Source organism: Choloepus didactylus, chromosome 10 (assembly GCF_015220235.1).
Source record: "Choloepus didactylus isolate mChoDid1 chromosome 10, mChoDid1.pri, whole genome shotgun sequence".
NCBI lineage: Eukaryota > Metazoa > Chordata > Mammalia > Pilosa > Megalonychidae > Choloepus > Choloepus didactylus.
In genome coordinates this window covers 49,912,719-49,984,807 of record NC_051316.1, presented here as the reverse complement: position 1 = coordinate 49,984,807, position 72,089 = coordinate 49,912,719, and the positions used below count along the sequence as shown (strand labels likewise).

The 72,089-nt window shown below is 39.5% G+C and overlaps 1 protein-coding gene and 1 pseudogene across 4 annotated transcripts in view; both read right to left on the bottom strand.

Annotated features, from left to right (window-relative positions):
• SMARCA2 (SWI/SNF related, matrix associated, actin dependent regulator of chromatin, subfamily a, member 2) overlaps positions 1–7,802 on the bottom strand; it is a 180,466-nt gene extending 172,664 nt beyond the window's left edge. The window contains exon 1 of one of the 4 annotated variants that reach the window (XM_037798281.1): positions 7,685–7,802. The gene's annotated coding sequence lies outside the window, so the exon portion shown is untranslated. Of the gene's footprint in view, positions 1–5,302; positions 5,804–5,872; positions 6,310–6,944; positions 7,187–7,684 lie in introns of those variants that run through there. The other 3 variants (XM_037798282.1, XM_037798283.1, XM_037798280.1) reach the window with 3 other exon arrangements.
• Positions 7,803–37,725: 29,923 nt separating this feature from the next.
• Positions 37,726–44,185, bottom strand: LOC119545186 (annotated as a pseudogene).
• Between the last annotated feature and the right edge of the window lie 27,904 nt (positions 44,186–72,089).

Sequence of the window (72,089 nt, the reverse complement as noted above, 5' to 3'; positions counted from 1 at the left end):
TAATATGATCACCCCTGTAGATACCACGGGTTACTTTCTCAGAAGATCCACCTGTGAGGCAATATGATTATCTCGCTAGTGATGCCTACAATGCCTCCACAAGGAAAAATTGTTTTAAAACAGGCTAGATGCCCCTCAAGAAAGTAGCACTTCAGCAAAGCATCCCTCTAACCCACCATATCCATTGGTAAATAAAAAGATAATCATGGGTAACTATTACTTCTAAGATTCATTAAACCCAAACTCCTAGGCAACTGGCCAAGACAAAACCAAACCAAACCAAACCAAACCAACAAACAAAAAAGCTTAATCTCAAAGCGTAATATCCTGAAATGTAATATCTCGTGTATATTTATAGATAGGCCTGTGCCTTCTCTTAAACTCAGTTAGGCCCCTTTGCTAGGCAACCTCATTTTGGATGCTGATAAGAATGGATGAAAGTCACTTCTTTCTGCTAAGATGACTTTATTTAGACATTATCAATGTAAGAGTCTGAAATACATCCTTTAAAACTAATCTGGTATCTGGTTGAGTTGGCACACTTTTACTTAGTAACTTCTATCATATGAACCAAAGTTGATGCACAAGTTTTGATATGCCCCATTTTGACATGCTCCACTTGTCCCAACTTTCATAGTAGCAACAGAAATTCAAGAACAAACACTTCAAGTTTAAATGCAATTAAAATGGATAATGGCCACTTACAATGCTAATGTGCCTTTATTTTTTATCATCATATAGTTCATTTAACCTCCTTGAGTTTCAAGTTCCTCATCTACAAAATAGATATAACAATGCTAGCCACAACCTCAATTTTGATATGAATCAAATAAAATATTAGATAAGAAGACACTTTGTAGCCATAGTACACAAATGTATATTACGGCCAGGAGCCTTCTATGGGCTTCCATTCCCACCCACCACTGGAACCCTAAAGCTGCCAAATGACTCTTTCTAAAATACTGCTTTACTCATGAATTCCCTTTCTCAAAACTTTTGAGAGACAAGCCTCCAATACACGTCGGATAAAATATTCATGCTTTAGCCCAGAAGAGAAGTCTTTCTACAATCTCCAATATCATCCTTCTGGATATTCTCCCCAACTGATTCCTCTTGTCCCAGGCAATCCAGTGAAATCTGTACAGTGCTCTTCACACAGCTTCTTCAGGCTCGTTTGCTATGATCTCAGGGCTTCTGATCTGGTATGATCACTCCCCTACCCCTGTCTTCCTCCTACCCCAACACCACCCCATTCAAAGACTACGCCATCTACCCAAGAGCTCACTCTCATGTCTGTCTGTATCACATGGCCTGTACGGTTTACTCTTTGCTATTCATATGCTTAAATATTCAGGTATATTCTTTAAAACACATAAATTTTCAATTACAGATCATCTGATTTTTTTTTTTTACAGAATTCTGGACTTTGCTTACTAGCATTTCAGTACATATAAGAATATAGCACAGCAGCAAACTACAAAATAATTGCAAATATTTGCAAAGCTACTAAGTGCCCAGTTAAATACAGTACAGGGAGAAGATGGGAGAGGGCTCCCCTTCGGACATTCCATTTAAAACGTGATGACTTCTTGCCCCAATGGGATGGTGGAAACTGAAATACACCATATCACACAGGTAAAGAAATCCATAAACATTCTAAACAAGAAAAAGACAATTAAAACACAAACTGGTAAAAAAAAAAAAAAAAATTCTCTTGGACTACTCTTAACCTGTAAACCAATATATTCCCTCGATTTCTATTTTTAAGGAATTTTAATGCCCAAATTCTGAATTCAGTTTAACAACAACAACAAAAAAGCAGGGTGGGGGTGTAATTACATTCAACATTTTAAAAACTTTGTTTATTTGAACTTCTGTAGATTCCAGTCATCAATTTACACAAGGGCCAGCCCATACTTCAACTAGCTCAGTTTCTAAAAAGTTTCTAAAACATCAGTGCTTTCAACTGTAGATCATATATTGGTGTGTGACTGATACTTAAATTGATGCTTTTATATTACAAGTAAAAACACAATAGAATGTTGCAGTATTTTTAAATGTTTTAAATCATACAGGCATACAGCCTGATTATAATTGTCTGAAAGTCTTGAAAGTCTTATATATCTAATAAAACAACAACATTCACAGTAGGCCTTAATGACAAATTAATGTATCAGAAATCCAGAAATCCAGAAAGGGACAATTATTTCAACATTTAAGGCAAAAATCCTGTATTCCATATCTAAAGCATCATTCCAAATTAGTGAATTAATGAAGTGTTTAGCTCCAATATCAAAAGACCCCACTAGAGCTCCTGAATTTCACCAGCACTTTTTTTTTTTTTTTTGGCTGTTGAAGTGCAATCATTCAAATATCATACCGTATTTTAAATGTTTTTATTACTGAAAAGTTCTATTTAATATATCTTGAACACTTTCAAGGAAAAGTGCTATATTAATACAAGAAATAATAAAGTAAGAATAAACAGAAAGCTTTAAAGTTTTCTAAACCCAGGTTGTTGCAAGAGCCTACTGAACTTGGTGATAAATATCTTTAGGCAAGTAAATATGCTATCCTTCTTATTGACTGGCAGTACTAAGTTTTATTCTCGCATATTCCAAGGTAAACATAAAGTCACAACTTTCTACATAGAAAAATAAACATCCCAGGCCTTACTAAATACTCTTCCACATAATTTACCACCACCTGTATTTTTCATTCCCAGCTGTGTATGGAAAGAGCCACGACTTAATTAACTGGCTAAAGATTAAAATTCTATAATACAAACTCTTCCAAAATTTGGCATCTCCTATAGTCAAAAACAATCTAAGTAACACATACAACAAAAGCAATGATTTACAAAATAATGCTTTTACATACAAAATAATAATAATGGAAAAGTTAGAGGTAGCTCCCAAGTGTGGCTTTTCACATAGGGAAATTTTGTCATCTGTTCATCATAAATGCTGCAGAAAAGCAGTATGACTCGTGTATAGAAAGGTTTCTAAGGCCACTCACATTAACCAACTATTTGTCCATGACCTTTGCTTACAATCATCTTGATCAGAAAGTGAGAATCCAAACTGCTGTGGTTAAATAAGGGTTCTCATTTGGTAGTGCTGGGAAACACTTCTTAACATTATATTTGTGATAATTCAGTCTTTCTCATGGCAGCATGTCAAGATGTCAAAAATAGTGATTTATTATTTCTCTGGAGTGTCAAAAAGCTGCTGCCCTAGGAGAGCTTGACAAACAAAGGCCTTGTTTATAAAGGAAGACTTCTAAAGAGAAAACAAAACAAAACAAAACAAAACATGAAAACACTGGATAACAGGGCCACTTTTATAATTTATGAAAGTTTGCCCTTTTATGATCTTGTGCCAATACATAAGGTCTTTAAAATTAAATCTCAAAACATTACAGAAATATGAGGGGTATCTCAATTATCTCTTGGAAGAGAACAAGATGTACTATACTGGCCCATAGAATAACTTAACTTTAAAAAGTTTTAAATAATTATCTGCAAAAGTGTTACTTTCTAGTTATACTGTCAGGAATATTTTAAACAGAATTCAAGCATTAACAATACACTGCAAGCTGAGTGTATTTTTTTTTTTCCAATTCCAAGCCTCAGGTGTTGGTCAAAGCACTTTTCAAGAAACTTGACAAGAAATGCTCAGAAACCACTTTAAAAACGAACAAGAGAAAAGATCTAAGGCTGCTTTGAACATACTCTTGCGGTGAATATTTTCTGTGAAACACCACAGTGCAGCTAGTTCTGATGCAGGGATGGAACTCACAAGAGAAAGGCTTCATTGAAGAAAGCACTGCTTAACCTCTGCCAATTCTTCAAGGGTTTTGAGACCCTAAATTCCTAATTTATTTTAATTAATTTATTTTTTTTTTTTACCAATATGGTACCTCTCTTTAATGCCCCCAGCAAGGGAGATGGACCTCTGATCTACAACAAGGTAGAGTATTTTCCGTCTACTTCAATAAATATCTTTTGGACCTACTAGGTTGTCAGGGAGCTTTAATAAAAAAAAAAAAAAAAAGGCCAGGAGAATAAAAGGGCAATTAGATTCCTAAAAGAGAAAGTGTGTCTCGATTTGCATAACAATGCACCAACACAGATTCAAACCTGCCACACCCCTTAACTCTTCGCAGTGTGCTAGAAGTAGCCTGGAAGCAATATTAACAAGCAAGCCTCGGGTAATGCTCCACCCCCGCCCACCACCCCGTCACCCCCTTTCCCCGCCCCCAAATACCTGTTAGGGAAAAAAATCTGAAAACATTAAGTATATACACACATATAACATCGGGCATTGCTTTTATTTTGATAGGGCTGTCAGGGGTCTCTGAATCTTAGATGGTTGAAGAAACATTTTCTTCTACTCGAGAAGCAGGCAACAATCCTGTCCACACAAGCAAGGCGCACAACCAGGCGTTAAAAAAAACGTCCTTTGAAATGGAAGTTTAAAATTTAACCCTGCTATAGTTCACACATAGACGTTAAGAACCACTCAATGCAACAAACAAGAAACGTGTATCTTCAGTGTCTTCCTTATGCTCTTACATGTTCGGTGAGTGTTTAGGAACACACATTTCCATATGTCTCCATAATGACCAGAAGACAGTGATGACACCGCTTCAGAAAATACTAACTCGGGCCGCTTGTTTTTTTTCAAAAGCACTAACCTTCGTCAAGCTAGGGAAGGAAGGGGAAAGAAGACGACAACCCTACAAAACTCTCCCAAAAGTTATATAAACAAAGGAGGGGAGAAATCCAGCATGGGCTTTGCACCCATGTGCTACTAAAATTACATAACACACGGTGCAGCTATTAAATAAGGAATGGATTCTGAGGAACACCCCCACTCCCTCGACTCCCTCGCCTTCCTCCTTCCCTTAAAAAAATTCAAACGCCTGGCCAGACCAACTGGACGACTTTGCATATTTATGTTATTGCTGGAACAAATCCTGCGACAGTCTGAGGCACATTTAGGCCCGAAGTTTGAAGGTGTAACAGCCCCAGGGCGCAGCGACTCACACTCTCCGGATCCGAAGGAGAAAGGTCTGACAAGCGACAGCAGCCAGCAAGGCCTTCTTTTTCCTCCTCCACGGTGCCTCCCGCTGTAAAGTTTTCCATGCAATCGATGGGAGGACAAGGAGCCAGTTTTCCCCGCCTGCCTGACTTTGCAGGCAGGAAAGGCGAGCCGGGAGACCAAAGGGGGCCGGCAGGGAAAGAGCTGGAAAGCTCCGCACAACGCGGGCGGCGACAGTGGCGGCGCAGGCTGCTTACCTGGGGGACGCGGAACAAAAAGCGGCACTGGACTCCGAGAGCCTGCAGGGTCGGCACGGTCCACGGCCGGGAACTGGTCTCTCCGCCAGAGCTCTAGGCCCGCGCCGGAGCCCGGGGCCCGGCTCCCGCCGCCGCTTCCTTCCTCGCGCGCGTCATGTCACGGCGATCAAACATGTCTGTGTGCGCTTTGCTGCTGTGACTTCCTGATTCTCCGCCGCTCGCGCGCACACACACACTCACATCCACACGAGCACGCCACCCTCACCAGCTCCCGCCACCAAACCTCGTCTTTTCCTCCCCGAGCTCCCCCGGAGGGCGCAGGCGGGAGCGGCTGCCCGCGCGGCGACTCCCGACGCACTCGCTCCGACGCGCACAACACACATTCACACTCACGCGCAGGCACCCTCGCGCTGGCCCCGAGGGCGCCTAGACGCAAGCTGCTGGCGCTCGCCGCCCCCTCCCATCCCTCCACCGTAGTTAGCCTCCCTGCCAAACTTTTTTTTCCTGCCTGATCCACGTCCAACTTCCCTCCACCCCCTGCCTCCCACCCCTAAGCAGCCCGGCGCTCACCACCATCCGCCGCAAACTGCGACTGTATAAAAATAATAGCAATCCAGGCAGCGGAGGCGGGGGCAAGCGCGCAGACACTGGCAGTAGGCGATTTCCCCGCGTGTACCGGAAACCGGTGCGAGTGCCCAGGCCAGGGTGCTGGGTGTCCCGGAGCCCGCACTGCTGCGCCCCACCCCACAAGGTGCAACTGCGTCCAGGATGTGAGGCCTGGTGCAGGGCACCAGGACACCGGGCTCGGAGTGTGCTCTGCGATGGGAGGGCGCCAAGGGGCTGGCGCGCCGGACCGGTTATTTGGGGAAGTGCATAGCGACACCTTTGCAGATGGCATGGCAGTATTTGAAACACAAACGGGAGGAGGGAAGGCGGGCGGGTGGAGGGGGGGAGAGCTGAGTAAGGGGTAAACCAGGTTGGGATAGGAATAAAGCAAACTCGAAAGCAGGGAGCGAGAAGGAAGGGATTCTTGTCAGCATTGGGAGCAAGCTCCCACCCCATCTCCCCGCCTCCCGCTCTCGCCACCCCCCCCATCCTCCCCCTGCAGCCCTCCCCCTTAGCCGGCGAACATCACGGCCGCTGCCGGGGTGCGCGCGAGTCCTGTTTGTGACAGTCAGGCAGAGAGGATTATCCGGATCATGGCCTCCTCGGCCCGCAGCCGCCTTGGCTCTCCTGGGCCCCTGCGCGCCCCTAGCACCCGAACGATCACGGCGACCCACGCCCGCTACCCACCAAGCTCTAGCCAAGGGAAGAAGCGAAGCAAAAGAAAACAAACCCGGGGAGAGGGAGGGAGGGTAGTGTAACTGAACCTGACGGGCACCTCCGTCCTCCTTCTTCGGGCCTCCTCTCTCCCTCCCAGCGGTGCGGCCCGGGCCGGACACCTAGAACTTCACCACCCAAGCCTGCACTGCCGCCAGATACCAGGGGCAGCGACGTCCGCAGCAACCCGGGCGCAGCCTCCCCTTTCCCCTCGGCCCCTGGAGCTGCTTTGCCCAAAGGCCTGCTGCCTACGGGCCAGCGGCCCCGTCCCCGCCCGAGGGAACGCGGAAAGTGGAGGTGACACCTCCGATCCGGTGCTCACCAGCTCCGCGGCTGTAGCTGCCGCTTTCTCAGCGCGCCAGCCCCGGTTTCTCCCGCCGCGATCCGCTCGCGTCTCTGCAGCCAGAGCCCTTTAAACAAGTACCCGGGAGCGGTGGCAGCCGCGTCCGCTGGCGCCCCGCCGTCAGCCCGGACTCTTCGCCCTCCTCTCCGGCTCCGCTTCCAACTCTTCCGGGGAGGATTGCTCGGGATGAACTGTCGCATTTCCATCCTCCTCTCCCCGCCCCCAAACCTCACCCCCGCTTTTAAGGGGATGGGGGAATTGCAACCTTGCCGAGTGTGTGTGTGTGTGTGTGTGTGTGTGTGTGTGTGTGTGTGTGTGTTGCAACCTTAAGTTGGCAGCGCATCGCTGACTGCCTACCCAGGGTCAAGGCTGTGGTTTTTTGGTTTTTCCCCCTTGCTCCCTCTAAGTAGTAATTATTACTGTTATTATTAGAACAGCAAGGTTCAGTTGAAACTTTCTCGTTTCTTCCACAGCCGCCCGGCGGCTGTCGTTAGAGCATTCCACCTGAGGCCCGCGGGGAGGAGGCGGGCTTTTTTGTTGTGGCTGTTGGCCCGCCTGTTTGTTTTGGTCTCCGTGCATGCACAATAAATAATAATTAGGATAATAATGAATAATCCCCGGCGAAGGCGGCGCGGTGCTGGAGGGGGTTTGCGCGGCGGCTGCAGTGGGCAGACCCGAGGGAGGGGAAAGAGGAGAACGGAGTTGTAAGTTATATTTACCTTGCTCGCGAAGAGTGTTCTGGCTGAATCTCTTCCCTCTCTGAGTCACCCAGAGTACAGAAACAGAAGGAGAGAGGACTAGATTATGAATATGACTTCATTGATGACAGCCATCCCCTCCTCTTCCTAAACTCGGGCTCCGCCCCGCGTCCCACCCTCGTTGCCTCAACGGGCGCCGGAAGACGCGCCGCAGTTGGCCCTGAGAGCCGCTCCTCCCTGCCCGCGCGGGCGCGGGTTGGCGGGAAACGCCTGTCACTCGCCGGGCTCAGCGACTCCGGGAGCGCTGAGGGAGGAGGGGGTGGTGTGCAAGAATGTGGAACGAGACAGCTCTACTGTACTGGATCCGTGTGTGTCTGCAAAGCGCCGGCTCTCGGGCTGTGTTTTTGCCTGGGGCAGATAAACGGCGCAGGACGCAGAAAGCCCCGAGCCCTGATGGAGTTGGGCGTCTGTCATTCCTTCCGTGGCAGTCCTCTTTCCGAGGCGCTGCGGGCCGCCTCCGGGGAGGGTGGAGGGGAGGAGGAGGTGAAGCGAAAGGGAGGGAAGCCGTACTAATAGCGCGTAGTAGTTTGGGGGTATGTGGGGAAGGTGCTGGAATTTAACTGTGCCTCCGCCTGCCGATGCGAGCCTGCAGAGAGAAAAGGAGGGGGCAGGGGGAAGCTCGGAGCGGCACCAAAAGCTGCTTGTGACACGGTTTTGACCAAGGAAAAAAATGGGCATTATCGTATCGGTTGAAACTTTTTCTTTCCCGTTCCCCACCCCAAGCTGTAATTACAAATCGGCTCCCTTTTTCCTCCTCTAAAAACGGTGGCAGGCACAAAGAACATTCCTGCCAAATCAGTCTCTTCTCCAAAGGACTGCAAGCTTCCAAATGCCAATGAGGGGAGAAATGGCTGAGAGGCTGAACGCCTTGTAAATAAATAAGCCTGCCCTGACCCTTCTGTAAAGTCCATGGAGTAGACACAGCCCTTTAACCTTCCTCATCTGTCATCTTCGTGTAAAATATATACAAAATTATAGAAAAACAACCGCTATGGGGCGGGGCGAGCGAGCTAGGGGACAGTTGAAGAGAAGAATCTGCTTTTGATTTAAGAAGGGGAATAAATCTCTTACTCTCTGCAGACCATAGTCTCTTCTCTCCCACCCCACATTTAAGACCAATTAAGGCTACAAACAGTAAACCCGTTGCACTTTACGGTTTTGAAATCTCTTGTTCCAATTTTCTTTGATACATAGTACTTTGGCCAGACCAATAGGTCAGTGTTTGCCGAGACAATTTTATTTTTAGTTTTATGAAGTGTGAAAGAATGTTGGAAGATTTTAAATCAGGGGCCTATTATTTTAGACTCAGATTAATGTAGGTGCTTGACTCTTAAAACTGTTCCTACACAGTAGTGCTATGAAAAGTATGATTTATCCCTTATTTTTGTAATATAATGGCTTAAATTAGTCATTCAAAGTGCACTGTGACTATTTGGTTGAGGATTTTCCCCCCTAGAGTAAAATCCTATCCTAACACCATTTTACTATTGCAAAATTGACTTTATTTGAGCAGAACCAGGTCTGGATGCTTAAAACTACAGGCTGGGTAAGTTGAAGACAAGAAGCAGCAGAAAGAACACTGAACGCTCCAGGTGGCATTCAGTGGCAGGTATTGTTCACATGCTACTACTGGCTGAAGCCCAGTCTGCAAAGACACCGTTTTCAGGGTGGCAAGGAGTGTCAACTATCACCCATCCTGGGGTTTACTAAGGCCTTGTTACTTGCTTGTTAACTTTGGCTCCCTAATTTTCTGTCTATCCCAAAGTAAGCCTCAAGACAACAAAAGAGAACACATCCAAGAGAAAGAGAATACAGTATCCCTAAAGACTCCATTGTAAGAACTTGTTTTTCTGCCTGAGGATATGCCAACATAACTATTAACTGGGAAATATACAGCGAGAAATCTTAAGCAAAATTTTAATGTAGTAAAAGTATAATAAAAATACTACCTTCTAACTGCCTAGTAAATTGCAACTAATAATATAGCCAGATAACTCAGTTGTCTATAAAAGCCTTTTTAAGCTAATGACAATGTGTGTTACATTAGATAATATTAGGTTCAAATTTTTTTAGGGTCTAACTTGCTTCCTGGCATGCCAACTTCACATGCCAATTTTCAGAAATTGATGACTTCACTTTTATTCCCTCATGAATGAGTGCCCTTTATCCCTTTAAGATTCCACCTCCACCTGCCATGCCAAATTTCAAAGAGAACAGTCACCTTAGTAAGACACTGACAAAGAGATTGGCCATTCCTTTGGCATTTTGTCAAGGGGAAAGTAAAGAAAAGAGCATTCCCTTTGTTATATATGTATATTCTTCAGCTCACGTAAAAGTTTGCTGTAGTACTTGGGGCTACAGGAGGGGGTGGTATCCATGTATTATAGGCACAACTATGGGAATTTAAAAACAAAATCTTCATTGGGTGCACAGATTGAATATAGATATTGCATCTCCTTTTCCCTCACTTTGGTCTAAGAAAGTATAACCTTCTTCCTTCAGATCTTTCCTCTAAAGAATTGCCTTGTTTATAGTTTGCATTGCAGCAAGTAGGAATTTTATAAAATAAGAACTAAACTCAGGAGAAATGAAAAAGAAGCACCATTCACTTGATACAAAAAGAAGAATGCAGAACACATAGCATGAGCTTCATCTCTGAGGTAAAGCAAAATTTAACAATTGATGTTAAGGAGGAAAATGATGGGGTTCCTTTTGTTTTGCAGAAAATCACACAAAAGAAAATATGGTTGGAGGCTTAAAGGACTCCAGGAAGCTGCACAGGATGCTATATTTACATGGTGCTTTTCCTTTTGGACTTTGATGAGTTATAATGTGTTCTCTGAACTAGCTTTTCTCTTTTTAGTTTGGCATCAAGGGATGGCAGTCACTTTTTCATTTCTGTATGGCCATATTCACTTGTTACGTAAGTCTGTTTAGTTGAAGTTCTGTAAAGAGTAGATATTGGGTTTGAAAATTGGTATCTAGTGACAAAATCCTCATGAAGAAAAACTCCATGCAGAAAGTTAGGATGCTTCTCGTTTCAACAAGCAAACTGTTAATGCTTACTAAAATGTTGCCTAGCTTCAAACAAGGGCAGGTAAAACCATTTAGGGAATAGGCATTTCATCTACAGTAATGGAAACCAAGCTTTGACAAATTGAATCAGCTGACATTTAATTTAGTGAAGAGTTTAGAATTAGCAAATAAATTTATTGCAAAAATAACCACATCTCTCCCTCTCCTTATTTCCCCCCATCAATAATCCCGGAGATCTTGTCTCTTCACAATCATCCTCCAAAATACCACCCCAATTCTCTTTGTGCTCATATCACTCTCTAGCTTATCCTCTGTCTATTCTCAATCCATTTTAGGATACATTTCAAACTTCTCAGCATGTCTGCAAAGGCTGTGCATGGACAGGTCCCTACCAACCTCATTGACCATCTCAAAATGCCTGAGCTCTGGGGAACCTGGTCTACCTGTTGGTTCCTAAGGAGACATCCTTCCTTGTCCACGTCCACATTCTTTCTGACTGGAATGCAGGTACCAACCCCACATCCTCCAAGACCCAGCAATGGCCAAGCATCCTTCCAGCGGCCTCCTTCCCTTCCCCAGGCAGAGGACACAGCTTGTCCTACTCTGCTTCCATAGCAACCAGTGTGCTCCTCCATTATAGCACTTATCACTTGGATGCAATTATTTGTTTGGTATTCTCCACTAGATGGTTAGTGCCTCAAGGATGTAGAGCAAGTTCAATTCATCTTTGAAGCCCCAGCAATTAGCAGGTGCCCAGTACATTGTACGTTGTTAAAAAAAAGTTTTGTTGAATAAAAGGATGAGATATATATTATATTAAAATTATTTGACATAGAGAATTTATAAATCCTTATTAGCAGTTATCATGTTAATGATAAGATTACTACATATTCAGAAGCTTTATATTATTTGCTAAGCTGAAAAGGCTGATATGCCTTTGGTTTTTGTTTTGTTTTGCTTTAAAGGAGAGAATGTGAGGAGAAGTTATAGCTCTTACCATCATCTAAAGAGCATTGAGAGGAGTTTGCCTGTTTGGGTTCTTTTTTTAAAATTAGGTTAGGAGTAACATGAATGGATATACGATAATTGTGTAATACAGTAATAATAATTATAATGGCAACTCCTTTTTATTTCTCCTTTAAATCATATGCCAGAATTTGTGAGAGCCTTTCTATATGTTATTTAATCAATTTAATCCTTTATGAGATGTGTGATATTAACCCATTTTACAGATGAGGAAACAATCTTTGAAGCGGTAATTGCATAGGGCAGGGCCTCCAAAGTGGAATGAGCAGGACACTTCAGTAGAATGTGGGAAGAATGTTAGCGACTCTATTTCTTTTTCTTTTAATGGTAAAAGAAATGTAGTGATGCAGTGATTTGAAAAATGAGCTTTATTAATGTGTATTGTACTCATTCACTGTGGGACCTTTATGGGTTCCCTAAGTGAGCTGGTCATGTCTCTGTATCGTAGCTGAGGGACACTGAGGCTAGAGCAGAAGCAGCACAGCACAGTGGGTTGACAGGGGTGCCCCCGCCGGTTCTCTCACTTCCTGGGTATTGACATCGCCTGAAGCAGGTTTTATGTTAAATAGACTGACCAGGTAATATTTTCTAGTTTTAAACATTCAGTCCTCATATTTAGGGGGCAAATAGCTTAAAAAATTCCTACAAATAAATCAAAGATTGAGAGAACACCAACAATACAAGTAGAGGTGAAAATCAGTGTCAGATCTGCCCCTTGAACCTCTAACAATTCTTTGCTCTCCATATTGAGAAGTAAAAACAAGATCTAAGAAACCAGTTAAAAAACATTCACAATTCTCCAAAAGACAAAATAAAATTTAGACATATACTATCATTAATGATGAATTCTGGCCTAAGAATATATTTTACCCAGAGACATTAACCTTTGATAGTATGACATCATGATCAGCAAGACATTTAGAACTTTTCTATCATCTTCATCTCATTCTTTCATAATTTTTGTGAAATGGAACATTTCACAGTGTTTTACAATTGTATATTTTGTATATATTTTATAATGCATTTTATATGTTAATACTGAATACATGTATTATGCATAAACATATGTAAATCATGCTCTATGTATCCTTTCTTTTTTATTATTAGAGAAATTGTAGGTTTACAGAAAAACTGTGCATAAACTACAGAGTTCCTATATACCACCCTATTATTAACACCTTGCATTAGTGTGGTACATTTGTTACAATTCATGAAAGAACATTTTTATAATTGTACTATTAACTAAATTTGTTCATTTACAATAGGGTTCAGTGTGTTATACAATCCTATTTTTTAAATTTTTATTCTAGTAACATGTGCAATCTAAAATTTTCCCTTTTGACCACATTCAAATATACAATTCAGTGCTGTTAATTACATTCACAATGTTGTGCTATCATCACCACCATCCATTATCAAAATTAAGCTAGAAGGAGAGTGTGATCGAACAACTTGGAGATGATTAAATGGTGAAGTCAGAATTTTTAACCCGGTTTAGCCCAACTCTAATCTGCCTTGCTCATGTAAAAACTGGCCAGTCATCTGTTGTCAGTATGAAGTTCTTAACCCACTTTGGGTTTGGAGAGGGGCATGGAATATAAAGGATCTACAGGGCATTTGAGAACCCCCTAAAACTGCGGTCAAAATTCCATGGCTGTGTCAATGTGCACTTTCTGCAGAGAAAGTCCACATATTTCATCAGATACTCAAGGATATCTTCCCCAAAGGACGATAAGAAATACTGATACAGAGGTATTAGTAGCTCTAATGATTTCAGATATTTTTCTAAGAAACAAACCTCTCTGTGACTTTTATAAAACTAAAGGTACATATTTTATATATCCAAACATGTCTACCCTTAGGAATACCCCTTAGAACTCAATATTTTTCTAGATAATTCAAATGCATTCAAACTGCCCAAAGAAAGGGTTCATTTTTCTCCAGAGAGACTTTCTGAGGATAATTTCATTCTGACAGATTTTCTCAGTACTTCATTATATATTGTTAACTAGTCAAGAAAGGATTTTATAAATGCTATCCTCAACATGAATTTGAAGCTTTGACACATTTTGGGGCAGCTGTACATTTGGAATCAGAACATGAATTTGGGGCCTAAGATATTTGTTTAAAAATTTTAAGTTTTGTTTGGCAGGGTATTATACTGCTGCCTTTTGATTTGTACTTTATTTCTCTGAATAATAACGTGTTCCTATACTAATGTGATGCTGTAGTTCACCTCCAAGCATTCACCTCCAAGCCCTTCAAACCAAATATCACAGTAGCAGAATATGCTATATCCATGTGCCCATGCTATTTTATTAGATTTTGTTGCAATATTTTACTTTTAGATCACCTTCAGCTGTTACCGGACTGTTCAGTTACTATTTATCATCTTTTCTTTGCTTGCTACCCTTCTCTAACACGTCTTGCATTACATCACCCACCAAATTCTTACTTCAAGTTAAGTACACAAAAGCGTGATCTGCTATTGTCTTATATCAGTCATTTTTTAATACTTGAAGTTCTATGTAAATCAAGGTAAGAATCGAACATAAGCCAGGAATATATAAAACAGAAATGACCACTAAAACTACCATAGGTGATTCTTTAAAGAAATTGAGACAAATAATCTGTTTGGGGGAAAAATTGTCAATCTCTCCACAGGTAGAGTTAAAACACACTCCACATCAACTGAAGGTATACCTTTATTTTAGTTTTCAATGGTTTTACCAGCCAGAAAGTGATGAATACATAAAACAAGTATAAGAAGGTTGGGAGGCAGGTTGCAAGTGTCTGGATTCTATATGGGACAAGGTTTAATGCCGGGCAGGAAGCTTTTATCTACTCTTCAGATAAACTTAGCTGAATGGTCCCTGACTTCAGCTAAGTGTTGGGTGTAAAGGAAAAGCTCACATTTGGTCTAGAATTGTGCATATTCGATTGCTTATCTTTCCAGAGATACTGTTACATCTTTTGGAATGTTACTATTATAAAGACTATCTAGGGCCTTTGGTAACAGACTTTCCTTAAATATAGGGCTAAATAAGGAGTTAGCTGATAAGATAAAAGAGCATCATAACAGAACATTTCTTTGTCTAATACTTAAGATTTATGGTTTCGGGGTTTGTCTGACTCCTAAGGAGGTTGACACCTCACACTTTACCTTCATTTTCTTGAAATACTTTTTAAATATATCCACCTATTGGGGGCATTTGCCTATAGGTTGTACCTCAGTTTTATGGCTTGATTTATCAGCTGACGTTACTGACTGTAACCACCATTACCTGATATTCTGCAGTTCCCATGGCCAATATCAGTGCTTATTAACTTCCTAAGAATTTAGGACCACTATGTTGAGCTATTATTTCTAATGCTGACATAATAAATAAGTATCATTTGAGAAAAATAATTAAATAGTTAAAACATAATTTAATGATCTAGATAAAGGACTATTCTTTCAAACATCCTTCAAATGCTAATATGACTGGTCTTTGAGCTGAAACAGGCAATACATCAACATCTTACTTTGAATGTAATACTATAACTTCTTGTAATAGTTACTGGTTTAAAAAACAGACACCAATCTCAGAACCTCTGGTTCCATGCACAAAGTAAGCATAATATACTAGAACACATGGTTGAATGGATTGCCCATGGTTACCCACCAAGATTAGAATCTCAGTCTCCTCACTCTCACCCATCATACCTTCTACTATATCAAACTGTTTCCCTTAAAAGTTGAAAAAAAAATCTCCAAGATCATATTCTCCAGCTCAGCAATTGCCATCATGCCCATCTGAATAAACGGGCCCAGCACCATCCACTGCATGTCATTGAATGATTTTCATAGACTGGAGCTTTCAGACTATTTTAACAGCTACTCACAGTAAGAAATGTATTTATATACATATACTCACATACATACTGAGTTATATCAGTCAGGGTCCAACAAGGAGAACAGAGGAACTGAATTCAGGGAATTGGTGACATGGGGGATGGAAGAGCTGAGAAGTCAAATAAGGACCTAGAGTCGCACAAGTAAGAAGTCACTCTTCCCCAAAGACTGGAAGAACCAAGCAAGGAGGCAGAATTAAGCGTCCAGGGCTAGGGTCTCCCAGTGATATCTGAAACCCTGGAGGGGGGTTTCAGGCCAGGGGGAGAGCCACCAGGGAGATACAGCTGTGGCCTTGTCTTCTCCTTTCCTACTGTCCTCCTGTCCTATCTCTTGCCAAATGCAGCTGACACAATAGCCTTGGCCCTCGAGGTCAACTGCCACTTGCCCTAAGGAGCTGAGCAGAAGGGTGAGGAATGGATCTGAGGACCAACAGGTACAACTAGAGAAACAAAGTTTCTTAAAACTGTACTTACCCTTTTCTAACCAATGTCATCTAAAGTTAATATTTTCTCTTCTATTCCTTTTTTCCGTTGGAACATCCCACTATGACATAATTCAAAGTGAGTTGAAAAATACTCTCTTGGACCAATAGGGGATGCACATTTCAGGAAACTTATCCTCTCACCTAAGTATCCAGCTTTTAGGTCAGGTCACTTAAAAGATGGGTTTCATTATCAGGAGTGTATAGATCCAATTGTGTAAATCTTTTATTTTGGAGCATTTATTTTTGGTACGTGGAGTGCCAAATAAATAGTGATGGATGTCAAAGAAACATACAAATCAATCATAGTTCTTCTTTATCCACAAATAATAAGTAAATAGTCAGATATTATAAATATTTATAAATTCCTTTTATTCTTTTTCTCCATGGGCCAGATAAAGTAATAGTAGTCGTGTCTTTGTAATAGAACCTTCTTTCCATGTCATTTTTCCAAAGATTCTGGTAGTACACAAGCCAGGGTTAGTATATGCGTATGTGTACCCTGACTACTGTAGTAAGATATTAAATTTAAAATTAAACTACAATTTTAAGCCAAAATAATAAGTAAATGTATAAAATTTCATATGCAATAGTTTCAGACATTTGGAAGTTTACTAACATGGACATACTTACCTTAATTCAAATTAAATTAACACAAAAATGTTAGTTCATGATTATATTCTTGTGTAAGTATCATGTCACATATTATGAAAACAAAAAGATCTATAAAATTCCCCAGCATGATGAGAGTTTAGACTGGGAGATTTGCTAGTAATGCTTCTGGGGCCCAATGTTTTAGGAGTCCTGGGATGTATTTGCTGGTTGCTGGTCATGAAAGGTATAGTGTCTGGCTTATGCTAATTTGTGATATAGGTAGTATTCAGGGAACTTCTGAAAACTGGGTAAAAAATATCTAAAAACTATCTCCATCTAAGACGCCATCTATTAACATAAACATTGAAAGAGAAGATTAATTACGCAACTTATAACCTAAAAACCTTCTTTTGTAGTATTGAATTGTCAGTGTATAATACTAATTTTTTTGAAAGCATGTTTTTAGAGTTGTACTATTAACCATCGTCCATGGTTTAAAGTAGGGTTCATTGTGTTGTGCATGCAGTTCCACAGATTTTTTTTTAAAAAATTTTATTCTAGTAATATGTATACAACCTAACATTTCTTCATTTAACCACATTCAAATATATAATTCAGTGCTGTTAACTACGTTCATAATGTTGTGCTACCATCACCACCATCCATTACCAAAACTTTTCCATTGTCCAAAATAGAAATTCTGTGTGTTGTATGCCTTAACTCCCCATTTCCTACCCTCACCCAGTCCCCTGGTAGTCTATATTCTAGATTCCAATTCTATGAGTTTGCTTATTCTAATTGCACTTAGAATAAGTGAGATCATAAAATACTTGTCTTTTCTTGTCTGGCTCATTTCACTTAACATGATGACTTCAAGTTTCATCCGTATTGTTGCATGTATCAGAACTTCATTCCTTTTAACACCCGAATATTATTCCACTGTGGGATTAAATTTTTAATCAGTGTTCCTTTACTGAGTCATCACAATGTTTCCTCTCTCCTGAACAACATCCACCTGGCCCCTACCTCAGAAAAAGATTCCCACTTTAGTGATGGATGCATTACCAGGTTTAAAAGCATCACCATATATGACAGCTGATATAATGCTGCTAGTAACGAAGTAGGAAAAGTATTTGGGGAGCCTAATTACATTGAGTGGCCTAAGCATCAAAATTTGTACATTCTGACAATTTATATATTGAGAAAAAAATGGAAAGTAAATATGAGGAAATAGCACTGATGTTCTTTCAATATCAGTTTTGAAAATCCATAACAAATGATGGCAGGATCAGCAACACCAGGAAATAAGTGGGCTATCAACAAGGGAGAGGGTGGGTGCATGACTTCTCTCCATGGTGAGCACTGCTTTTTTAAATGAGGTTCTGCCCTGGGAAATCCTGTGACCTTGAACAACCCAAATCACCTGTGAGTCTTTTTATCTTCATTTATAAATCAGGAGACTTGGGCCAGATACTCTCCAAGCTTCCTTCCATCTTAAGCTCTCTGTCTCAGTTTCCTCAACTGTAAAATGGGGATCATATAGTAATAGCACCTAATACAAGGTGCTGTGCTAATTATAAGCGACTGTAGTTGTAAAGCATGTTTCATGGTACCACACAGAGTAAACATGCAATAGATAAGGCTACTACTATTTTTTCAGCTCCATCAGTCCAGACAGTTGGAAAGTGACTTTTCTCAGTCCTCATTTTTTTTTCTCTTTTAGGAGATCAACTGCTTTATAAACTACTAACTTGAAATTATTTTTTTTTTTTTTTTGGTCATAACAGATTTTAACACTCCTCCTTTCTCTCGGATCACTTATGTTCAGTGCCTCCCATGGACTTTACTTCTTTCTCCTCCTATGTACCCTCATGGGCAAGCCCGAAATATTCAGGCCTCCTTGCTCAGCCCTTCTTGATTTGAATACCCTTTCAGAATTTTCAGCCATGCCCATGGCCTACAAATCAGGATGTCAAATCTTGACCAGTCTTCACAATTTTAGTCCTGTATCTCCAGCTGCCCAAAAGGCATTTACATTTGCATGGAATCCCTTCATCTTAATATGTCCAAGGAAAACTTCATCATTTTATCTAAAATTAGTGTCCCCATCAAACATCTCATTTTGTCAATAAATTTTATTATTATTTACATGCATTTCTGTAATGACAAACTATGACTACATTACCAAAAATTTGATTAAAGAAAATATTATCTGTAAATCTACCAGCCCGGACCAGTCACTGTTATAATTTATAGTTCTTCCCAGTCTTTCCCATTCCATGTGTATTTGTACCATTGTGATCAGAGATTAAATACCATATTGTATCTTGCTTGCAATTCTAATTATTCTGTAAGAATTTTTCACATTGCAAAAGTCTTCATAATATATTATTGCTTCATTGTTCTCCCTGTTTCCAGTTCATTCTACACACCTGGTTAACTTTACTCTCATTCATAGCACTGCTTTACACATCTTTCATCTTTTCATGTGCTCAGGAACCTTGGGTGACTCCTTATTGATTAGAAGATGAAATCCAGGCCCCTTAGTCAAGCACCAAAGGCCCTCCTCCTCAAAGGAGAGTCCATCCTTTCCAGCCTCATCTCCTATTGCAGAACCTTACCTAAGGCCAAACTGTCCTACTTATTATTCCACACACAAAAAAGATTATTGCTTCACTGCCTGCCTTTAAATCATACCACCTGCCTGGAATGCCCTTGTCCCTCTCTGTTCTTCTTTTAGCTCAGGTGCTGTTTCCTCCCCCAGAAAGACTTTCCAGCTGCCCCATTGTGGTTACTCTCTCTTTAACAAGTTCTGGTTGTCTGTCACCTTAGCCATTCATTTGACAAGCTCTAGGACCATATCATCTACCTCACTGTGTCCCCAGATCTCAGCCCAAAGGATGTACTTAATAAATATTTATTAATGATGATGGTGATGCTCCCTGTCAGCACAGCTGTTCTACTTTCGACAATAATGAGGAAAGCAGTACAGGAGCATTAGGGAGAAAACCCACTATAAACCTCCTCAAATGCTGCCAAAAGTCCAAAGACATTTACATATGTTCTACTCCAATAACATAGACATAACCAAGGAAGGCAAGGAGGAAGGGAGGGAGGAAGTAAGGTCAATAATAGGGACTTATCTAGCATTTTCACATAATCTATTTGTTTTTGATGCAGGAAAAATAAATGTGGAAGCATTCCTAGATTATGGCTTCTTTATTATAAAAAGTCTTGTAGATTCCTACAATCCACTATTACCAACATCAATCTAAGTTAATAGCAGACCAACAGTACTGCATATTGTTTGTGTCTCTTTCGATTATTTTTCCATTCATAGAGATTTTAGAGTCTGATTGAGAAAGAGTATTTTTGAATGGGTCCACTGGTTGGTAAATTTCAGTATTTAGGACTTATGCTCCTATAAAGGGTAGCCACAAATTCAATGTTTTTGAGACATCACCTAGTATGTGTGGAAGTCCAAAAAGCAGCTATCGGAGACGGCTTTTATGACTTCAAATCATCACCCTGAAAGATGTTCCAGAAGAACTTGGGAAAAAGTAAACTTCGTGTGTAGAATGAAGGGGAGGTACCAGTGATTTACACAAGTGTGTACAGGAATGGTGTGTCACCTCTTGACTTAAACTATAAGAGACTGCCAACCCTCAGAGCCATCATTTCTGTTCATCAGCTGGAACACTCGTTCCAAGCAGTTTTTTGCAGAATGGCTTGCTCTTTCTTGCTCAGTTGCTTTCCCCCTCTTTTTTGTTACAACTTCTAAATTTCTCATTTGCTTCTCCTACTCACAAATGGTTTCTACTTTGCTTTTACAATTTTATTTTATTCTCAGTTGTTTTCTCCATGTTCCTCTCCTCCGGTTGTTGTTAATTAATTTGTTCTCTCTGGACTACCATGCCTAACAGTCATTTTCAACTATTAGGCAGTCTTCAGCTTACAAAGTGCTTCTTTTCACTGTTGGAGGAGTGCAGGAGACAGTGAGAAGTTGAGGCTATAATCCCACACAAATGGCTGCTTGGATTTCTCCCTTTTTTTCTCAAAAAAGAGAAAACTGTTGTCTCACTCAACTTTATGCCTACCTTTTGTGTATTACTGGTCTTCATTGAAAGCATGTATGTTTTTAAACAAAAAGCTAAGAATATCGAATTTCTATCACACACCACCTTGATCCCATGTCCACAATGATCAAACTCCTTTGAATTCTGGTTGTTAACAGCTGCTCTCATTTTTGTACTAAAGTACAGGACTTTGATTCTGGGACCAGAGCAGAGATTGCAGAATCTATTTTAAATTCAGTAACACGACTGTTAGTAAGGTCTCTCTCTCCACTTTTTCCATAGTGAAGGCCAACCTGCTGGACCCTCCAGATTTGGTAAATTCATCAGAAGGCTGCTTCTCCCTGCACTACAACGTCTCTCTGCTTACCAGGCCAGCATTTCTGTTTTCCTTTTGTCAGCTTTATCAAATACAATTGACATTTAAGTGTAAAATTCAGTGAGTTTTGACAGATGTATAAAGTATTGAAAAATTACCACTATGATCATGATTAGAACATTTTGAGAGGTTGCTATTTGACCTCTTGGCCTTGATTGAACAAAACAGAAAACTGTAGTATGTATAAGCTACTGTTAGTTCTATAGGCCATGGACAGTGTCACTTTCATATCTGTACCCTTGTTTACAACCTCTGTCTTCTTGGCCTTTCTTTTCATTACCAAAAAAAAAAAAATCTTCAGAATACAAAAGGGAGATAGGAAGGATGTGCAGAAGAGTGGAGAGGAGAGAGTATCTTTATTCAACCTGGCATATTTAAACAAGAAAAATGCTAGACTCTTTTCACATGATTGTTATGTTTTCCTCCACCTGTAGTATACGGCTACACCTCTGTGGTGTAAATAATTTGTCTTTCATTAAAGAGTTTGTTTCCTCCCATATTGCTTGCTTCTTTTATTTTTGTTTCATCTTTTCAGAGATGCTAGTCTCTGAAACGTGGCCACTTACTTCTTCTTCATCAATAATCTACTTTGAAATGCCAGTTCTCAAAGGAGGTACATTTATACTGGTCACAATAAATTAGCTTATTTCCCAGGAGTTAAATTTTATAGCCAACCAATTCTTTGCTGAGCACTTACTATGTACAAGGCAAGTCTTCACCTTATCTTGCTTACTTACAACTAGAAACTACGTTTTGCCCTTTCCTGCATTATCTAGGATGGTGTTTCTTACATTCAGTCCATAATTGCAGGCGGCATTTGTTAACATTTACACTCTCCACAAATAGCATTGTGTTTTTTAGTTCAAGTGCTGCTTGGCATTTGTTAGATTTTTGCTTTAACTTTTTAATTGGAGGTCAATTAAGTTACCTTGTAATATATATTTAAAGCCTTCTATTGCATAGCTCAATCTACAACATACCTCAATTCCCTCTTGGCACTTCTGAAGCTTCAATCTTGAGATATAGTTCCAACACTAAAATGATGCCTATGTAAAGGTTATTCCAGTAATTAGGTCTGCAATTCAGTTTTCCCTAAAATCTCAACAGTTCTTTGTACCTAAAAAGTACTCAAGAATATTTGGAACTTAAAAATCTTAGGACTCAAAACAACCTAATGGAAAGAATACATAGGAGTAAATCTTCGTGATCTTGGATTTGGCAAAAGATTCTAATTACATATGACACCAAAAGCACAAGCAACAGAAGAAAAAAATAGATAAATTGGACTTGATCAAAATTAAAAACTTTTGTGCTTCAAAGGACACTATGAAGAAAGAAAAAGACAACTCCAAGAATGTGAGAAAATGTTTGCAAATCATATATCTGCTAAAGATCTGGCATCCAGAGTATATAAAGAACTTTTACAACTCAACAACAACAACAAAACAGAGAACACAGTTAAAAACAGGCAAAGGTTATGAATAGACATTTCTCCTAAAAAGAAATAAAAATGGCCAATAAGCACATAGAAAGATGCTCAACATCATTAGTCATTAAGGAAATGCACATTGAAAAAATGATGAGAAGCCACACCACACCCAATAGAATGGCTATAAAAATAATAAATAAATAAACAGAAATTAACAAGTTGGTGAGGATGTGGAGAAATTATTGCCACTGCGGAAAACAGTTTGACTGTTTTTCAATCTGTTAAACATGGAGTTACCACATAATCCAGCAATTCCATTTCTTGATATATACCCCAAAGAATTGAAAGCATGTGTTCAAACAAAAACATGTACACGAGTGTCCATAACAGCTTTATTCACAATACCCAAAAGACGGAAACAACCCAAATGACTGCCAACAGATAAATGGATAAAAAACAATGTGGTATATTCATATTCTGGAATACCATTCATCCATAAAAAGGAATGAAGTACTAATCCCTGCTACAGTATGGATAAACCTTAAAAACATTATACTATGTGAAAGAAGCCAGAAATAAGGAAACTGGTTAGGAGGCTGTTGCAACAATTGAATATGAAAACTGTGCCTGGACCACAGTGTCATGAGGATGGAGGAATGGGATAGATGTAAGACTATTTCTGAGATAGGATCAATCAATAAACACAAGTCTTGATTTTGTGAGCATTCGCTATGTGCCTATGGCATATTTACAACTCCAGTGTCTCCTGCTCTACTGACTCACAGGTCATTGCTAGTTTAATGGCACAAAAAAATGAAAAGATGCCATTTGAACAGAGTCCCAGACAAGATTTTGGTTTCAGAATTTCCCCCCATTTTGGTGTGAGGTTATCACCCACATAAACTACAAGTTCTTTAAGGAGAGGGATCGTGTCTTTTTCCCTAGTTCACATCTTACTCCTATTCCCATGCTTGCCTCAGAGAAGGAGCTCAATAAAAACTTGAATAAATGAGTGCGTGAATCAAAAAGGCGTATTTCTCAGTGTACCTGTCACAATGCTAACATTAAGGGGAAAAACACACATACATTAAAAATTATGGAACTCTGAAGATGTCACTGCTGAAGGTGCAGGTGTCATAGTTACCTTTTAAGACAAGAAGTTGCCCTTAGTCAGCTCTTGCTGCATATGAATTTGTCCTCATTATCACTGCATTGTGTTGGTCTTGATTGGTGTCCCACTGTCAAACCTATTGCATGTGCACTGTGGGGTAAACTAGTATCTGATTCATACAAGTTTGAAAAAACTATCCCAAGCTCAGAATGCCTGTGAAGAGAATATCACACCAACATCCAAATAATATGGGTGCAAAAGTTTCCTTGAACTTGTCTTTCAAATTATGTCAAATTGATCTCAAGAATTCCTCAACAAAATAAAGGATTTCCTTGTTTCTCCTAATGTGCCTGGCTTGCTTGTTATGAATTCTATTTGTCGGACCTCTAATATTTGAGGACATAACTAGACCCCTTTGGAAAATCTGGCTCTTAGTGAAACCCCTTATCCAGAAAACTTTAAAGACATAATTCCCAAAGGCAAGGATTTGAACATACTGGGGATGGGGAGAAAGCAATAGACCAGTAATTCAAAGTTTAGGACTTACATTACCAGTGTTTAAAGCCTAACAAAGGCTTTAACAAAGAACAACTGGAGAAAAGTATCAAGAAGGAACCAGAGAAAAAGAAAAATTATTATTTGATGTGTGAGCACGAGTCTCTAAATATGATTGTGTATTTTTTTTTCCACTTGGTGGGGTTGGTCTGCTAACTAAAACACAAAAATATGGAGAAAAGGTCACACATTTTCTCTTAGAATTCATTTGTGCAATCTAAAGATAAATGCTAACCTCTTTTCATGTCAAAATCTGGCAGAGCTGTAGGATTATCATTTCCCTCCATGGCCTAAGGCTACTTTGAAGCCAGCTGTCCTTCATATCGCTGATTTAGTAGATGGAGATAGAAGATGGTGGAGAAAAGTGACAGGAGAGGAATAAGAAGGAGAAACAAGATTCGGGGAACAAATGGGTTCCATGGAATACTGTACTGTTGGACATTGGCCATCTGCCTCTCCAAGATCCACTCTACCCACCTGGGCTCTGCTCTGTGTCACTAGAGACTGACTTTCATGGCCTACATTAGGAAGTACCTTGACTTGTCAGCAAGTGCTCTGAGGCTCCAGCAGACAGTGGCAGGGTCAGTGAAGTCTGGGTGTCCATTCCCCTGTTTCTCTGAGAACTTCTGATAGGCTGGAGGCTTCCACCTGAGGCTTAGTCATCTGAAGAGGAGGGGGTGGGGGGGCATGAGGGTGGGAGTGGGGGGAGGGGAGGTCTTTTTCTATGGCTCCTCTCCCTGGGTGGCAATACCTGCTCTCTCTCCTCATTCTCTGAGGTCTGCAGGCACTAATGGCTCTCCCTTGTTGGTAGCCTTGGGATGCTTCACATCAACTGTTGATTTTCCCTTAACCCTTCCTATAGCCTTGTCAATGACCCATCATTAACATGTCTCAAACCCGTTTGAATTCCATATTTGTTTCCTTCTTTTTTTTCCAAGGGTAAGAATATTTATTTATTTATTTTTAATTAGAGAAATTGTAGGTATACAGAAGAATCATGCAGAAAATAGACGGTTGCTATATACCCCCCTCACACAGTTTTCCTTATTATTAAAAGCTTCCATTAGTGTGCTAACTTCGTTACAATTGATAAAAAAAAATTATTACAATTACACTATTAACTATAGTCCATGGTTTACATTAGGGTTCACTGTTTCTGTTGTACAATTTTATGGTTTTTAATTTTTTCCAGTCACATATATAAAACCTAAAATTTCCTCTTTTAAACACATTCAAATATAAAGCTGAGTGTTGTTAATTACATTCACAATGCTGTGCTACCATCACCACCATCCATTACCAAAACTCCTCCACCACCCCAAACAAAAACTTTGAATGAATTAAACTCTAGTTCCCCATTCCCTACCTTCACCCCAGACCCTGGAAACCTGTATTGTAGTTTTATGAATTTGCATATTCTAATTATTTCATATCAGTGAGATCATACAATATTTGCCCATTTCTGTCTGGTTTATTTCATTCAACATGATGCCTTCAAGGTTCATCCATGTTATTGCATGTAACAGAACTTCATTCCTTTTGATGGCTGAATAATATTCCGTTGTGTGTATAAACCACATTTAGTTTAACCATTCACATGTTGATGGACATTTGGATTGTTTTCATCTTTGGCAACTGTGAATAATACTGCTATGAATATCGGTGTGCAAATATCTGTTTGAGACTCTGCTTTCAATTCTTTGAGGTATATACCTAGAAGTGCAATTGCAGGGTATTATGGTAATTCTATACTATGTTTTCTGAGGAACCGCCAAAACGTCTTCCATGGCAGCTACACCGTTTTACATTCCCACCAACTATGAATGAGTATTCCTATTTCTCCACATCCTCTCTAACACTTGTGGTTTTCTGTTTTTTTAATAGTAGCCATTCTAGAGGGTATGAAATGACATTTCATTGTGGTTTTGATTTGCATTTCCTAATAGCCAGTGGTGGTGAGTATCTTTTCAGGTGCTTTTTAGCCATTTGTGTATCCTGTTTGGAGAAATGTCTATTCAAGTCTTTTGCCCATTTTTTAATCAGATAGTTTGTATTTTTATTGTTGAGTTGTAGAATTTCTTTGTATTTTCTGGATATTAACCTTTATTGGATATGTGGTTTGCAAATATTTTCTCCCATTGTGTAGATTGTCTTTTCACCTTTGTGACAAAGTCCTGTGATACATAAAAGTTTATAATTTTGAGGAGGTCCCTGTGCTCATTTGAATCTATCATATACCCCATAAAAAGCCATGTTCTTTAATGCAATCTTGTGGGGACAGACCTATTGTGGGTGGGACTTTTTGATTAGATTATTTCCATGGAGATAGGACCCTGCCCATTCAAGTGGGTCTTAATTAGTTTACTGGAATCCTTAAGAGAGCTCAGGGGCTGACAAAGACCCAGATGTTTGGAGATGCTATGCTAAGAGATGAAGCTTAGAGTTTGCTCCAGAGAAGCTAAGTGAGAACCCACTGGAATCAGAAGCTGAAAGCAATGCAAGCCTGGAGCAAAGGAACAAAAGACACCAGCCACGTGTCTTCCCAGCTGACAAAGATGCTCCAGAAGCAATTGGCCTTTCTTCAATGAAGGTATCCTCTTGTTGATGCCTTAATTTGGACACTTTCATGAGTTTAGAACAGTAAATTGGTGAACTAATAAGCCCCCATTGCAAAAGCCAACCCATTTCTGGATTTTACATTCTGGGTGCTTTAGCAACCTGGAACAGTTCCATTTATCTATTTTTTTTTTTTTTTTTTCATTGCTTGTGTTTTGGATGTAAAGTATAAAAAAAATTTCCTAACATATGATCCTGTAGATGCTTCTCTACATTTTCCTCTAGGCTTTTTATAGTCCTGGTTCTTATATTTAGGTCTTTGATCCATTTTGAGTTAATTTTTGTATATGGTGCAAGATTCTTTTGCATATGGAAGTCTCTCAGCAACATTTATTGAAAAGCCTATTCTTTCTCAGTTGAATTGACTTGGAAGCCTTTCAAAAATCAATTGGCAATAGATGTAAGTGTCTATTTCTGAACTCTCAAGTTTATTCCATTGATCCATATATCTATCCTTGTGCCAGTACCATGCTGTTGTGACCACTGTAGCTTTGTTATATGCTTTAAAGTCAGGGAGTGTGAGTCCTCCAACTTCGTTCTCCATTTCATGAACTTCTTGTTTTTTTTTTTTTGTTTGTTTGCTTTGCGTTTTGTTTGTTTGTTGCTATTTGGGGCCCCTTACCGTTCCAAATAAATCTGATAACTGGTTTTTCCATTTCAGCTTTTCCAACAGCAAAGTAGGCTGGAATTTTGATTGTGATTGAGTTGAATCTGTAAATTATTTTGGATAGAACTGACATTTAACTGATCTTTAGTCTTCCAATCCATGAACACGGAATGTCCTTCCATTTATTTAGGACTTCTTTGTTCTTTTAAAAATGTTTTGCACTTTTCTGTGTACAAGTCCTTTACATCCCTGTTAAATTTATTCTTAGATATTTGATTCTTTTAGGTGACATTTTAAATGGAATTTTTTCTTGATTTCCTCCTCATTATTGCTCATTACTAGTGTATAGAAACATACTGATATTTGCATTGATCTTGTACCTCACCATATTGCTGAATTCATTTATTAGTTCTAGTGGTTTATAGATTTGGGGGGATTTTCTATATATAAGATCATGTCTTCTTTAAATAGGGAATGTTTTACTTCTTCCTTTCCAATTTGAATGCCTTTTACTTCTTTTACTTGCCTAACTCCTCTGGCTAGGACTCCCAGTACAATGTTGAATAATGGTGGTGACAGTAGGCATCCTTGTCTTGTTCCAGATCTTAGAGGGAGAACTTTCAGTCTTTAACCACTGAGTATGATGTTAGCTGTGGGTTTTTCATGTATACCTTTTATCACGTTGAGAAAGTTTTCTTATATTCCTCTTTTTCTAAGGGTTTTTATCATGAAAGGATGCTGGATTTTGTCAAATGCCTTTTCTGTGTCAATCGAGATGATCATGTGTTTTTTTTCCCCTTTGTTTTGTTAGTGTGGTATATTACATTAATTGATTTTCTTGTTTTGAACCACCCTAGCATATCTGGGATAAAACCCTCTAGATCATGGTCTGTAACTCTTTTAATGTGTTTTTGGATTCGATTAGAAAGTATTTTTTTGAGGATTTTTGCATCTATTTTCATAAGAGAAATTGGTCTGTAATTTTCTTTTCTTGTGGTATCTTTATCTGGCTTTGGTATTAGGGTGATGTTGGCCTCAGAGTGAGTTAGGTAATGCTTTAGTTTGCTAAGCTGCTGAAAACAGATACCATAAAATGGGTTGGCACTTAACAATGGGAATTTATTAGCTTATAAGCTTACAGTTTTAAAGCCATGAAAATACCCAAATCTAGGGATTAGCAAGGTGATGCTTTCTTTCCAAAGACTGGCTGCCAGGGATCCTGAACTCCTTTGTCACATGGCAAGTTGCATGGTGACTTCTACTGGTCACTCCTTTCTCTTCCAGGTTTATTGCTTTCAACTTCTTACTTCTGTGACTTTCTTTCTCTTTGTCTGAATTTCATTCTCTTATAAAGGATTCCAGTAAGAGGATTAAGACTCACCCTGAATGAGGTGGGTCATACCTTCACTTAAGTAGCTTCAACTGAAGTTCTACTTACAATTGGTCCACACCCAAAGAAATGGATTAAATTTAAGAACATACTTTTCTGGGGTACATAAAGCTTCAAACCACCACAGGTAGTGTTTCCTCCTCTTCAACTTTTTGGAAGAGTTTGAGTAGGATTGGTATTAATTCTTGGAATGATTGGTAGCTGTGCTGGTTTGAATCTATTATGTCCCTCACATTCTTTAATGCAAACTTGTAGGGGGCAGACTTATTAGTCTTTTTTTTTTTAATTCATTTTATTGAGATATATTCACATACCGTGCAGTCACACAAAACAAAGTGTACATTCGTGTTCACAGTACCATTACACAGCTGTGCATTTATCACCAAAATCAATCCTTGACATCTTCATTACCACACACATAAAAATACAAGAATAATAATTAAAGTGAAAAAGAGCAATTAAAGTAAAAAAAGAACACTGGGTGCCTTTGTTTGTTTGTTTGTTTGTTTGTTTTTCTCCTTCCCCCATTTTTCTACTCATCTATCCATAAACTAGACAAAGGGGAGTGTGGTCCTTATGGCTTTCCCAATCACACTGTCACCCCTCATGAGCTACATTTTTACACACTCGTCTTCAAGATTCATGGGTTCTGGGTTGTAGTTTGATAGTTTCAAGTATTTACTGCTAGCTACTCCAATTCACTAGAACCTAAAAAGGGTTGTTTATATTGTGCGTTAGAGTGCCCACCAGAGTGACCTCTCAACTCCTTTTGGAATCTCTCTGACACTGTAGCTTATTTCATTTCCTTTCACATCTCTCTTTTGTCAAGAAGATGTTCTCCATCCCACGACGCTGGGACTAGATTCCTCCCCGGGAGTCATATTCCACGTTGCCAGAGAGATTCACTCCCCTGGGTGTCTGATCCCACGTAGGGGGGAGGGCAGTGATTTCACCTTTCAAGTTGGCTTAGCTAGAGAGAGAGGGCCACATTTGAGCAACAAAGAGGCATACAGGAGGAGGCTCTTAGGCACAATTATAGGGAGGCCTAGCCTCTCCTTTGCAGCAACCGTCTTCCCAAGGGCAAGTCCTGTGGTACTCAACCCATCAAACCACCAGTCCTCTATGTCTGTGAGCACATTAGCAACCATTGAGGTGCGGAAGCCCAATACCCCTGCATTCTCCACCAGCTCTTCAAGAGGGCTCTGCATATTTTTTGCATTTTTTTATTAACTCTTCTTTTTTAAATCAACTATATAAGAAATAAAAAAAAATTAAAAATTAAAAAAACAACATACAATTAGAAAACATTTCAAACAGACCATAACAAGGGAGTAAGAAAAAGACAACTAACCTAAGATAACTACTTTACTTCCAACATGTTCCTACTCTACCCCAAGAAAGTAACCTAATATAGCAACATTTCTGTGAACTTGTTCCTACTATACCCATCAGAAATTAACAGACCATAGTCATTCCTGGGCATTCCCAGAACGTTAAATTTACTCACGATAGCTTATCTGTTCTTATTGGATTATCGTTCCCCCTTCCTTAATTGCTATCACTAGTTCCCTCACATTCTACATTATAAACAATTTGTTTTACATTTTTCAATGTTCACATTAGTGATAGCATATAATATTTCTCTTTTTGTGCCTGGCTTATTTTGCTCAGCATTATGTCTTCAAGGTTCATCTATGTTGTCATATGTTTTACGACATCCTTCCTTCTTACTGCCGCGTAGTATTCCTTCATATGTATATACCACATTTTATTTATCCACTCATCTGTTGAAGGACATTTCGGTTGTTTCCATCTCTTGGCAATTGTGAATAATGCTGCTACGAACATTGGCGCACAGAAATCTGTTTGTGTCACTGCTTTCAGATCTTCCAGGTATATACCAAGAAGTGCAATCACTGGATTGAAGGGTAACTCTATATCTAGTTTCCTAAGGACCTGCCAGACTGACTTCCAGAGTGGCTGAACCATTATACAGTCCCACCAACAATGAATAAGAGTTCCAATTTCTCCACATACCCTCCAGCATTTATAGTTTCCTGTTTGTTTAATGGCAGCCATTCTAATTGGTGTGAGATGGTATCTCATTGTGGTCTTAATTTGCATCTCTCTAATAGTTAGTGAAGCTGAACATTTTTTTCATGTGTTTTTTGGCCATTTCAATTTCCTCTTCAGAGAACTGTCTTTTCATATCTTTTGCCCATGTTTTAATTGGGCTGTCTGTACTATTGTCACTGAGTTGTAGGATTTCTTTATATATGCAAGATATCAGTCTTTTGTCAGATATATGGTTTCCAAAAATTTTTTCCCATTGAGTTGGCTGCCTCTTTACCTTTTTGACAAATTCCTTTGAGGTACAGAAACTTCTAAGCTTGAGGAGTTCCCATTTATCTATTTTTTCTTTTGTTGCTTGTGCTTTGGGTGTAAAGTCTAGGAAGTGGCCACCTAATACAAGGTCTTGAAGATGTTTCCCTACATTATCTTCTAGGAGTTTTATGGTACTGTCTTTTATATTGAGATCTTTGATCCACTTTGAGTTAATTTTTGTGTAGGGTATGAGGTAGGGGTCCTCTTTCATTCTTTTGGATATGGATATCCAACTCTCCCAGCCCCATTTGTTGAAGAGACTGTTATGTCCCAGTTCAGTGGCTTTGGGGGCCTTATCGAAGATCAGTCGGCCATAGATCTGGGAGTCATTAGTCTTTTGATTAGGGTGGAAACCTTTGATTAGGTTGTTTCCATGGAGATGTGACCCACCCAACTGCAGGTGAGAACTTTTGATTAGATCATTTCCATGGAAGTGTGCCCCCACCCATTCTGGGTGGGTCTTAATTGGTTAATTGGCGTCCTCTATGAGAGGATAAAAGGCAGAGACATTTTGAAGAGAAGCTGAGAGAGACATTTTCGAGAGAAGCTAACATATGTAATCCAGAGTTTGCCCCTGAGATAAGCTAAGAGCTGACAGACCCAGAGGCTTGGTGATGCAGACAGAAAGACATTTGGAGATGCTAAGAGATGAAGCCCAGAGTTTGCCCTGGAGAAGCTAAGGGAGGATCCCCAGATACTTAGAGAGAAATGCTCTGGGAGAACAAGCAAGGATGCACAGAAGCTGAGAGAGAGAAGCTAAGAGGGACAGAACCCCAGAGACATTTTGGAGAAAGCCATTTGGAAACCAGAACCCAGGAGCAAAGAACCAGAGATGCCAGCCATGTGCCTTCCCAGCTGACAGAGGTGTTCTGGATGCCATCGGCCATTCTACAGTGAAGGTATTCTCCTGTTGATGCCTTAGTTCGGACACTTCTTTGGCCCTAGAACTGTAAATTTGTAACCTAATAAATCCCCTTTATAAAAGCCAATCCATTTCTGGTATTTTGCATAAAGGCAGATTTAGCAAATCAGAATAGTACCATTCACCTGTGAAGCTATCAGGTGCTAGGCTTTTCTTTGTTGGGAGGTTTTTGAAAATTGATTCAGTCTCTTTGCTTGCAATTGGTCTGTTGAGGTCTTTTATTCCTGCTAGAGTCAGTGTAGGTTGTTTGGATATTTCTAGGAATTTGTCCATTTCATCTAGGTTGTCTAATTTGCTGGAATACCACTGTTCATAGTGTTCTCTTATGATCCATTTTTTTTCTGTGAGGTCAGTAGTAATGTCTTGCCTCTAATTTCTGATTTTATTTATTTAAATCTCTTTTTTTGTCAGTTTAACTAAGGATTTATCAGTTTTATTCACCTTCTCAAAGAACCAATTTTTGTTTTTTTCACTTCTATTGTTTTTTTCTTATTCTCAATTTCATTTATTTCTGCTCTAATCTTTGTTATTTCTTTCCTTCTGCTTGCTTTGGGATTAGTTTGCTGTTCTTTCTCTAGTTCCTCCAGGTATGCAGTTAGGTCTTTGATTTTAGCTCTTTCTTCTTTTTTAATGTAAGCACTTAGGGCTACAGATTTCTCTCTCAGCACTGCCTTTTCTGCACCCATATGTTTTGATACATTGTGTTCTCATTTTCACTTGTCTCAAGATATTTACTGAGTTTTCATGCAATTTCCTCTTTGATCTGCTGATGAAGAATATGTTTTTTAAGTTCCATGTATTTGTGGATTTTCCAGTTCTCTGCTTATTATTGATTTCCAGCTTATTCCAAGATGGTCAGAGAAGATGTCTGAATAATTTCAATCTTTTAAAATTTATTGAAACTTGTTTTGTGATCCAACATGTGGTCTATCCTGTAGAATGATCCATGTACACTTGAGAATGTATATCCTGCTGTTTGGGGGTAAAATGTTCTGAATATGTCTGTTATGCCTAGTTCATTTTTCATATTATTTATGTTCTCTACTTCCTTATTGATCTTCTGTCTAGATGTTCTATTTGTCAATGAGTGTGGCGTATCGAAGTCTCCACCTATTATCGTAGAGGCATCTATTTCTCCCTTCAGTTTTGCCAGTGTTTGCTTCACGTATTTTGGGGCACTGTGGTTAGGTGCATAAATATTTATGATTGTTATTTCTTCTTAGTGGATTGGCCCTTTTATTAATATATAATGTCCTTCTTTGTCTTTATAACAGCTTTTGATTTTAAGTTTGTTTTGTTCAATAATAGTATAACTACCTGACCTCTTTTTTGGTTATTATTTGCATGGAATATCTTTTTCCAACTTTTCACTTCAAATCTATTTGTGTCCTTGGGTCTAAGGTGAGTCTCTTGTAAACACATATAGTTGGATTATGCTTTTTTATTCATTCTACCAATGTTTCTTTTAACTGGGAAGTTTAATCCCTTAACATTCAGTGTTATTTCTGTAAAGGCAGTACTCACTTCAACCATTTTGTCCTTTAGCTTTTTATGTCTGTGATGGTTTGAATCTGTATGTACCCCAGGAAAGATCATGTTCTTAAAGCTAATCCATTCCTGTGAGTTTGGACCCATTGTAAGTAGGATCTTTTGGTGAGCAGTATCTTAAGTTGAGATGTGACCCACTTCATTCAGGGTGGGTCTTAATACTCTTACTGAAATCCTTTATAAGAGAATAAAAGACAAAGAGAACACACAGGAAAAAAAAATGCCCCAGAGGAGCTTAGAGAGAAAAGCAAGAGAAGCTGAGAGACAGGACATACACAGAAGCTCAGAAAAAGGAAACCACTGATGCCAGAAGCTGGAAGCAACAAAACCTGAGAGAAAAGAGAGACCAGCAGATGTCGCCATGTACCTGGCCATGAGAGAGAAGAGATGAGGATCGCTGGTAGACAGTCTTCCAGGAAAAGGTATCGTCCCATTGAAGTCTTGATTTGGACATTTTTTATGGCCTCAGAACAGTAAACATGTAATAAATTATCATGAAAAAAGTCAACCCATTTCTGGTATTTTGCCTTTTGTCAGCTTTATCAAACTAAAACAATATCATACCTTTATTATTATTATTTTTTTTTTTGGTCTTTCTTTTCCTTTAAGTGCAAACTCCTTTTCTGTATAGTTGATCTTTCTGATGTATCTGACTGATCCCTTTCTCAATTCTGTTTCTATATACATTAAAAATGCTTTCTTTGTGGTTACCCTGGGGTTTATATTACACAATCTGCATCTATTACCTACTAATTTGGAAAGATACCAACTTAGCTTCAATAGAATACACATTCTTTGCTCCAATATCCTCTGTTTCCCCTCTTTATGTTGCTTTTGTCCCATTTTACCACATTGTATTTTGCATGTCCATTTTCAGGAAATAGGCCTTTTTCTTGTTCAATTGTATTTTTTACTCTTACGGGAATTAGAGAATAGAGTTGTATATCGAGGATACATTATTATTGGGATTTGCATTTACCCTTTTGATACCCTTACTGATAATATTCATTTCTTCACACTACTCCAAGCCACTCTCTCCCATCTTTTCCTTTCAACCTTGTAGGGCAGATATCTTGTTAACGAACTCTCTCAATTTCTTTTTTTCATGTGAATATTTAAAAGTTTCCCTTCTTTTTTGAAGGACAGTTTGTTAAGTAAAGAATTTTTAGCTGGGAGATTTTCTCTTTCAGTACCTTAGATATATCTTACCACTGTTTTCTTGCCTCCATGGTTTCTGATGAGAAACTGGCACTTGGTCTTATTGAGGATCCCTTACACGTGGCGAATCACTTTTCTCTTGCTGCTTTCAGAATTCTCTCTTTATCTTTGACATTTGACATGATGATTAGTATGTGTCTCAGAGAAGGTCTATAAGGATTTAATCTGTTTGTGGAATGTTGTGCTTCTTGGAAATGTGTGTTTATGTCTTTCATAAGAGTTGGGAAATTTTGGGCCATTGTTTCCTCAAATATTCTTCCTGCCCCTTTTCCCTTCTCTTCTTCTGGGACACCCACGATGCATATGTTCATGCACGCCCTGCTGTCACTCAATTACCTGACACACTGATCAATTTTTTCTATTCCTTTCTCTATCTGTCCTTCTGACTGTATGATTTCAATTGCCTTGTGTTCTGGTTCACTGATTCTTTCTTCTGCCTTTCAAATCTGCTGTTGTATGCCTCCAATGTATTTTTATTTTCTACTATTGTGCTTTTCATCTCCATAATTTCTGTTGTTTCTTTTTATACTTTCAAATTCTTTATGCCCACACAGTGTCTTCTTAATATCTGTTAGCGCTTTATCCATATTTTCCTTCATCTCCTTGAATTGACTTATGAGATTTGTTTGAACTTCTTTGATTAGTTGTTCCAAAGTCTGTGTGTACTCTGAAGTTTTACTTTGTTCTCTTGACTGAGCCATATCCTGTATATTGGTATGGCTTGTAAATTTTTGCTGATGTCTAAGCATCTGATTATCTTGATGAGTCAACTCGGAAGGTCAGTTTCTCCCCCTTGTCTAGGGTTTTATTGTTGCTTGGCTTTATGTTAAGGCTCTTCTTTGATGCTTGTTCCAATTTATTCTGGACCTTTTGAATAGCCCATGTTTAATTGATTAGATTTTCTCAGCTGTTCTTCATCTGATTCTTTCCCTGGATATGCGGTGTAATTTAAAAAATTTTTAAGATTGCACTTTTTGTGCAATTCTTTCACCTCTAGAAGAAGACCTCCTTTCCTCTGTTCCTTCTCTGGGAATCTTGATCTGTTCTGTTCATTTTTGTGCAGAATTTTCTCCCCAGCTCCTATGATTTGTTTAAATTCCCTCCTTCACATATTGCCCAATTTTCCTTACATTTTTCAGCCCTGTGATCCTCCTATCTTACAGTAGTTCACTTAAACCTCCTTTTTTTTTCTCTCTCTGTAAGGCTTTTCTGCCTCTGGTCCCTTTCCCATTAGGGTATCCCACCCCACAGAGCAAGATGGGGTCAATCCAGAAAGATGAGTTACTCCAGAGAAGACCATTTTGCATTTTGGTGGTCCAAGCAACAGAGACTGGATTGAGTGAGTGCACCACTTTCCAGATGTTCTACCACATTCTCCTCCCCACCCCAGGAGGTTCCTTTTGTATGCAGCACTCCTCAGTGGCTTGTGTTCCACCCTGGTTCTCTGTGGACTTGGGTTCCTGTGCCTGGATATGCGTGTAGTTCTAACTCACTGCTGTGAGTCATTCAATAGTCATTGTGTATAGTGAAAGGGACCTGGTCTACTGTCTCTAACTACCAAGCCATTTGGGACTGAGTGAACAGGAGGGAAATGAGCTGGCTGGTCTGAAACAGAAATTTCCCAGCTGATATTTTCATTTTTCTTTGATTCAGCATTTGTGGAGTTCTTTTCCAGTCTCTACCATCCTCCAAAGTTCTAAGCAAGTGAGATTTGCCCTTTTATTCATTGAATCTTTGGGAGGTTTTTTCAGGGGATATCTTATATTAACATGTTGATGACATCACCTGTCTCTTTTTAAATGTAAGCATTTAGAACTATAAAGTTCCCTCTCAGCACTGCCTTTGATACATCTCATAAGTGTTGGTATGTATGTTGTATTTTCATCTTCATTCACCTCAAGATATTTCCTAATTTCAGTTTTGATTTCTTCTTTGACTCATTAGTGGTGTAAAAGTGCATCTTTAATTTCCACATATTTGTGAAATTTCCAGCTATCCCTCTGAGTTTGATTTCTAACTCCATTCCATTGTGGTTGGAGAAAATATGTTGTATGATTTCAATATTTTTAAATTTATTAAGGCTTGTATTGTAACATAACATATGGTCTATCCTGGAGAATGAGCCATGTGCACCAGACAGAATGTGTTGGGTGAATTGTTCTATATATGTCTGTTGGTTCTAGTCGGATTATAATATCATTCCAGTCTTCTTTTTCCTTATTGATTTTCTGTCTAGATGTTCTATCTATCACTGAAAGTGTTGTTTATTGAAGTCTTATACTATTAACGTGGAACCATCTATTTCGCCCTTCAAATCTATCAAAATTTGCTTCATATATCTTTAGGTTCTGCTGTTAGGTACATACATATTTATAATTGTTATATCTTCTTATTGAATTGGCCCCTTATCAGTCTATAATGTCCTTCTTTGACCCTTGTAATAGTTTTTGACTTAAGCCTATTTGTCTATTTTATCTGACAATAGTATATCTACCCTAGCTCTCTTTTGGTTACTATTGCATGGAATATTTGTTTCCATACTTTTACTTTCAACCTGCTGATGTCTTTGTATTATGTAAACATAATGGGGTCATGCTTTTTTATCCACTTGCCAACCTGCCTTCTCAATGGAGAGTTTAATCCATTTACATTTTTTGTTAAATAAAGTTTATTAGATCATAATGTTGTCTGAATTTCCCACATTTGTCAAAAGTCAGCTCAAAGCCTCCAAGGTAGTCTATAACTCCTTAATCAAAGTCATCAAGTTATGGACAGCGTCAGCATCTACAGTTGACTTTTCACTAATCAGGCAAATTTCCTAAAATAATCACAATGATTAAGTCATCTTCCCAATTCTCTTGCTTTTCGGTGTCCCTTTTGAATAACCTCCACTGGAAGATTAAGCAAGTCTTGCAGCATTAAAGCCATAGCTTTTAGGGCAAGATCCTTTAATGAACTTGTAGAGGAAGGTAATAGTCTCCTGGCTGGGGTTGTCACATTCAATTTCTACCAGGCAAGCCACGTATCCTAGGTGCACAGCAACATTTTGAGAATAATCTTCTATTATTGAATGGTAGTGAGTAGAAAACAATGTACGACACCTTATATTCTCAGCAAGCTCTTTAACAACTGCATTTATCATTGCTGTCCCATCAAACATTGCAGCACCTCTTCCTAATTCATCCACAAGCACCAGAGAATTTGCTGTTGCATGCATAAGTAGGCTATCAGTTTCACTCAGCTCAACAAAAATGTACTTTCTCCTGACATCATTCTGTCAGAGGCACCAAGTCTAGTAAACACTCTATCAATCAGTGTGAGCCTACATACTTCAGCAGGTACATAACAACCCATTTGGGCCATTACAGCTAATAAGCCAGCCTGTCTCTTGAGAGTAGATTTGCCCTCCATATTTGGTCCAGTAACAAGTACACAATATACTTTTCCATTTTCCTCCTCTTCCTCTTCACAGCCTATTAGAATGTCATTAGGAATAAAGTCATCTCCAAAAAAAAGTCTTTGTAATGCAGGGATGGCGAGATCTTTAAAGCTTCAAGAAGGGGGAAGTGACTTCTGGCAACAGAATTACTGGATGACACATAGGACCATCACCCCCTTTACTATAGTTAGCCAGGCACAACAAGACACCCAACACTGCGATTCACTCCACAGCAGATTGCCAGTCCCTATAACTTTTATCAAAGTTATAGAACAGTTACCACATGCAGACCTTCAGTGACACATCTCTTCTTTCTTCAGCATTTGTCAGATTAGCCAACTTCTTCTCAACAGTTTTGGTCCAGTATCATTTACAATCTTTCTTGGTAGATTTCAACTCATATTCTTCTGGCTAATTATGGGTGGTGAAACTCTCTGGAATTTCCAGCTGGTAATGGTTCCGACCAATTCCCTAGTAGACTATGGTCCTGCAGCCAATCCAATTGCACTGCTTCTCTAAGTATTCCAGGAGGCTCTGTTCATTTTCTCTTATGTCAGCAAGAGCTTGGACATAATCAGAGTCAAATCCTGCCTTGGGAGTAATCATTCCAGTCTTTCAAGCCTTTTCATGGTCAAAGGTTATGTCCCATCAGTTCAATTCAAGAGTCAAATGAAGAAAATGGCCTCAGGACTTTTTCTCTGGAGAGTAATGACCTGTTTAAGGATTCTAGACTTAAAGGCATCAACAAATTCTTCCATAATCCCTAGTATTCTACACATTACTTTGAATATTTACAGAGCAGAAAGAAAATTAATAATCTTTTTTTTGCTATATGTAGTTTCTTCATATATTACAGCCCTGCTACCTGGGTAGTTCTGGCTCTTCAGGAGAGACCCCACATTATTAATTTTGCTCAGCAGCCTCTCAAGGTCTGGAAGCTTCTTTAGAAGGTCGACAACCTCAGAGATTTTATCAGGCACAACCATGAGGTCCTCTATGGCATCTAGGTGATCACTGAAGCTGCTTACCAAAAGGAGTATGGCAAGTGTCAATCCTCTCTAGAAGGGTCCCTTCAGTAGAACCATTTGTACCATTCAAAAAATCTCCAAGTTGTTTAATGTCACTGCATCTAGCACAATTCATTGATTGGCTTTGCAAAGAAATCATCAAGCTTTGTAGCACTGACCATGTCAGAATCCAAGGGAACATAGTCTTGAAAATTCTCCTTTGATAAAAGCTCCTTGTTCTAGTTTTCTAATGCTGCCATTATGCAAAATGCCAAAAATGAATTGGCTTTTATAAAGGGGTTTATTTGGTAACAAATTTAGAGTCTGAAGGCCATGAAAATGTTCAAATTAAGGCATCAACACAAGTATACTTTCACCAAAGGAAGGCCAATGGTGTCCAGAAAACCTCTGTCAGCTGGGAAGGCATGTGGCTGGCATCTCCTCCCAGGTTGTATTTCAAAATGGCATTCTCTAAAATGTCAGCGTCAGCTTTCAACAACCATCTTCAAAATGTGTCTCTCAGCTGCAGCTGCACTGAGTTCCTTCTGTTTATCAGCTCTTTTATATGGCTCCAGTGATTTAATTAAGACCCATGCTGAATGGGTGGGGTAACACCTCCATGGAAATTATCCAATCAAAGGTCTTGCCCACAGTTGACTGAGTCACATGTCCATGGAAACACTCAATCAATAGGTTCCAATGTAATCAACACTAATACATCTGTCCCCACAAGATTGCATCAAAGAACATGGTGTTTTGGGGGACATAATACATCCAAACTGGCACACTCCTGATCAACAAGGCATTTTTTGAGGTAGAAGACACAACCACCTAGAGCAGAGAGAGCCAATTCATTGTTCTCTCCTGGTGTCAATCTAATGGAATCAGTCTCTTAAGTCATGCCTTTAAGCACCTGGGGTAAAATCACCCCATTGTTCTCATTTAACTTTTCTGTAAAATATCCTTCTTCAGGCAGAGTTCTCAAAGTTTTGGGTGTATCCCCAAACTGGGAGCCTGGTATCAGAACTGCTTGAAGGGAAGAGGACAGTGAACCTTTCAGAAATATCTTTGTTTCTGTTGAGAGATTACCTTTCTCAAACAAGACTTGTACTGGAGGATAGTGTGTCACCAGAGTCCTAAACCTGGAGCAGTGGCGATCATCTGGAAACTGACCTATGTAAAACTTCCCCAGTGAGGCATCAACAAAGTACACATCATACACATAAGTGTGGCCAGAGAACCTTCCTCTTTTCCTTTGAGGCTAAGAAGACATTTACTGTAGTTCTCAGAGAGGGTCACCTTCTGGCACACTGTAGATCTGTGTACCCTTGGTAATGACCCTACAGATCTCCCTCCTCACCACTCTATCACAGTTGGATACATGTGCCATCCTTCAGCATTGTGCCTCCATCATTTCTGGGGTTTCAGTCTGTTCTACTCATGTTTCTTTATAGCCCTTCTGCACCAGGGAATTTGAATACTGGCCAAATGCAATTTCAGGGAAACCAGAATGGGGCCCATTGCCTTTCAAGAATACCAGCCCTAGAACACTGACTCCAATGAGAGCATCCATGTGGTACAGCTCATAAAACTTTCTTACTTTATAAAAGATGATAAGATCAAAGTTCTGAGACTTAATCTGCCAGCACTGCCTCATCCCAGGTGTACAGGAATTAAGGAAATCTTCAGGGACATAGAGAGTGGATGCATCAAAATCAGGGTGATCAGGCTCCTCTCCTTGGGTGGTGATACCTGCTCTCTCTCTTTATCCTCCGAGGCCTGCAGGCACTAATGGCTCTCCACTGTTGATAGCCTTGGGATGCTTCACCACCAGCTGTTGATTTCCATTAACCCTGCCCATAACTTTGTCAATGTCCCATCATTTACATGTCTCAAATCCCATTTGAATGTACCATCTATTTCTTCCTGGGAACACTGAATGATACAACAGTCTTCTAACAGTCATGGAACACTAAGCTCTGGCAAGGTGATTTTGGGAAATCCCAAGGAAACAGGGAAACAATTTTTACTGACCTTTTCCTTTGGCCTTAGTAATGAAAAAATGAATGGATGCTTAAAATGTAATTTGTAGTTAATTATTGATGGGATAATATTACCTTCATTAGCATCTACTTTCCTCTGGTAAACCCAGCACCCCCAATTAAGTATAAACAAAATTACGAAACTATTTTATGAATTAAGTTTTGAATAGGGTAAGTTTGAGATGCCTGAGGGAAAACCTAGTAGCACTACTTTTAAAAGTGTTCAAAGATGAAATTGTTTTCTCTGGGGGCAATGAGTTCCATTTCATATTCGAGCAGAAGCTAGAAAACATTGGATGGGTTGTTGAACTTGCTAACTTTTTAAAGCTCTTTTCCAGTGTGTGCTTTTATGATTCTAAGCCTCTTACTAGAGCATTGTGTCATCATAATTTTTTTAATGAACATGTCTGCTGTTAGGTTGGATATTTTAATAAAATGATACATGAATAATATTCACATAGACCTTTAAGCAAAGAAATATTAAGGAAAATCCTATCTTCAGTATGACATGGTAGAAAGTCTAGTCTCTGGAGCCAGATAAACTTCTGTTTTAATCCTAGCTTTCAGTTAAAAGCTATGTGTTCTGTGGACATTTCCAAACATCTCAGTGTCTCAGTTTTCTCATATCCTTCTCATAGAGTGATGGTAGGAATTTAATGAGATAATGTCTAAAAAGCATCGGTCACAGCGCCTAGGACAAATTTAGGTACCCAATAAATGTTACTTCTCCATGCCTCCCCATCTACCACTAAACATTTCTTCCTGCCACATCAATTTATGGTGCAAAGGTAAGTAAGAATGCATTTTAAAATTATCTTTTTAAAATGAAAGAATACAACAAAGAAATGAACAACACATCCACTTTAGAATCTCACGACTCTGAGGGCGTAGTATTACATGCCATGGAGACTGCATCATATAAAGCCAGAGTCTTTCCTGAAAGAGCTGATATTTAAAAATACTAGTAAACAGATTCTATTTATACAATGCTTTCTATCTTATAGCCGTTTTGCTCTTGGAGCCTCACAGCAACCTTAGAAGCCAAATATTATTATCTCCATTTATAAAGGAAGGAATTTGTTGTAAAGGACAGAAACCGCACTTACAATCTTATAGGAAGTGGTCTTTCCTTTGACTCATTCAGACATTTTCACTCAGGCTGGGAGAAAAAGATGGAGGTTAAACAGCACACAACTGCAAAGATATGCTACATAAATGAAGCCAAATCATCTCTAAGTATAATTAGGAATTAATAGAACAAGAAAAACCTCCCTGGTCCACAGTAATCAAGCAGAGGATCAGGTAGCCTAGGGGTCCAAAGTATAGGCTCAGGAAGCTTGATCAAATTCTGGCTTTTTCCCTTCCAAGTTGTGTCACTTTAGGTGACCAACTCAACCTTATTATGCCTCAGTTTTCTCACCTGCAAAATGGGAGCAATAATAGAATCTACCCATGGGGTTATGGTGAGGTTTCACTGAAAGAATCTAGTCAAAGTTCTTAGCCTAACTGCCCCCCACCCCCTGCAGAAAAGGTGTTTAATAAATATAGCTAGTATCATTGCAAGACAAAGCAGCAGAGACCCGGAGGGAGCTAATTTAGTGACAAAGCAAAGACTGGAGCCTAGATCTTTTTTTTTTTTTTTTTTTTTTTTTTAATCATCATTTTATTGAGATATATTCACATACCACGCAGTCATACAAAACAAATCGTACTTTCGATTGTTTACAGTACCATTACATAGTTGTACATTCATCACCTAAATCAATCCCTGACACCTTCATTAGCACACACACAAAAATAACAAGAATAATAATTAGAGTGAAAAAGAGCAATTGAAGTAAAAAAGAACACTGGGTACCTTTGTCTGTTTGTTTCCTTCCCCTATTTTTCTACTCATCCATCCATAAACTAGACAAAGTGGAGTGTGGTCCTTATGGCTTTCCCAATCCCATTGACACCCCTCATAAGCTACATTTTTATACAACTGTCTTCGAGATTCATGGGTTCTGGGTTGTAGTTTGATAGTTTCAGGTATCCACCACCAGCTACCCCAATTCTTTAGAACCTAAAAAGGGTTGTCTAAAGTGTGCGTAAGAGTGCCCACCAGAGTGACCTCTCGGCTCGTTTTGGAATCTCTCTGCCACTGAAGCTTATTTCATTTCCTTTCACATCCCCCTTTTGGTCAAGAAGATGTTCTCCGTCCCACGATGCCAGGTCTACATTCCTCCCCGGGAGTCATAATCCACGTTGCCAGGGAGATTCACTGCCCTGGGTGTCTGATCCCACGTAGGGGGGAGGGCAGTGATTTCACCTTTCAAGTTGGTGGAGCCTAGATCTTGTCCTGTGTCCTTTTGTTATAAGTGAAGCATAGCTTAATTTGGTTTTGAAAGATGGGTGATAAGAAATTCAGCTAAAAGAGAGAAAAAGAGCTAGATATTATACTATTTGAAATAAGTAGTTTCTCTGTGCAATCTTTTGTTGCTTTTCCAAGAAGCAAACATATCATAAATACATATGCAGAAAATATATAAATAAGTCAAATTCATTTTGAATGTTCTTCTCTTCCTCCTATGAATGGGACTGACTCACCATTGAACTGCTTATAATATGGTCTATTTGTGATTTGAGTGACCAAATCCCTTTAGACAGGTATAAAAAGGCACAGGACATGTTTACAACATGGTTGTTTCTTCTTGTGACTCACGCCATAGTGAGGCCTTGGTGTAGACGGTTCTGGCAAGATGGAAATGGATGTGGAGATGAAAGAACCAAAGCAAAGCCTGCCTTCATCTTTGAGATTTGCCTATGCCTGGTTTTATACACATTCCTTAGCTATTTTGAGTCACGAGAGATTTACCACACCCAGCATCAATTCAGTAAGCATTATTCTGGCTATATACTGTAACCAGGAGAACACTAGCCCTACAACCAGTGACCACAACGTCCTCAGCCAATAGGGCCATTGTATCACAAGGTGTTAAGGCTGAATGAATTTGGGTAATCAGGACTCAAATAATAATGAAACTTTAAATGAGATCGAGCGTCACAAAAGTTTTCAGCCTTTTCCCTGCTTAGATCTCTTCTGCTTGAAGTATTTGTTGCTCTTTGCCTTTTAGTCATTTCACATTGACCCCACTCAATTCCAGTGAGCACAAGTTGACTCAAATTTTTATTGGGCTCTTGTGGCACCATCTTCCTGACTTTTCTTGGAATAAAACTAGAGCCTTCCTGTTAGAAACTGCTTCTCTGGTTAATGAGGACTGCACAATTCTATCCCTAATTATGATCATCCCTTTTGTAGTGTTACGTTACTAGAAGAGATAGGAAAGTTTACATCCTTAAGCACCAAGACAGCAAAAGAGTTGTAGCATATATTAAAATGAGTACTTATAATTCGATTTAATTCTTTAAGACTAGAGGAGAGACTCCCATACGAACTGTCTGCAGTAGTAGTAACACAGAACATTCCAGTCCAATGATTACGAGATAGGACTGAGTTAGGAAAACTGCAGTTTTGAGGACTTGTATATTAAAGCAAATCATGAAAAGAGCCCAGGAGATACCTTTCTCAGCTCTACCGGCTTGAGAAATCAGTTCATCCCTTTCCTTTCTTAGAGAATAAGGTGACATTTTCCTGCTAAACATGTTATACATGAAGAATTTAAAACTAACTCTTTTGGTGATCCTTGCTTAGATCATATGTCTGGATTTTAGCCAATATATATGGTCTTGATATGGACTTTTCAGTCTCACTCAGAAACATTCCTCTGCTTATTTCAGCATCCTTTGGGGGAAGTTCTGCATATTTAGCTTGTATCCCTCTAGTTGGTTCCTCTGTTTTGATTTCACTGAAGTTATTTAACTTCACCCTTACCCTACAACCAGGAGGGGTTTAGTAACTACTATTCCCCTTTAGAAAATGTGATAAGTGGAACCTGCCTTATCATCAGTGGTGATGAAAGACAAAAGTTACGATATGCCCTTCCCCTACCTTGGGTCAACTTGCATGCTAACTCAGGCAAGATTTACTTCTGGAAGAGGCCAGCATGATACAGCAGAACCTGGCTTGACTCCCAGCATTGTCACACATGTCATCTTTTGGTCTCAACTTCCTCATCTGTAAAATGGAGTCACAGAACCAATCCCTTAGGTCTCTCTGAGGATCATGAGATAACACATATGCAGCACTGAGTTTGATGCACAAGGAAGTGCTTAATGTGTGTTAGCTGTCTTTCCCCTTTCTTCCAAGTATCACATAAAAGTCTGTTTACAAAAGAAAATTTTCATTAGAAACCTCAAAAATTGTTAACAATCTTCTTGACCAAAAGGGGGAAGTGAAAGGAAATGAAATGAGCTTCAGTGGCAGAGAGATTCCAAAAGGAGCCGAGAGGTCACTCTGGTGGGCACTCTTACGCACAATTTAGACAACCCTTTTTAGGTTCTAATGAATTGGGGTAGCTGGTGGTGGATACCTGAAACTATCAAACTACAACCCAGAACCCATGGATCTTGAAGACGATTGTATAAAAATGTAGCTTATGAGGGGTGACAATGGGATTGGGAAAGCCATAAGGATCACACTCCACTTTGTCTAGTTTACGGATGGATGAGTAGAAAAATGGGAGAAGAAAAAAAACAAACAAATAAATGAACAAACAAAGGCACCCAGTGTTCTTTTTTACTTTAATTGCTCTTTTTCACTTTAATTATTATTCTTGTTATTTTTGTGTGTGTGCTAATGAAGGTGTCAGGGATTGATTTTGGTGATGAATGCACAACTATGTAATGGTACTGTGAACAATCGAATGTACGATTTGCTTTGTATGACTGCATGGTATTTGAATATATCTCAATAAAATGAATTAAAAAAATTGTTAACAAGCTAACATGTTCTTCTTTGGTAAGAAATAATCAAACTGGAGAAAATTCTCAATGTGAGACTTCTTTCAATGTAATTAAATTTAGACCTGACAGGCAAGAGGCTGCAAGCCAGCCTACTTAAGGAATATATGACCGAGCAGGAGATTAGCATTTGCTTACTTACCACTGGGGGACAATATCAGACTATAATTATTGCACAAACACTTCTTGTGAAATACTGGGCTAGGAATTGTCAGACCCAAAAGAGGTATGAGACAGTTTCTTCAAAGGGCATCCAAAGAGGGATCATATAGCAGAAAGAATATTGGTCTTTAACTCCAAGTCCTGCCTCCTATTAGCTAATTGAACATCTTTGAATTTCAGTTGTTGTTGCTTTTTTACTCTGTAAAAGAGGAAAGGGAATATCTGCTTACCTCATAGTAATATTTAGAGCAAGATTCTCAAATTTTAACATGTATACAAATCACCTGAGGATCTTGCCAAAATGCTGAGTCTGGCTCAGTAAATTTGGAGCAGAGCCTGAGATTCTGCATTTCTAACAAGCTCCCAGGAGATGCTGACGTTTCTGATCTGTGGACCACACTTTTCTGAGAAGCAAGGATTTAAAGGATTGTATGAGATGTTATATATGGGAAAGGACGTTATGAAGTCTCAGGTACACTAAAGGTTGCAGGTAGTGCCATTAGTAGCAGAAGTATCCATATATTCTGCTTAGCTATTTATTCTAATACGCAACATTACTAACATTCATGCCCTTCCATTCTATACTGTTCTTTTCAGTGCTGCTAACAGTATCTGAATCAATACTTACTTTTTCAGTGTGGTTAAGGTGGGAGCTAGAGGAATGCACCATACCTCACACAACAGATGCTGGGGAGAAGAAAAGGACAGGTAGAAGGAAGAAGAAAGGAAGAATGGATAGAAATACATTGGTTTTATGGGAAGAGGTGGATATCTCTTAACAGAAGAGGCAGCCCATTAGCCTGTTGCATTAAGTACTTAAAGAGAGAGCAAGTGAAGACCGATTGATCAAATATGTTTACATTGATGATGGGAAATTGAGGGATGCTACTGTGAATAGATATAACTTGATAGGTTTACAGAAACTATTTGTGATACCTCATCCACCTATGTGGCTATAACTGCTCACAGGCCCCTGGAAGAGAGACAAGAAACATGGAGAAGTTCTTTCTGACAGATACATTACTTTTGGACCCAATCCAAGACCATGGATCTTATCTATAAGTGAAAAGCATTTATTAAGCACTCACTGTTTTCAAAGCATGAAACCCAGTATAATTCTTTTCTCCATGGATCTTGGCTTCAAGGACATGCCACAGTACAGCCAAACTGGAACCAGGACATGAGAGCAGGGATGCTTTGCCTTCTTATTGTTTCTGGCAGTCTAGCTTCAGCTTTTAAATTTTATAATGACATCGTAGGTAATTCTGAGTTACTTTCTACTAATATTTGAAAAACAGTAAAAAGACAAGCATTTAAAGATAAAGGTCCCTAAATAATTCTTTACTGAAGTGACACCTCTGTGAGGCCTTCCCCCCACCCAATCTTAAATTGGTCCCATCCCACACTGCCATTCCCTGGTCTGTCCTCCTGCTCATTTTCTATAGCACTTAGCACCATCTCAGACTCCCAAGAATGTTCTTGCTTGTTTTGTTATATCTGTCTTCCCTACTCAGAACAAGCTCACTAGGGGCAGGGACTTTTGTCTGCTTTGTCCACTGCCATATCTCAGCAACTGGAATTGCGTCAGCACAGAGCAGGTGCTCAGAAAGTATCTGTCAAATGCATAAATAAATAGTGAGTATTTATAGTAGATAAATGTTAGTCATACCTTCTTAAAGAACTTTAGAGAAGAGAATTGTGGTTTCATATTTGTGGGGAGACCTGCCTGAGGGTTTTCAGGAGTGTATAAAGTGGCTTCTTTTCCTGGTGACCAGGGAACCACAGGAACAGAATTGGGGACAATGGCTAACCTTTCTGCAAGCAAGCGTGGAGAACATCTCTGGGTGGGTTCTGGCTCACCGGGGGGACCTACAGCATCTCCCGAGGTAGAGAAATGTGGTAGGAAACACTGATCCCTAACTTGGGGATCCCCCGCGCTGTGCCAATTGAGCCCCCGTTAAACCCCAGTTGAGATGATGCATCCACCTTATTTTGCGATGCCTTAGAGCCAGGGGTCTTCAGTTTAACCCCATGGTCATTTGGGAACTCTTGAGATCACCCTGTTTCACTGTCTTAACCCTTCAGTGGTGGCAGTGATGATGTCTAACAGAGCAGAGCATCATGGCGTCCTGACCTTAGAAATGGTGCAGTGAGAGCTGAGCTCCAGCTCCTGAATCCCATTTTCCATGTCCGTGCAGTTTTAAGATTTAGCCCAATTTCCAGACCATTCCCTACCCAGACTTGAAAATGGCTTTATTTCACACTTTGCAGCAGGAGGTAAGTGGGTTTCTATATGAAAGTGATGGTGCCAAAGACATTTATGAACATTAAAAAATGTCTGAACATGGCTTAAAGCCACTCAGCCTATTTCTCATCCCGAGCCGTGCCTCGCAGAATGTATGCAAGTTCAGAGCTCTCTTTGAAATCAGTGGCAGTTAAGAGCTTGGAGCAGCTCTGTGGGGCACTGAGCAATATAATAAATGAGCCCCTTTGAAGATGAACCATTGTAGTTGGGCTTTTTTGTGCCACCCTACACCGATTTCTCAAGGGTGCTCGCGGTGGTGGGAGTGGCCCACCAACACATCACCCTCTGACATTCATGTTTGGTCCTGAAGGGGAAAGGGGGAGAGGGAAGTAAGTCCACCTATTTCCTGAAAGAATGACCTGACCCTTTTTGCTATGCTTTTTATATCAACACCTGGGTTAAACCATCCCACACCCTACACCTAAGACAAAACAAAAACTGTCTGTCCTCTGCATCATTACAGGTCTACACAGCACTGAAAACAGCAACAATACCAATAAGAACAAAAAATAAAAACAAAAATGAAGCTATTGTCTGGTAGGAGAGAAAGCAGACTTATTTGTACATCAGGAGTTTTACAGGCTATTTATTTATTTCAAAGCAGGGAACATAATCTGGGATATTTTTCATGTTTCTCCTAAGACATTACTGGCCAAGTTGATATACTGACACCAAAATGAAACTTATGGAATATTCTTCAAAAAAGAGTTAAAGTGTTTTGTTTTGTGTGTATTTTTTTTTTGCTTTGGTTTTTGACTAAATATTCCTAAGTATCTAGGACACGCATTCCAAGAACTAAGTTCAATAAGTTAAGTACGTTCAGGTTGCCTTTAAACATATTTGAGAGTACTGAATTATTTGGTCTAATTTTTCAAACGGAATTTTGAATGGCTATTTGAATGTGGCCTCCTGTTCTGGATGCAGATTCAACTAATTTTTTTTTCTGAGTCCCTGCAATAGGTTAGATCCTTTATATACATGATCATCTTTATTTCCCACAAACTCTACAGCGAGATCAGTATTGTTACCCTACTTAGAAGATAAAAAGCATTGAGGCTCAGAGAGTTCCAACAGCTTGGGGAGAGGAAGTGGCAGAACTGACATCCAAACCCAGGTCCTCTGGTCCCTAAATGCAGCCCTGTAGCTGCTTTTCAAGACACAATAATCTTTCTCTCCCCCTCTGCAATTTGAGTAATGTTTGCAATGAGAAGTATCTGAACAAATACTGAGTCTGGGCTAAGTCCCATAGGGGCCTAACAAGAATAATTGTAAGAAAAGTCAGTATCAGGACTTCAGGAGCACTTGCATTTCTAGATTCAAATGTTGGACAGGAAAGTTCCAAGTCCTTATTCTCATCTTTAAAACTTTTTCTAAAACAGAAACAAATATAGGCAGAATGGTCTTTATCTTTATTGATTTCTTTATGGCCTCCCTTAGTTTACTTTCTTTTATTCTGCCTCACTCCAAAATGATGCTAGGTGGATATAAGATAAAAAATAAATGAGGTATAGGTGAAGGAAACTGGAGAAATAACATTAAGCAGAGACCAGAGGTCCCCATGCCGCACTGAGGATGAAGTAAAAAAAAAAAAGCCAAATATGATCAGTTGTAAGATAATAATAACAACTATAATAGCTAATATTTATTGAGGCCTGATGATTTGCCACAAACTGTGCTAAACACTTTTACATTGATTGTCTCATTTAATTCTCACCCTAGCCCTATGAGGCAGGTACTGTTATTTTCACTATTTTATGGATGGGGACACTGAGGCACAGAGAAATTGCCAGGCTCCAGGTCAATGGGCCAGTAGGTGATAGATGCTGGAACCCAGGCATTCTGGTGTCAAGACCATGCTCTTTACTAACCCTAGCTTTATAGTAGGTAAACACATTCTTATTACTTGTGAAAAACCCAATTGTTACCTGGCATTTGAGTCTAAGGGATATGGCTTTGTGCCCTGATGAGTGGAACATGAATGGCACAGAGGCTAGTGCCTTTCTCATCCCTCACATAGTGCCTATGACTCTTTCTCATTGGGCCCCTCAAAGCAAGCCAAGGCCCAGTGCCAAAACACAATTCAGTAAAAGTGAGTAAAAATAAAAGAGGCCAAAACAACACGGCCCAGGTATTTAATCTGGATGGTATACCTCGATCTGGATATATCATCTAAACTATCTGAAGAGATGGATGGACTTCATGTCCTTCAGGCAATCCTCCATGGAACCTCTTTAGCTGTAAACATTCCTTAAGCACTGCTCTGCTGGAGAAAAAAGAAAAATCACAACCATATAGAATGGAGACCATAAATCTGGAGTGAAACTAATCTCACTTGTGCCTTCAATGTTACTTGGCAGTCCTATTAAATGTGCTTCTCCCATTTCCCACAGCTGCTATTCCAAACTTCACCAGTCTCAAAGCTTTCAATCTTCTCTCTTTGGGATGACCTTGTTTCTAATTTAGAGATGAGAAACTATTAGGAGGGGCTTCTTTCATTTCCCACCCATTTACCCATAAGCTCATCTGCATCCACGTCCATTCTTATCTTGTCTTCATCTCTGGCAAAGGACGGTTTTCCTTTCAAAGACAAATCTATTCATGGATGCAATGGATATTATTCCACCCTGCCTCCTTAGGAAATTTGCTTCAACAATAATGCCCTTTTCTATCTTCAGTGTTCCATGAGTCATTCCTCTCAGCATAAGAATATGCGCACCCCTTTCATTTAAAACATAAACAATCAAAAAACACTTTAATGTCCCATTAATTTAACACCCTTGTGCTTCTTCCTTTGATAGCTCTTCTTTTGGAAACAGCCACCTATTTTCACTCTGTATGATTCCATATCACCCATTCACTCTTTGATCCATTCGAAGCTGACTCTACCCATATCACTGCACTGAGACCACCCTGCTTCATCGCCTACTTCCCAATGGAAAAGGCATTTTTAGTTCTCATCTCACGTGATTTTCACAGCTTACTACTCTCCCATCCTTGGAGCTCTGGCTCTGGCTTCCATGACACTTCTCTCATGGTTTACCTCTGTCTGCACTGGCTGCTCCTTCATTGTCTTGGTTGGCTTCTATTTCTCTACCTTCTCCTTAAATGTCGGTGTCTTTTTTTCCCACTTTTTTCACTTTTGGGTCTCCTGTCCCTACCATTGTTGTATATCTAAATCTCTGTCCCAAGCTTTTGTTCCATAGAGCTTGTTTTCTAAATAATACTGCCTGGATATTCTACAGGCACGACAAACTCAGAAAGTCCAAAATTGAACATTCTCTTCTCTGCCTTTATGCCTATACCTATCCTTCACAAAACATGTTCTCTCTCCCATATTCTTTGTAGTAGCAAATATTTAAACCCTCATCCAGTTCCCCAGTAAAAAATCTGGGAGGCTTTGACTCCTTCCTCCCATTCCAAAAAACATTCCCTATTTCTTTGTGCACATCTTCCATATCCAATGATTAGGTCCATCAACTCCCTCAACTATTGCAATGCAATACCTGACATTTGCTTGGCCTCCAGGAATTCCCATCTCCAGTGCCCCTTTCATGGTGCCTTCTGAGTTCAAATACAAAAATTTGGTTATGTCACTCCCTTGTTTACAATTAACTGTTGGCATCTGACTATTCACAGCATACAATTTAAAGTCTTTTGTCTGCCTAGAAAGCACCTCTTTATGTTTCTTCTTCTTCTGGGATGTTTTCCAGGAAAGATCGAGATCTGTTATCCTAATCTGCCACTCAAATTTGTGGATCACCCAATTTAGGAATTCTCATTGTATTGGAATTGCTTATTTGCAAATCTTATTCTCACTTTTTTAAATGCCTTGACAGCAGGACCTTGTCTTTTCAGCTTTATATCCATACCATGTAGTACACTAGTAGGCACTCAATAAGTATTTAGTGAATGAAGGAAATAAATATTGCTTTAAAAAGTATATAATTGCAGTAAGTAGGAGAATTTTACCTGGGGAATCTCAAAGCATGCACTGCCAAAATTAAAATCAGGAATGCCCACTTGGTTACGCATATAACTCTTGAGACAGACTTTGAGGGATGTGTCCTGATCACAGTTTTTGCTGTAATAAGGATTTGTTTTCCATATCATTACTGAGACTTGCATCTGTTTTCAAGAATATGGTTGTGATTTTGCTTGACCTCATTGACCAAGAGAATCCAACCATTCCATTTAATTATCTAAAGTAGTTGTTGGGAAAGGGATTAGGCAAGGTCTTGGCATAAATTCTACAGAAGCACTCTTCTTCAAGAAGGTGGGTTTCAGCATGTCTGACAAAAAACTTCTTAGGTCCCACAGATTCTCAAATGTACATCTGAGGTTGGTGCACACTCAGGTCCATTTAAACTATTAAGTCATCTCCACCTGATCTCAGTGTCCAAGGACACGGAGAAACCATGAAGTTTTATTTTTTATTGTGATTTGTCACACTTCTTCTATGAACTCTTCTCTTTAATTTCTCTCACCCCAACAGGAGACCAATAAATAGTCAATTACTTCTTCATGATAATGCTCTCTCCCTCTGATGGGAAATATCATATACAGATATGAAGCATTATATATTTAGCAATCAAAAAAAGAATCTACTGGAGAAGTCAGGCTAAGACATAATTTGTAGTTCTGCATTGTTTAGAACCAGCACCTTGGAGCAGATGACCTGGCTTTGATACATAGTTATGCTATTTACAAGTTGGCTAACTCCTCTCCCATCCTTTGTTTCCTGTTTGACTCTGAGGTATGTATTCCATGGGAAAAGAGCCTCTACCCTAATCTGGTTGTATAGAGTCCCTATGGAGATACAGTCCCCAAATCATTTGTTACTTCAGGCAATATACAATTAACACACTATTAGAGGTTTATTGCCTGATAACTTTATCTTCGCACATTCTTTTAAATTGATTTAATGATGGATAAAGCTAGACTTAGAGCACTATTCATCCATTTGGCCTTTGACCTGTCCCAAAACCTCAATAAAATTTGAATTTTGATGGCTGGCCTATATTTTAGCCATTAAGGTAATTCCCCTTCCCCTTTTTAACCCTTGGGAAAAAAAATCAATGTATTCATTTCTAATCAAAAGAGAATCATTGGACAATAGGATGCAAATAGCAGGAGAAGAGGGGAAAAAGATCATCACTGGCTCTCTAAGTAAGAAATGTGCATTATGGCAACTGGAGCTCATTGGTCAGGACCAAAAAAAAAAAAGGAAAAATTTTTTTGAAAACTTAAAAAGGTGCTCACTCCTCTGGTTAATTAGTACTATAAAGAATCAACACTACACGCAATGATGCTAAATAAATTATGCCTTCTTTATCTACTTCATAGGGTTTTGTAAGAATCAAATGTGGTAACATACATGAAAGCCATTGGCCAATTACGAAGTTTTCCATATGTGCTGTATTACTAGATGCAGCCGCTTTTTAAGGACCATCGCCTTTTGGGTCACTAATTTCTGCAGTGGCAACATGGAGTTTCCAAGGAGCAGCCTGCCTTGATCAGCACTGCAGAACTTGTTCCCATAAGAATACCAAATATGCCACCTGCAGAGTATTTTATTTGCTTTAAAGGCCAAGGATCTTGTTCTTATTTTTTAAAAATGCAAAAGACTTTGTTTTTGAAACAATAAGTGGCACTGACATCTCTCAAGATTGAAAGCACTATTGTCTCATTTTCAGAACCACCTTATTATTAGGTGAGGATGTTGTTGGCAGGAATGAATAATTAGGTAACTCTTTGTGGGCACGTTTTATTCAGGTCCCAAGAGGAATGTACAATTGTAACATCTCCTTGGATTATTTCGCAAACATATGGCAAATGAAGCACCTGAGCCAGATGTACAAGCCTATTATACTATGTCTGTTTTAACTTAAAACTGTGAAATACATCAGATGGGGAAGTTATTTTGGTCATGAACATCCATCATGGAAATAGTTTTGATTCATCTTTTCTTTATTGTTCATTTTACTCTGCCTGGAAATAATCAAGAACATGCTAGCTTGGAAATCATCACTTTCAGTACAAGATTCCAGGTAAAGTTCAAGACCTAGTGAAGTATATGGTCTGGCCTCAGACATCTCCACAGATTTATTAATGCCTAGTGCTGATATTCACTGCGGACAGGTCTGGGATTGCAACTTAACCATGGTTATTTTCAACTTTCTTTTCCTGATCTTGGGTTTTCAATCCTCTGGGGGTGCATGTGGGTAATTTAATATGGAATTTTTTTTTTTTTTAAATAATGAGGAAATAGTCTCTACTGATTCCGTAGGGAGTGTTTTTTAGGCCTATTGTATTACAACATCATTGGTTGTTGTGTATATTTTATTAAAGAGTCATCATATGGTATTGGCTTCTTGAAATTGTAGTAAGCTAAGCAGATATGCTGATCACATTTACTAACAGGAACACCATATTTCAGAATGAATGGCATAATTTTTAGTGCGAGTACTTATGTTTTGGAATTAGAAGGTATAGATGCCATTGAACTCCCCAATGTACAGTGTTACTCTTGACTTGATAAGAAAATAGAAAACACAGCTATGGGCAACTATATTTTCCCTTAAATACATATCTGCAAATTCCATTGGTGTTAATGAGTTCTCTGCAAAAGTACTGAAGAGAATGTGGACCAGGTCATAAATGGCTTCTATTTCTATTTCTTAAGTATTATAAAATACTTAAATAAATAAGACTTGTCTCACATTCTTGCGCTTTCCCTGAGAAAGAGAAATACACAGTGCCAAGAGTATGCAAACAGTCTGGCGGTGGTGGCACCAGGGAAAAGGCACTTACTTTTTATAGCCAATGTGGCATAGAGAGGATATTTTGGGATTGAATTAATACGGCTGGCAAATGTTGAAGCTGACAATGGAGGGCCACAGAGTCTTGGAGATTCTGGCTTTGCGTGGCATCAAAATAAGGCAACAAAATATTTATGAACTTCATTCTGCCTCTCATTCGTTCCCCCTTTGAAATGGCAATTCTCTGTGTGATGATGTGTAGATGTGCCGTTCAGATGTGTTCCTAGCCAATGCAATATTCCATAAATGTGGTGCACCTGTGTTTCCTTGGTCACCCTGCTGTCACTGGGGTGCCTTAAAACACTCTTTCTAAAATAAGTAAGCAAGCAAGCAGAGTGGGCAGGATCTCCTCCCCGCCCCCTGCACACCCCCTCCCCGCATTTCCTAATTTTGTTTGGAAAGCCTTGGAACATAGATTTAATTCCAGGTTAAGATGTCAGGTTCATCCCAGTGCAGAGGTGCTATAAATCCTCACCCGGGACCACGATGGCCCTGTGTGCCCTCATACTCTACCCACTGCAAGGGGATGTAGCTATATTTATAAAACACACTTCTAATATTGCAGAACTGCTAAGGTCAGAGCATTCTGAGCTAGCCGGTATCAGGCAAACAATCACACAAAACTGCATCGCACAAAGACTCCTTTGTAAAGCTGCTAACCCAACAACCCCTCTCTCGGACCAGTAGGGACACTAGTGTATTAATGACCCTCTACCTTAGCAAGCCGGACATTCTGATTAGTCTGAGAAATGGACATTTAGCATTAGGCGAAACCCCAAATGTCTAAATAACTAGCAACGAAGGCAGACAACAAAACAGAAATCCCGATTCTGTGCTCTTACCTTCATTTCCCCCCCTGAAGATTTAAACTTCTGATGGTAAATACTATAATGTTCTGACCTTAAGGGGCCGAGGTTCTATTGTCACTGCTTGTTTAAAGAATCATTCTTCAGAGGCACCAGTACCACTGGCCCTAGCAGCAGTGGTGGCGGCGACCACAAAAACTGGAGTTCAGTTATATTGGCATCAGATTCTGGAAAGGGGAGGGCAGTGAGAGAGAGGGAGTCTATTGGCCTAAAAAGCTGAAACATCTGCTGGAGTTATTAACAGCTTTTTGGCTGAGTTCAGCAGCAGGGCACCTTGTGGTTGATAGATTCTTCTCTCAGCAATTCAAAACAATGCAGTTAAAGCAAATTTCTCATTTTCAGAGCACAGCTTAATGAGGCATACAGTATTTTAAAAATAGTCACACTTAAAATGGTCAATAGCAGTGGCTGCAATCAGTGGTTACCTTCGATACTACATGGTGTTGTTAGCTTTGCCAGGATGATTGCATAACACGGATTTTTCAAAAGACCATGTAACCCATGGTTAGCTCACTTTGTAGGAATTTGCATTATTTATGACATTTATGTAGATTATCCTAGGGTGTAAATATTGGCAAACTTGATCAAAATTGCTCAGCAGCTTATGGCTTTCCGTTACTAAAAGTGTGCATTAAATCACTTTGAGCCCAGAAGTCCAATTCCAGGAAAGGTTCCAAGGAGCCAGTTTTGAAGAAATGAAACAAAACATGTGGAGGCAGCCTGGATAGGAAGGAGCACAGGGTTGGGAGCCAGGGGCCCAGGGTTTTAACCCTGGTGCTGTGTATAACACAGCACCAGGTCTGGAAGGGAGTCAATCTTTCTGCCTCCAAGACTTCCAGTAGGGGTAGGTGTCCATGTTTCCACCCAGCTCTGCTATCCTGGGAACTGTGGAGTTCAAACCCAAGTAAAAGTGTTCCTCTTATGAAGTCAATGAATTTTAACCAAGTTCTGACTGTTCACCATTGCCTTTTTGCATTAGTGCATGACAGTGTGCATGGTATTTGGGTGGGGGCATCAGACAAACTTCAAAGTTAAATGGCTCTGTCAGTCACTCTGTGTGAGTGCACCCCATGCTGTAACAGAGAAGGGCAAAGTACAAGGAGCCCCAGCTGGCTTTCCCAGCCTGTTAGTTTATCTGGTCAGATGACAGTGCTAACCCAAGGAAAGGTCACACCCAACTTTGTGCTGTACTCATCCAACATGCCTGTCTTTGGCAGGAGGAAAGGAATAGAGAGGGAGAGTGAAGGCAGGCTAGTGGGGGGGCCTAATATCTGTGATGGAGCTGAAGCCAGCCCCATTCTCCCCCCATCACTTGCCCCTGTGCCCAGCACATGGAAGAAGAGGAGAAAGAAGTTTGCTAGGTCATTGTGTCCCCAGGCCAACTGATGAGCTGATCCTCAACTGCAGAGGGAAATCAAAGGAGGCCAGCATCTCCCTTCCCTCATTCTGACCCAGGAATCTCTAGAGAGAGAGCAGGTGTTCTTATCCATTCAAGAATGATCCTGGCTGATTTTAAGATATGCTTACAACCTGGGAGGCAAGGGTCTCATGACTGTGGGGATGTTTCTAGCCTCTATCACCACAGTTTCTACCACGAAGGCTAAAGACACATAGTGAAAAGTCAAATTGATTCGTCTGGTCCTCTACCTTAGTAAGAGTCTCAGTTTTCACTAAAATCTGCTGGGAGGCTTGTACAAGTACAGTAAATAAAAAACAAATTGAAGTCTTTCCACCTTGTGCAAAAGGGTCCATATGGTGTGGTCCATGATTCCTGGATTAACTTAAAGGGAAACTCGCACACCGTCCAGAGCCCTGTGTCCTGCAGCTGAAGGAAGAGGGTGTCCTCAACTCTTTGCTGTAGAACCCACTTGGGTGGTACCAGGGTTGACTTTTAGACTGAACGGCATACATACAAAAGGAAACCTCATCATGCCTCTGCAGGGTAGCTGGACAATGCTTCTGATGGCAGATTGGGCCTTTGTTGCCACTGAAACCCAGCTGATGTCAGCACCATGTCCACCAGGAATACCGGCCAGCGTGCTTTTCTGCAGTTTGCTGTTGCCATGGGAGGCTTGCCCGTCATGGGAAAATTAACTCCTGGACCTCTGCCTAATGAGATCCAAGCCACCTTCTGAGAGCTTCTGCTTCAGTAGGTAATAATCCTAGGGCTGACCACCAGCCTCTTGCAGGGGCTTCTTATGTTAGCCTGTGGCTCTGTGGACCTGTTCTACATGGATGCTGCCAGTGTGCCACAAAAAGGGGCCACAAGGGGGTCAGCTGTGGGGAAATACTGGCCCAGGAAGTCCTGTGTAAGTGGAGCATATGGCCCATGAGCTCCAGTAGGGAGTCATGCTCTTCTGACACGGAAAGGGAGATGCAGACTCTAAGCTGAACGGTGACCAGGGAGGACCTTCAAGGTAAGTGGGCTGCCCAGCTCTAGAATTTACTGCTACTCAGCTTGAGACAGCAGACTGGTCTGAAGGCCCCCACAGCCCCATGCTGCTTGTTCAGCACCCCACTCCCTGCTAAAGCCTGGGGCTTCGGCTGCTACTGGCTCTGCTCTGCTGCTTCTACCACTTGGGTGGCTCGGTAAGTAGCCACAGCCACAGAATAGCCTTAAGCCAGCCTTCCACAGGCTCTTAAAGAGAATACTAAAATAAGGTTTATGGAGAATAAAGATCAATTGTGTATCTCTCTCTCTCTGTCTCTCTCTCTCTCACACACACACTTCCTGACCCCCACCCCTAATCAATCTATGTCAAAAGGCAAGTGTAGACATGCCCTCAAATCTTGTGTCACCTACAGCATGGATGTCGATTTGCTGGAAATATACGTGTGGGTATGTTTTAAACCCAACGTTACCTGTCAAGTCAGGGCATGCCTGAGACCCAATAACAAATGCATTTTGTATTATGGAATAAAAAGCTATGGTACCCTACTTGAACCTTGCCATACTTGACAATTGCCTACTTGCCAATTGTCATATTAAACCATAATTCTACTTCAGACTCAGAGGGCATCTGAGAGAAGTTAGTAAACTTGAGAAGTGGAGATTAGGAATCCCATGGGTTGTCTTTATTTTGGCTAATAAGCTATTAGTTAATTTTGAGCAATTGCCTTTTTCCAATGTAAAGTAGGAGTAAGCTCTGTTATCACTTACTATTAAAATACAAGGCATTGTACTTTTTCAGAGTTAATTTAAAAATTGCAGGTTCAATAGTAGTTAAATTGCAACCTATTATCTTACAATTGGTAGAATTTTTCTTCAACAATCTGAAATAAATCTTGTAATGATTTGTTACTTAGAGGAAAGATAATTTTAGGGCTGCTACACAGGTGAATGGTAAAGATGATGCAATCTTGGTATTTCAAAGAAAAGCAACTATATCCTAGGAGCATTTGAAGGGACATGAGGGGTCATCTGTTCTAATCTCATTGTTAAGGGAAGTCAGGCTCAGAGAGATTAAGCGACTTGTCCAAGGTTACACAGTGAGGTTTCTACACAACATATTCCATTTCTAAGTACTTTCAACAACAAAACTACATTCCTGTAGCAAGACAAGTTATCAAAAGAACTCCAAGATAGGACTCTATGTGCATTATCTCTCTCTCTGTCTCTCACCCATACACATTCCCCACATCTTCCATACACATTCCCCACACCTTCCTTTTAGAGAAGAGTGTCTAAACTGGTCCTGAAGGGATAGAAACTTTTGCTCCTAGAATCCTTCAGTAGAAAATATGCATTGATATCCAACATTAACCTTTATCAATTCATCAAGGAATAAATATGCATTTTGATCTACCATAATACATAAGAACATAAGGCAGCCCTGATACCAAGGGGCTCTAGGGAGAAGAAACCAACATCGTTGAGTACTTTTTATGTTCCAGACACTCTGCTAAGAAGTTTTCAAAGCATGGGATTTATTTTAATTATCATCACCCTGTAAGATAGGTATTATTTTACTGATAAAGAAACTGAGATCCATATCACCCTGCATGATAGAGGGTTTAATCCCAGGTTTGCATAACTTGATCTCTTCATTTACACATATGTACAATACATATGCAGAAGGATATATACATGCATATATGCATACATAGTAAGTGATGGGCATTACAGATAATACTTGCCCTGAGAGTTCAGAGGAGAGAGAACTGGATAGCCCCAGGAATGAGTTAATATTGAATCATGACTTAGAGTAGTAAGGTCCACATTTCACTGAGTTTCTTTTTTGGGGTAGACTTTTTTCTTAGCTGTTTTATATATTTTGGGAACTCTTATTAATGGTTTTGCAGTGACTCTTACTTTTTGTATGCCTTTGCTTTTAGGACAGAGTCTTTAATTAGGAACTTGCTCTCCCCAAACTTATACCTTAAAGTGTTACTTCCCCAGTGAATTTTCTAATCAGTTATTGCTGATACTGAGGAGAAACTCCTGTAATTTGTATATTAACATATTCATTTCACCTACAGTAAGCTTTACTAAATTTTATTTGCTTCAAAATTGCAATGGATTCTTTAGAATTTTTCACACATGTAATCCTAGCATCCAAGATAATGATAACCATATTCTCATTTGTATCTCATCTATGTATCTTACCTTACTACATTGGCCATAACATCAAAAAAATATTTGATCACAAGGTTTAATGTGAATATTTTTGCCTCCTGTTTTTGTTGATAAGGACTGTGGTTCTATATCCAGATCAATGTAATTAAATCATTAATTATTTTTATATATCTTCACTATTACAATTTGATATTCGTATTTCATTTTGGTACCACACAATAATGCTGGATTATCATTAATTCTTAATTTCAATTTTTCCAGTCTTAAATTCTAATTTTGCTTCCTCTCTTGAATTTTTCAAGAAAAATATATGGGTAGCATTTTGATTTTTAGCCCTCACATTTCTGAAATTCTTACACATTAGAAAAAAAACTTGTTTAGGTATAAAATTATTGGGTCACAACTTTTTCTTATAAAAATCTTTAAACATTTTTCAGTTGACATCTGCCTTTCAGCAGTCTGAGGCTGGTTAGATAATCATTTTTCCCCTCGACTGAATGGCAGAGAGATTCAAGGTCAGCTCTCTCCGATCCCAAATGTCAAGGAAGTGACATATCAGCTCAGCTGGAGTAAGGTCCTCAGGCCTTGGACACGCCTATGGGACCAGAAGGTGCTGATACATTGCATCATCAGGCAGCTCCTGCCTTTCTGCAGGAGGCATATTTACAGAAAAAGATGGACAGCAAAAAGCCTGCCTGGTGGTGGGAAAGTTAAAGGGAAAAGGCACAATCTGAGCCATGCCTTGAGCTATGAGGTGTTTGCCAGGCCAGGGAATGGTAGATGGGAACAATTCACTCAAAAGGAACAGCATGGGTGCTCAGCAAAGATGGGGAAGCAGGCTGTTTCACACAGATAAACCACAGGGTGCATGGAGGAAATAGCTGGAGATGCTGCTGGCAGGTAAAGTGGAGCAAGCCTGAGCATCACCCAAGGAACACCGCCCATTATTCAGAAGGAAACAAGGAAGAATTCTAAGTAAGAAAACATCACAAGACCTGTGCTTCAGACTTATGCTGATTGATGGCCAGCACGGAATTTGAGGACATACCATTTAAGAGAGTAGCTGAGAGTTGGTGATGTTCTCACAAACAAGGGGGACTGACAGCTTGACATGCTGAGCCCTCTGTCTTGGGGATTGCCCCTATGAAGCTTGTTACCGCAAAGGAGAGGCTAAACATGCTTATAATTGTACCTAAGAGTCTCCCTGAGTGCCTCTTTGTTGCTCAAATGTGGCGTTCTCTCTCTAACTTAGCCACCTAGGTGGGTGATCTCACTGCTCTCCCCACTATGTGGGTCCTGACTCCCAGGGGTGTAAATCTCCCTGGCAATGCAGAATATAACTCCCAGGGATGAATCTGGACCCAGCATCATGGGATTGAGAACATCTTCCTGATCAAAAGGGGGATGCAAAATGAAACAAAATAAAGCTTCAGTTGCTGAGATTTCAAATGGAGTTGAGAGGTCACTCCAGTGGACATTCTTACGCACTATATAGATAACACTTTTTAGGTTTTAATGTATTGGAATAGCTAGAAGTAAACACCTGAAACTACCAAAACCCAACCCAGTAGCCTTGACTCTTGCAGAGCATTGCATAACAATGTAGCTTACAAGGGGTGACAGTGTGATTGTGAAAACCTTGTGGATCGCACTCCCTTTATCCACTGTATGGATGGATTAGTAGATAAATGGGGACAAAAACTAAATGAAAAATAGGGTGGGATGGAGAGGGGATGATTTGGGTGTTCTTTTTTGTTTTTATTCTTTTATTCTTGTTCTGATTCTTTCTGGTATAAGGAAAATGCTCAGGGATAGATTGGGATGATGAGTGCACAACTTTATGATGGTACTGTGAACAGCTGATTGTATACCATGGATGATTGTATGGTATGTGACTATATCTCAGCAAAACTGAATTAAAAAAAAAAGAGCCTAGCTGACAGATGAAGAGCTGGATTGGGCAATGGGAATGAAGAAGGAACACATGAATGTTATGTTTGGGGGGTTGAACTGACAAGGGATGTAAGAGATGTGGAGGTGGAATGAGATGGAGGCATTAAGATGATTTCCATTTTCTCGCTGTGGGCAACTGAAATAAGAATGGCTGGAGAAGTAGATTTTCAGGAAAAGCTAGTAAATTCAGTTCTGGATTTTGAATTGACTGTGGAGTATACAGAAGCTGTCCAGCAGGCAGATGAAAATGGGAATCTGCAGCTTAGAAGAAAACTCTGGGGTGGCAAAATAGAACTGTGGATGTTAAGTGGGAGAGGATGAGGTAGGTTATTCAGAGGGGGAGGGTGAAAGGAGAACAAGAAGTGAAAGTCGATCCTAAATGCCACAAAGAGATTGGATAGGTCAAGGACTCAAAACATGCTCTGGGATATGCAAGTCAGGAAGTTGTTAGTGGCAGCAGTGGGGACTGCAGCTCGGGCTCCTGTCACAGCTTGTTGGTACCAGGGTGGGACATAAAGACCTAGTCCTCCAAACTCCAGGGGTGTTTGATCAGCTACTTCAGATTGCTGGGGGTCATCTCTGAGAGTCATCTCTGAGAGTGGTTATTATTTCAAACCCCTCAGACAATGGCAGCAGGGGAATCTTAAAGAGAGAAACCTTCAAAACTACTGAAATGGCTGAGAGATTTCAAATAGAGTCAAGAGGTCACTCTGGTGGACATTCTTATGCACCATATAGATAACCATTTTTAGGTTTTAATGCATAGGAATAGCTAGAAGTAAATATCCGAAACTATCAAACTGTAACCCAGTAGCCTTGACCCTTAAAGACCATTGTATAACAATGTAGATTACAAGGGGTGACAGTGTGATTGTGAAAGCCTTATGGATCACACTCCCTTTATCCAGTGTATGGATGAATGAGTAGAAAAATGGGGACAAAAAACTAAATGAAAAATAGGGTGAGGGGGATGAGTTGGGTGTTCTTTTTTACTTTTATTTTTTATTCTTATTTTTACTTTTTCTGGTACAAGGAAAATGTTAAAAAAATAGATCAGGGTGATGAATGCACAACTGTATGATGGTGCTGTGAACAACTGATTGTACACTTTGGATGACTGTATGGTATGTGAATATATCTCAATAAAATTGAATTTAAAAAAAGATAAAAAAAAAAAACTACTGAAAACAGTGAAAAGACTGCATTATCTGGGCAAGTGCTGAATCAAGAAAACACAGCTTCAAAAGTTATAGAAGAAGCTCCTGGTGCCTTTATTGGCTTCTTTCCTGCCCCCTCCACAATGTGGATGGAGCCAGGTTGTGCTCCCACTGTGGGTCTCTGACCTTGTTCCAGAGACAGCAGTGCAGCTCCTGTGTGCATATTGGGGTGCATGTATGTCAGTGCCAACCTCATCAGATGGAAGTCTAATGGAATGAGTCAGGGAACATGTCTCAGGCTCACCCTCCCTGAGTTTGTCCTGAGGGCAGAGAAGTGGCTTGCAGATGGCTGGGACAGTGTGAGAAAGAATTAAGTTGAAGTGTATTGGGGCAAAGGGCTACCTGCATTAAGTCACATGAAAGAGCACCCAGAAGGGAGTAAAAGTCTATTTCAAAGGGAGTAGAGGGAGTGTTCACTCATCTCCTATAAAGTGTAAACGGGGGAACTCCTAAGGCCACCATCAAAAGCAAACCCAGGAAAAGAAGCAGGATCTGTGACTCCAAGCAGGCTCAGATAAGACAGAAAGAACTGAACTTCACATTTGCCTTGGGCTAATCTTCTTGATAGGAGGGCTAAGCTCTGAAGGAGACCACAGCCAAAGAAGAGCCAATTTGCAAAGATGGTGAAAGGTGTTTTTTGTTTGGTTTGTTTGCTTTGATTAACTCCTGGTATTCAAAAAAATCTCTGTTAGATCACTAGCTGGACACAAACTTAAGAGATAGCCCAGGGAATAAGTCTATTTAAGATATTAAAATGTATAATGCATAACAAAAGATTACAAGACAAACAAAGAAAAAGGAAATGATGGCTGTGGTGGTTTGTTAGCTGTATGTACCCCAGAAAATGATGTTCTTAAATTTAATCCATTCCTGTGGATGTGGACCCATTGTCAGTAGGAACTTTTGAGGAGAGGCCACTTCAGTTAAGGTGGGACCACCTCATTCAGGATGGGTCTTAATTCTCTTAATGGAGTCCTTTATAAATGGAATGAATGCAGAGACAGAGAGAGAGAGAGAGTGCGCAAGAGAGACCCACGGAAGCAAGGAAGCAAGAAGCAGAAAGCAACAAGATCCAGAAGAGAAAGGAGAGATCAGTAGTTACTACCATTTGCCTTTCCATGTGGCAGAGAACCAAGGGATCACCAGCATCCAGTCTTCAGGAAGAAAGCATCACCTTGATGATGCTTTGGTTTGGATATTTTTCTCAGCCTCAAAACTGTAAGCTAATAAATTCCCATTGCTAAGCCAAGCCATTTCATGGTATCTGTTTGTAGCAGCCTAGAAAATTAGCAGCCTAACCAAAGGAACAAGATAAAAATCCAGAAACCATTGATGAGGAGGACCAGACTTTGGACAAAATGGACAAAGACTTAAAAAAAAAAAAAAAAGGTCTTCAGTATGCTCAAGGAGATAAAGGAAAACATGGAGAAAGAACTAAAGGATATGAGGAAAACAATGAATGAACAATATGGGACTCTCTCCAGAAAAATACTGGAGTTGAGAGGACACAATAACTGAAATGAAAAATTCCCTAGATGGTTTCAACAACAGATTGGAGGTGACAGAAGAAAGAGTCAGTGGCCTCAAAGACAAGCTAATTGAAATGATTAAGGCTGAGGAACAGAAAGAAAATAGAATAAAAAAGAGTTAACAGAGCCTAGAGACCTGTGGGACACCATTCAAGTGTACCAGTATTGCCTTATGGGAGTCCAAGAGGGAGAAGAAAGAGACAAAGAGGCAGAAGGAATATTCAAAGAAATAACAGGAGAAAACTATCCCAATTTAACTAAATATGCACATTCAAGGACCCAATGAACCCCAAATGGAACAAACACAAAAAGAATCATGCCCAGACACACAGTAATCAAATTGTCTACTGCCAAGAACAAGGAGACAGTTCTGAAAGCTGCAAGAGAAAAGCAACAAGTTATGTGCAAGGGAATTTCAATATGTTTAAGTAAGTGCCAATTTCTCACCAGAAACTATGTAGGCAAGAAGGCAGTGGTATGAAATATTTAAAGTACAGAAAGAAACAATTGCCAACCAAGAATTTTATATCTTCCAAGACTTTCTTTCAAAAATCAGGGAGAGATTAAGACATTTCCAGATAAACAAATGATGAGGGAGTTCATCACCACTAGACCTGCCCAATAAACAATGCTAGAGGGAGTTCTTCAGATAGAAAGGAAAGGACACTAGACAATGGATCAAAACAGCATAAAGAAATAAAAACCTCCAGTAAATGTAACCATAATGGTAATATTAATGTCAGACTATTTTTGGGGTATTTTTTGGTATATAAGCACACTTCTTACTTCTTACAGTTGCTAAAATGCAAATGCATAAAATGTGATGATAAATCTAGGGTTTTGAATATAGAATATGCAAAGATATAATTTGTAACAAGTACAAAAAAGGTGGGAGGATGGAAGGGAATAGAAACAGTATATGTGTATGCTATTGAAGTTAACTTGTGTCAAATCAAATATTATTGTTATAGATTTAGGATGTTAAATTCTAACCCCATGGTATTCACAAAGGAGATAAATGAAAAATATATTCAGAAAGAAATGAGAAGGGGCTCAAAATGATACAATACAAAAAAATGAAATAAATATGAAAATAGGCATTAAAGGAAAGAACTGAGAGTCAACAAAGGCATAAGACTTAAAAAGACAAAACAGCAAATGGCAGAAAGAAGTCATGAATTATCAGTAGTTACTTCAAATGTAAATGGCAGAAGCCCCCTGAGGAGCTGGGAGAAAGTGCAGAGGTGTTGGGCTTCCTCACCTGGATGGTTGCTATGTTTTTACAAACATTGAGGACTGGTGGTTTGATGGGCTGAACCCTCTATCACGGGACTTGCTTTTAAGAAGCCTGTTACTGCAAAGGAGAAGCTAGGCCTGCTTATAATTGTGCCTAAGAGTCTCCCCCTGAGTACCTCTTTGTTGCTCAGATGTGGCCCTCTCTTCTCTCTAACTAAGCCACCCTGGCAGGTGATCTCACTGCCTTCCCCGCTACATGGGACCTAATTCCCAGGGGTGTAAATCTTCCTGGCAATGCAGGATATGACTCCCGGGGATGAATCTGGACCCGGCATCGTGGGATTGAGAACATCTTCTTGACCAAAAGGGGGACGCAAAATGAAATGCAATAAAGCTTCAGTGGCTGAGAGGATTCAAATGGAGTCAAGAGGTCACTCTGGTGGACATTCTTAAGCACTATATAGATAACACTTTTTAGGTTTTAATGTATTGGAATAGCTAGAAGTAGATATCTGAAACTATCAAACCCTAACCCAGTGGCCTTGATTCTTGAAGACAATTGTATGACAATGTAGCTTACAAGGGGTGACAGGGTGATTTTGAAAATGTTCTGGACAGCACTCCTTTTATCCAGTGTATGGATGGATGAGCAGAAAAATGGGGGCAAAAAACCAAAGGAAAAATAGGGTGGGGGGGTGATTTGGATGTTCTTTTTTCACTATTATTTTTTTATTCTTAACACTTTTTCTGGTCCAAGAAAAATGTTTAAAAGATAGATCGGGGTGATCAATGAACAACTATATGATGGTGATGTGATCAAGTAATTAGATATTCTGGATGATTGTATGGTGTGTGAATAAATCCTAATTAAAAAAAAGTAAATGGATTGACCTCTCCAGTCAAAAGGCAGAGATTGCAGAATGGATTAAAAAGCATGACCCAACTATATGCTATTTACAAGAGACTCACCTTAAATTTAAATACAGAAGTAGACTGAAAGTGAAAGGGTGGGAAAAAATATATATCATGCAAGTAGTAACCAAAAGAGAGTGGGTAGCTATACAAATATCAGATAAAAGAGATAAGTCAACAAGTCTTACAATGGACAAAGATCATTAGATACTGATAAAAGGGGCCAATTCAACAGAAAGACATAATAATTATTAATATACATATACCAAACAGCAGAACTCCAGAATATATGAACCAAATATTGACAGATTTGAAAGGAGAAATTGATGTTTCAACATTAATAGCAGACTTCAACATACCACTTTCAATAACTGGTAGAACATCTAGACAGAAAAGAATTAGGAAATAGAAGACTTGAATGATATCTAAGCCAAGTAGACCTAACAGACATATACAGAACAATTCAACCAACAGAAGGAGAATACACATTCTTCTCAAGTGCACATGGATCATTCTTCAGGATAGACTATACATTAGTTCACAAAATAAGTCTCAATAAATTAAAAAATATTGAAATCATACAGTGTGTCTTCTTTGACCATAATAGAATGAAGTTAGAAACCAATAACAGAGGGAGAAATGGAAAATTCAAAATATTTGGAAATTAAACAATACACTCTTAAAAAACTAGTGGGTCAAAGAAGAAATCAAGTGGGAAATCAGGAAATATCTTGAGGCAAATGAAAATGAAAGCACAAAAACCCAAAACTAATGGGATGTAGCAATTTATAGCTCTAAATACCTACATTAAAAAAGAAGGAAGATTTCAAATCAGAGACCTAAACTCAAAAATAGAGAATTTGGGAAAAAAAAGAGCAAACGAAACTCAAAGTGAGCAAAACGTAGGAAATAACAAAGATTGGAGCAGAGACAAAGGAAATAGAGCATAACAAAACAGTAGAGAAGATCAACATAACCAAAGGTTGGTTCCTTGAAAAGATCAATAAAATTGACACACTTTTAGCCAGACTGACAAAGAAAAATAGAGGACACAAATAACACAATTCAGAAATGAAAAAGGAGTCATTACTACCGACTGATACTATGAACAACTGTACACCAACAAATTAGATAATCTAGATGAAATGGACAAATTCCTAGGAACACACAAACTACCTACACTGACTCAAGAAGAAACAGAAGATCTCAACAAATCAATAACTACTAAATTGAATCAGTAATCAAAAACCTCCCCCCAAAAGTAATGTCCAGGACTAGATGGCTTCACTGGTGAATTTTACCAAACATTGTAAGAAGAATTAACATCAATCCTGCTTAAACTCTTAAAAAAAAATTGAAGAGGAGGGAATACTTCCTAACTTATTCTACAAGGCCACTCATCACCCTCATACCAAAGCCAGAGAAAGACACCAAAAGGAAAGAAAATTACAGACCGATATCCATCATGAATATAGATGCAAACTTCCTCAACAAAATACTAGCAAACCAAATGCAACAGCACATTGGAAGACTTATACACCATGATCCAGAGGGATTTATCCCAGGTGTGCAAGAGTGGTTCAAGATAAGAAAATCAATTAATGTAATATTCCACATTAACAGAATGAAGGAAGAAAACCACATGATCATCTCAATTTATACAGGAAAGACATTTGACAAAATCAGTATCCTTCTTGATAAAGACACTTAGAAAACTAATAATAGAAGGAAACTTTGTCAATATTATCAACAGCATATACGAAAAACCCACCACTAATGTCATACTCAATGGTGAAAGACTGAAAGCTTTTTCTAAGGTCAGGAACAAGACAAGGATGCCCACTATCACCACTATTATTTAACATTTACTGAAAGCCCTAGCTAGAGCAGTTAGGCAAGAGAAAGAAATAAAAGGCATCCAAATTGGAAAGGAAGAAGTGAAACTTATCCTATTTGCAGATGACATTATCCTATATATATACAGAAAATCCTGAAAAATCCGCAACAAAGCTACTAGAATGAATGAATTCAGCAAAGTGGTGGCATACAAGACCAACATGCAAAAATCTGTAATGTTTCTTTATGTTAGTAATGAACAATGTGAAGAAGAAACCATGAAAAAAATTCCATTTACCATAGTAACTAGAAGAATCAAATATTTAAGAACATATTTAACCAAGGACCATAAACATCTGGTGTATGAAAACTACAAAGCTGTGCTAAAAGAAATCAAACAAGACCTACATAAATGGAAGGACATTCTGTGTTCATGAATTGGAGGACTATATATCACTCAGATGGCAATTCTACCCAAAGCAATTTACAGATTCAACACAATCCCAATCATAATTCCAACAGCCTACTTTGAAGAAATGAAAAAGTCTACCATCAAATTTATAGAGAAGGGTAAGGGGCCCCAAATAGTCAAAACCATCTTGAAAAAGAAGAACAAAGTTGGAAGACCCACACTTCCTGTTTTTAAAACTTATTTTAAAGCCACAGTAATCAAAACAGCATTGCTATTGGTTGGGATTGTAGGCTTGGCTTTCTAGCTCTCAATTCAGTGGTATTTTCACTAGATTGAGCAAACTGTTGAATAATGATAGCACAAATGAATGATTCAATCATAATAAAAACTGGATACAAGAGGGGAAATTGCACATGAGATAGTTTCCAACTGTGACCATCATCTTCCTGACTTCCTCTCCTTGTAGGTAGATGTTGCTCCTCACATCAAGTGGGAGGTGGAGTCTAATCCCTTTTACTTTGCATCTGGCTAGTCTTAAGGATAAGTCTGAGGTGCAAGTGCCCTTCTGGAACTTCCTAGGTTAAGTTATAAGAAGTTGATAGCTTTCAACTGGGACTCTTGGAAACTCATATGAGAAATTCCCTCTTGTAACCCAGTTGCTGTGCTGTGAGAAGCAAAAGCCATGTTGAGAGGCCACATGTAGAAGCTCTCGTTGATGGTCTCCTAGCTAACATCAACTCCCAGCTCTGGGAGAGCGCCATCTTGGTTGGCTGGCCCAGTGCAGCCTTCAGATGCCAGCAATAGAAATCCCAACTAAGAAGTATTCAGACAACCCATAAGATACGACAGTTAATACACTGTGGTTTCAAGCTTCTAAATTGTGACACAGTTTGTTATGCAGCTATAGATAATCAAACAAAAATTTACAAATAAAAAGATTATACACAAAACAATAAAAATATTTTATGAAACTAGTCCAATGAATCAAGGAATCCATCATCCAGTTACAACCAGAAAATGTACTCCCTAGAGTTATTGTGATGAAACAAGTTTTCAGGTTCCTTTTGCCTCTTTAATTCCTTTGGGAATGAGGGGGAAGTAGAAAGAGGTTCTTTTAGCATGACAATGCCTCAAAGTTATGGTCATTATTAGCAAAAGAAAGTTCCCTCTTATTGATGCTTCAGGCATAAGATTTCTGTCTTATTCCTAGGGAAAACTGAAGGTTTACAGAATATAAATTTCAAAACACCTTCCCAGGATAGAACCAGGGATGAGGATCTCCAAAAAGATTTGACCCCAAGATGTGGCACCACAGTTGGCAGAAGGGCAAAGGGATAGGAAAGAGAAGAGGGATGCTTGGGAGACTCCAGGAATTCCTGGATCTGAGATTGACATTGTATGGGCTGAAAGGCAGTTCTCCCTGAAGACGGAGGGAGTGTTTTACTCTAGCTGCTGTGCCTCTGGTGTATTCCCAACTGGCTAATAGGATAAGAGTATATATGCATCTCACAGCGAGTTGCATCTGTGCTTCAGGGATCCACTGATGTTTAGATTTCTATGAGCTAGTTTTTCTCACAGGAAGAAGGAGAGTGGTCATTTTATGAAATGAGGGGTGCCTGAAGATATCTCCTTTCAACTTAAAAGGATTTAGAAAGTTGTACCACTATGTGGTTCGAGTTTTGAAAGATATGTTTGTGTTTGTGTGTGTGTGCATAAGAACAGGGTCAAGTCTTTGGCAAACAAGGAGGATCGTAAGCTTTCCTTCTGTAACACTTCCCGCACCCTCATGCCTGGCCCCTAAACTTGTTGCTTTTACTTTCTCTTTCTCTCTTCCTCTTTGTATTTGGTATGCCATTTACCCATCCAGATCTATTCTCCCAACATTTGTA